General features: G+C 44.9%; 2 long non-coding RNA genes across 4 annotated transcripts; one reads left to right on the top strand and one right to left on the bottom strand.

The window, feature by feature from the left end:
- The first annotated feature begins 11860 nt into the window (after nucleotides 1-11860).
- Nucleotides 11861-22754, top strand: LOC112654029 (uncharacterized). Its single transcript, XR_003132657.3, has 3 exons — nucleotides 11861-11953; nucleotides 22121-22251; nucleotides 22454-22754. It is a non-coding gene; the product is annotated as an uncharacterized LOC112654029 (long non-coding RNA).
- Nucleotides 22755-32298: 9544 nt separating this feature from the next.
- Nucleotides 32299-40084, bottom strand: LOC112653606 (uncharacterized). Of its 3 annotated transcripts, XR_007409855.1 has the most exons (5): nucleotides 39869-40084; nucleotides 37131-37373; nucleotides 36807-36866; nucleotides 35476-35552; nucleotides 32299-35371 (listed from the first exon to the last, which is right to left on the bottom strand). It is a non-coding gene; the product is annotated as an uncharacterized LOC112653606 (long non-coding RNA). The 3 variants fall into 3 exon arrangements; XR_003132301.2 differs by lacking the exon at nucleotides 39869-40084 and having other exon boundaries at nucleotides 37131-38594; XR_003132300.2 differs by lacking the exons at nucleotides 36807-36866; nucleotides 39869-40084 and having other exon boundaries at nucleotides 37131-38594.
- Between the last annotated feature and the right edge of the window lie 21453 nt (nucleotides 40085-61537).

The raw sequence follows: 61537 nt of genomic DNA, 5'->3' as shown, positions 1-61537 counted from the left end.
TTTTATTAAGGATTAAAAAGTGATTCAACTTTAAAAACAAAACAAAACAAAAAAAAAAACAACAGTACACGTGGACTGTGAATATGGCAAGAAAAATCATGAAGGTCGCATATACCGTTTAGTCTGAGAAATCTTGTATGAACTTTATTCCCTTGCTGGGAGGAGAAGCAAATAGAGCATCCATTGATTTGATTCACTGCGCTGGCCATGGTAGCCAAACCCCAAGTCCAAGGAGAGCCAAACCCCTTCCTTCACTGACTCCCTCAGCCCCAGAGGACTATGTACTTTCTTTATACCTCGTAGCTCTTCTGTTATCCTGGTTAGGCATTCTCCAAATTCAGCTCCCCTGTTTGTTGTGCTATATGGCTGCTGTCTCCCTATTGGACCCAGGCCGCCATGGTCAGCCTCCAGCTCTCGCCCCCCACCCACCCCAGAGCTGCGGGCACCTGTCACAAGCCATCTGGCACAAAATTGGACCCACTTACACTATAGCCAAAGAGCACTTACACTATAGCCAAAGAGCAGTGCTAGGGCAGAGGAAGCAAAAGCTCATCCTCCACTACACACATAGACATCCTGGTTCACCTTGGGGTTCCTGTTCATTCTTCCCGGCTCTAGTCTCACAATGTCTGCCACAAAAACAGATTCCATGGCTCCCACCTTGCTCACAAAGGCTTGCACCATAATCTTACCTCCTTCGACAGCTCTGTGAACTTTAGGGGTCTAGTCCTACCTCACTATTCCCAAAGCAGGCTCATAGATATCTCTGCATTTGACCCAAACTGCAGCAGGTATGAAGAAGAGCAGCAGCAAGAAGAGCAGCAGGTGTGAAGAAGAGCAGAAGAGCAGTTACATGGCCTCATGTAACACATGGGGAAACTGAACTTCCAAGGTTAACTGCTTACCTCTAACCACACTGCAAGCAAACAGCATTTCTAGGATTAAATCTTCTCATTCCCAGGCCTGCAACATCACTTAATCACTCAGCCCTTTCACAGTGAGAAATGCTCATTTCTATAGAGCTACAGGTGATCTAAAGTCAGTAACAGGGATCCCTGGGTGGCGCAGCGGTTTGGCGCCTGCCTTTGGCCCAGGGCGCGATCCTGGAGATCCGGGATCGAATCCCACGTCAGGCTCCTGGTGCATGGAGCCTGCTTCTCCCTCTGCCTGTGTCTCTGCCTCTCTCTCTCTCTCTGTGACTATCATAAATAAATAAAAATTAAAAAAAAAATAAAGTCAGTAACAGAGGGTGTGTCTCCCAGTTCTCCCTGGGTCTCCACGCTGGGCCTTGCTGGTTAAGTACCACATGGCTGAGGGCTTTGGTGGGTGCTGAAATTTGGCCTGTGCCCTACGTGCAAAGCCATGTACTCTGACTCAGCCCCAGGGATGTGTGTCATTCTGGCATTTGGCCACCCAAAAGAGGCATTTTTATGTAGTTCACACAACACACAGAGTCTGCAGGCAGCTGAGAAGTATAAATGTAATGTGATTTATTTGGAGGTATCCCCAGCTTGGATCAGCATAGAGTCAGGATATCCTGGGGCTCCGGTGCAAGGCAAATGTGGGAAGGTGATGGGATGTGGGAAGGGAAGAAAGGCTGATTCTGTGACCCCAATCATTGGTCTCTGCAGACATCCACCAACTCACACCTCACTCCGTCTCTCTAGGTATCTGTCTCCCCTGCACATCACCTCCTCATGGAGACTCTCTCTTGCTGGTGTCTCACCCCCTCAGGCCCTGAAGCTTACTCTACTCCTTCCATACCATGTCCCGGGTAACACTCTGGCCCTCTCTATCCCATTGGAGCATGAAAATTGCCATGGAGCTGCCTGTCTGCATGGATTCCATGCAGCCATTCCCCTTCCAGGTCTTTCTGCCTCCCCAAGGGGAGAGAAGGTACAAGATAGGGCCCCCCACTCCAAATAGTCTATATTCCCTTCATCTCTCCTCTTCTTCCCAGGCCAAATACATATATTCTGGACTAAGCTGAGGAAGCCCTGCTCTCTTTCTTGGCATCCCTATCAAACATTCTGTCCAGTATTTCCCAAGCAGCTCATGCTTTGGGGGGATAAAACCCAGGAAACTCTTTTTGTTTGGCTTTAAACTGTGTCCGTGTCTTCCTGAAAGTCCCAACAATCCCAGAGAAGTTCCAAAGAAAGAGGAAAGATCCTTAAATTAAAAATTGTGAAATATTATTACATCTTGTGGTTTTCCTAAACTAACCACACAGAGAAAGGAAAGGTTGCCTCTCCCAAGGTGGTAGCTAAGCAGCTCACAGATTCTGGTTCCCAGTGCCAATGGTGACACCCACGCACTGGCCATGCTAACCTCAGGATGCTGCTGTACCTCGCAGTCAGCCCAAAAACTCATTCAGCATGATGTTGGGCTTCCTTGTTCAGGTTCTATGAACTCAGCAGCGAGACAGCCTCCTGACCTCTGACATCTTTTTAAAGAATCTTTGCACAGTCAACCAATTTTTCCTGAGCTCATAAATGAGCAAGGTTGCACTGCCAGGAAGGGGCTTGGGAAAGGCTTGGGGATCCAGTCAAAAAAATGCCAAGGCAATGTTGTGGGAACTCAGACATGGAGCCGAAGAAGAAACTGAATAATGTGCTATTTGAATATCCTGTCAACATTGCCCAAGTCATACCTGGTGGCCGGCAGCTGCTATCCCCTCCTACCACCAGGAAGAAAAAGAGAAAACAGATGTTAGCTGATATTGCCTTCCCTGGATGCATTAGCAGTCAGTCCCAAGCTCCTTCAAATTGCTCCTGCCAATGAATGTCAAATATTAGGGGTGAGAGAGGTTTCAGAGACAGCTCCAAGTATAAAACTGCCCAGTGGAGGGTGCTTGGGGCGAATCAATAGCAAAACTCCTAGCCAAGGGGTGCCTGGATGGCTCAGTGGTTGAGTATCTGCCTTTGGCTCAGGTCATGATCCCAGTGTCCCGGGATCAAGTCCCACATCGGGCTCGTTGCAGGGAGCCTGCTTCTCTCTCTGCCTATCTGTGTGTGTGTGTGTGTGTGACTGTCATGAATAAATAAATAAAATCTTTAAAAAAATAAAAAAAAACGAACTCCTAGCTGAAAGCCCAGGAGACCCCAGATTTTTAAGACACAGACAAAAGATGAAACTGAGCTGGCATTCCATGAAAAACCTCCATGCAAAGCCTGCTGCTCCCCAAGGAAAGGTCAACAGGGCCTCTCTGCCTGCTCCCCTGTCCCCCCTCCCCCCAGTCTTCAGTCTGCTCCAGAGAAAACCCACAGCAACCCAGAGCAGGGAAGAGAGGGATACACTTGTGCTTGCTCTTCGGAGAGGACCAAAGTTAAACCCAAGTGGCCCACAGGACACTGCATGGATGGGAAAGAGAAATAGCAGCTCTTTGCAGTGGTCTGGCCAGTGTGAGGTGATGAATGCAAACGTCCTCTTCTCTGGCTGGTAGACAGGCCAGAGGGGAGCAGAGAGGTGGAGATGGTGCTCTCCCCAGATTCCCCTGCCCGACCTTGCCCTCTGGCCACAGGTTAACTCAGGAGGAGACAAACCACTCAGGCTGATCAGTTCTCCTATTTCAAGATTAGTCTGCAGAAACACCAAGGAACCTATTCCAAATCTTCGTGGGAGTCCAGAATCCTTCACTGCCAAAAACCAGCAAAGGGAAGAAGCTTCTGAAATGCTTAAACCCACTCTCCCTGCCCTCACCAGGAGTTGAACCTGGGGGTTTGCACCAGGAATTACAGAACCCAATGCCTCTCTTGGTAAGAGTAAGAGTAAGAGTAAGAGTAAGAGTAAGAGTAAGAGTAAGAGTAAGAGTAAGAGTAAGAGTAAGAGTAAGTCATCTCAACGAGCCTTTCTTTTTAGGAAATTCAGGCCACACATTCTTGTCAGTAGATTTAACACCTAAACATTGCCCCTTATTAAGTGAGACAATTTCTGAACCTACCAAAGTTCTGAGCACTTGGTTTTTCCACCTAAAGAGAGAGTAACAAGGTGGTAGCAGTGACCCCCTTTCTACTTGCTTTGGCCCGTTTGGCCCACATGGCTAAAAGGAGAGCCTGGCTTTCCACACTTAATGCTTATTCCACCCACAGCACTTGGAAGGTCCTCACTTCACCATGTACATGTCCGCTCCTTCTCCTGGTTCAAACCCGTGGGCATGCCTTAGAGCAGCTGCAGAAGCATTACATGCTCTCTGCTTGGCCCCCAAAGGCCTTGTGACCCAGCATGCACCATGCTTTGTGCAGGCCTTGTGCTCACCTTCAATGGAGAAATGGGAGGTGCGAGCTCTGGGGAGTTGATTGTGTTTCTCAAACATGAACAATGTACAATACCCCTGTTAGCATGTTTTTTTTTTTTTAATTTTGAACTCCCAAGACCAACCTAAATTATTTTTATTATTGTGTTCATTGCAACAGAAACCGTGTTTTAAACTGGCTTGAACAAGAAAGGGAACTAATCTGGTTCAAACAAATGAGGATTCCTGGGGTATAATGACTTCCAGAATTGTGTAGTATGCCTCTGGCTCAGTGTGTGTGTGTGTGTGTGTGTGTGTGTGTGTGTGTGTGTGACTCAGCTTGATGCCTCTCTCTCAAGCTTGTCCTGGTCCTGCCACAGGATTGGCTACTGGGAGCACTTGGGGGTTACACCCTTTTTTGTTCACAGCTGAGAGACACACACTGTTGCCTGGCTTTAAACCAGTGAGGCCTGAGGAATGTCCTGAGTTGTTCATCTCAGGCCAGGACTTAGATCACTATGGCAAGGGGAGTGGGGTGACCCTTCTTGATTTAGACAGTAAAACCAGTCAGGGCCCACCCCTCGAGCTGGTGTACCAAGGCCACCCAATCAACCTAGCTGCCACCCAAGGTAGATGGGAAGAATATGCATGGTAGGGAATCAACCACACATCCACACAATTATGATGTGTTGGTGTTTGGTGAGTTTGCCCTCAATTTCTTTACCCTTCCCCTGCTCTGCTTTGCAATGCTGGTGTGTGTGTGTGTGTGTGTGTGTGTGTGTGTGTGTAGAGAGAGAGAGAGGGGCTGGTCCCTACAGGATGCATTTCCCAGTCTCCGATGTCAACCAGCTTCTGCTGGACTCAGCCAATGGGAAACAGGACTGAAGAAATGGAAACCAGGGCAAGGGAGAAACCATAGTATTTATCCCTGTCCCCATCTGCCTTGGGCAGCTTCTTTGGAAATAGATCATCTCCTGCAAAACTCCAGGTGTCCCATTGTCTCAGCTTTTATCTGGTGGCCCCAGCCTGGGCTCAGATACCACTACCACGTTCTGTCCCTCCAGCCTCGAGGTGGGGAGCTTCCTGCTGTTGCCAACATCCAGAGTACACACACGTCCCATTTGGGTCTCCACACATCCACCCCTGTGTGTCACTTCCCGCGTGAAGTTGCCTCTGTTTCAAATATTTATTTATTTATTTATTTTTTTTTAATTTTTATTTATTTATGATAGTCACACAGAGAGAGAGAGAGAGGCAGAGACATAGGCAGAGGGAGAAGCAGGCTCCATGCACCGGGAGCCCGATGTGGGATTCGATCCCGGGTCTCCAGGATCGCGCCCCGGGCCAAAGGCAGGCGCTAAACCGCTGCGCCACCCAGGGATCCCTGTTTCAAATATTTAGAGTGGTTTCTATTTTCCTAGCGGAACCCTGCTACGCTCCTAAATATGTACAAACATAAAACCGAGTATAAACTCTATAAGCATAGGGCTCTTATATAACAATAAAAACAATAAACTTCAAAATAACATTAACTCAACATGATAGGCCATAGGGACTGTATTATTCTGCCGAACCAAATTCCTTCTTGAAATGTAAATATAAACCTATCTGCTACGGTGCATGTTCTTCCTCAGTTCAGCAGGCTTATGCCACCACATATTAGACAACATGACCCTATTCTTTCACTGATTTTCTCTGTTTGAAGTTCTGTGAAATTTTCATTCATAGAATATGAACACTGATTGCTGGCTTTCACATCTAAAAACCAATGTAATGATAAGCTCTGAAATCTCACAGCCAAACTCAGTTATAAGATCATCTAGATTTTCCAAAATGTACATTTTCCAAATATATGTGTGTGTGTGTGTGTGTATATATATATATACACATTATGTTTTTATTATTAAAACAAAAGCACAGCATCCTAAAATATACAGTGAAAGAAATACTAGCATGGTTTTCACACAGGTACTAGTAGATTAAGAAGGGCCTGGGCCATATTTCACAGCCCCAGAATAACACTATTGTGCTCAGATTATGTGCTAGGAATGCTTTTGATAATCCTAATGACAATCTTTCCTGGCAGGTGTTATAATTTTTATTTTACAGATGAGGACGTTAAGAGACTTGCCTAAAGTCTCACATCTAGAATAAGCCAGAGCTTCACACATTCTAAAACCCAGGCCTCTCCACTCACCTCAGTGGGTGTTTGGATTACAAAGTACATTCATTCATTCAATAAATATTGGTTAGATACTTGCTGAATGTCAGGCACTGGTCTAAACAGTGGGGTAGAGTAGTGAACAAAACAGGCAAAAACCTGCCTAGCAGAGCTTGTAGGCTAGAAGAATCAGAAAATAAACAACAGTAATTAGTAAAATATGTGGTCCCTGGATAGTGACAAGTGTCAAAAAGCAGGTAAGGGGCAAAGGAAATGCAGCCAGGGTGGCAGTGGGGGGTGGGTCTTAAAATTTTAGACAGGGTGGCCAGGGAAGGCTTTTAAGCAAAGACCTGAACCAACAATTCATTCAGGTATCTGGAAGGAGCGTATTTCAGACAGAGAAAACAGCCAGCTCAGGGTGAACCACACCTGGGGGCCAGTGTGGCTGCAGCACTGGAAACCTCAGGGGTGTCTGAGGGATAGCGGAGAGTCAGCCAGGTCATTGTGAAGGACACTGGTTTTTACTCTGAGCGAGACACAAAGCCACCAGGGAGTTTCTGAACAGGATTGCTCTGGCTGTTAAATATGAAGAGACTATAGGGCCCCGGATGGAAGATGGGCCAGGAGTTAGAAATAAAGGTGACAGTTGGCAGTAATGGGACCAGGCTGTAGGTAGTTAAGAAGTCATCGAATTCAGGATATACTCAGGATTTGAAATATGACCAGGCATGCCTTAACCCCTCAGCCTTGCTGGCCAGTCAGTTTATAAGAACGAAATTCTGTCAGTCCAGAGAGGCACAAAAAGACCCCAGCACAAGCACAGTCCAGAGCAACGTTGCCCAGTAGAATCTTCTGTGATGATGGAAATGCTCTCCATTCTCCAAAATGGTGACCCCCGGCCCTATGTGGCTCTTGAGCCCTTAAGATGTGGCTAGTGTGACTGAAGGACTAGATTTTTTTTTTTTTTACTTACCTTTAATTAATTTAAATTTTACCAACCTGCATTGGACAGCACAGCGCTAGAGAACCAGCCTGATAATTGCACACAGGCAGCTCTCTCACCCCTTGTTGGGATTTACTAAGAAGACAATTGCCCGTGCTTGTATTGTGTGTGCTCAGATCTCAACTCCTCAGGCACGAGTCAGAGTGCCTTTGAGAAATGGCTGTGGTGTGAATAAAGTGCTAATTTTATCTCTGAAATGGCCCATTAATAAACAACAAAGTGTTTATAAATATGCAAAACACACAATTAGTCAATTCCACAAAGTCTCCGTGATGGGAACCTTAAAGCATGTCCTAGAGTGAAGGGTGGGGGAATCCAAATAAATTTAGTTTCTCTTTAAACCCTACAAGCAATGAATACTGAATAATTTACTTCTGAGAGTTGTAACACAAAAGCAAGTCATTTATTGGTTCCTCTGAGCATGAGCAGCACATTCTAACTTAATTCATATATGTGGAAACCCATTATAAGAAGTAAACGAGTTACCAATGAGAGCAATGGCAGATGGCAGCTGTTTTGCACTACTTCATGGACCTTGAATTACTCTAATCATCATTTTATTTAAGCCCAGAAGGCCATAAGAAATAAGTTACTGACTCCGCTGAAATATGTCTCCCTTAAACATATAAACTAGAACCTGAAATAGGTACATTATTCAAACAATTTCTTGCAGTGACAGGCACAGCCTCACAAGCCAAAGGCAGCCAAGAAATTCTGCAATGCCTCCTAGGATCTGAGGAGATCTCCTTCAGAAGATAATTTAGAAGGGGCCCTTTTTAACAAACAAGATGCTCTGCCTTTTCCAGCAGAGTGAACGCCTTTTCCAGAATTCTTGTTAGCATAGCTGCTAAATTCCCTCTCCCAAGAAAATGATACTGTGTTGGCCCCTATCACCTAAACCAGAAATCTGAGCATTATGTTTTGGGGTTTTTTTTTTTCAGCTTTACTGAAATACATAAAAGTTTAAAGTGTACAAAGTGTTGGGGCGCTGGCTGGCTCAGTCAGGTAAGTGACTCCCAATTTCTGCTCCAATCATGATTATAGTGTTGTGAGGTCGAGCACCATGTCAGGCTCCACGTTGGGGATGGAGCCTGCTTAAGATTTTCTCTCTCTCGGGGTGCCTGGACAGCTCAGTGGGTTAAGCATCTCCCTTCAGCTCAGGTCATGATCTTAGGGTCCTGGGATGGAGCCCCACCTCGGGCTCCATGCTCCAAAGGGAGTCTGCTTCTCCCTTTGCCCTCTGCCCCCTCACCTCTGCTCATGCTCTCTGTCTCAAATAAATATATAAAATCTTTAAAATATATATATATATATTCTCTCTCCCCCGCCCCTCCTCCTTTCTAAAAAAATTTCCCTAACTTTATTAAGATATAATTGACATATAGCATTGTGTAAATTTAAGGTGTGCAACAACTGTTGATTTGTTACATTTAAATATTGCAATATGATTACCATCCTAGCAGTGAGCTAACACCTCTATCACATCATATAATTATCATTGCTTTTTTGTGGTAAGAACATTTAAGATCTACTCTGTTAGCAACTTTTAAGTATATATTAGCTATATATATTTATTATCAATGTATTAATATACAATCAATAGTATACCTATTAACTATAATCACCATGCTGTACATTAGATCCCCAAAACTTGTTAACCTCATAACTGCAGGTAGGTACCCTTTGACCAATATCTCCCCACCCCCTCCCCCAGCTTCTGCTCACTACCAGTCTATTCTGTTTCTCTGAGTTCAGCTGTTTTAGAACACACGTATAAGTGAGATCACACAGTTTTTCTTTCTCTAACTTAACTCATTTAGCATAATTCTGGGCATTACATTTCACCTTTCTCCCTCCCTGATTCCAATCCAGTTGTGTCTCTGGATTAAAAGATCCTCCTAAGTGTCCGTCTTCTAGCTTCTTGCTCCAACCCATTCTTCATGCAGCAGTGTGAAATGTCTCTGTGCCGAGAAAGCTCTCTGGATCATCACAGATCCTCAACACCACTTGTGGGATGAATGAAATAATGAGGTCAGAGAGGCAGGCAGAGTCAAATAATAGAAGTGTTGGAAAAGAGTTTGATTTCGATGCTGAGAGTCATGGGAAGCAAATAGGAAAGCCCCTTCACCTGATTTGGGTATTGTCAGTGTCCTCCAGCCCACAACCACCAGAACACACCTGTGGTAGAGCAAGCTGGGTGGACTGACTCCTTGCAGTGAATTAGAACATACACCATAGGAGGTTGTCTGGGGGGATCAGTTGGTTGGGTGTCTCCCGGTGGCTTGGGTCATGGTTCTGGGGTTCTGAGACGAAGCCCCGTGTCTGGCTCCCTGTTCATCAGGGAGTCTGCTTCTCCCTCTCCCTCTGCCTGTCCTCCCTGTTTGTGTTCTCTTTCTCTCTCTCTCTCAAATAAATAAAATCTTTAAAAAAAAATAAAAAGAACATACACAGGGGAACTGTGGGGGTGTCACTGCTAAAGAGTATGAGAAATGACAGGATTGGGGTTTGTGTTAGGTGATTATGGAGAAGGCTCAAGACAGTGGGGTTTGCTCTGGATGCAATGTCGTCAGGAAGCAAGGGGTGTTCTGTGACTGGATTTCTTAATAAATCTTGTCTTGGAGGTGGGAGGAATGGAGTGAACCTTAAAAGAATGATGGGCAAAGAAGTGGCCATAACTTGTATCAGCCAGAAGGGAAGGCTGGCTGGTCAGTTCTGTGGTCTGAACATTGTTGATATTGTCTCTGTTCAGACATGATTACACAGTGCGCATATTCTTGTCATCTGTCTGTTGGGGATCTGTGATGCGTTTGTGTTGGACAGAAGAACGCTGCAGGCCAGCTGTGAGTACCAGGCCAGCCCTCACCTGCCAGGGGCTCCTTTTCTCTTTTCCAGTATTACTAAGATACAGAGCAGAAAAGCAGGGTGTCCAGTACAGGGAAGATGCAGTGGTCTAAGCGAGAGATGGTGGGGTGGGGTAACAGCAGTGCAGCTGATAAGAAGTGAGTACATTCAGGATACATGGCCACACTCCAACCATATCACTCCTCAGAAGAACACCGACCCCTCAGGAATCAGTGAGTACTAGCTGATACGTATAGCTTTCTCTAGACTGGTTTCTGGCAAGTTATCCAAATAATATGATATTCCTGACAGCACTCTATATTCAGATTTCCTGAAAATTACATCTATAAACCACTGAAATAGCAAAAGCTACTGCAGGATACTATCATTAAGTGGCAGTAACTGCCTTTGTTGTGAATGGTTTTGATTTAATTTGTTAGTAGGGGTTTAGAGATATTTATATGCTTTCTACCCTTTATGATTTTATAGGTCAAAATAGAGGGTGTTTTTGTTTTGTTTGGTCATTCATTTATTCAACAACAGATTTCCAAGAACCAGTGCCAGGCATGTTCTAGAAGCCAGAGTTACAGGAGGGGAAAAAAATAGATAAAAACCTCTGACCCGGTGGGGCTTGCATTAAAATGGATAGGAGAGACCATAAAGAAATAGAGAAATAAAACATACAGAATATTAAATAGCAACATATGCCAATGGAAAAAAAAGCAAGAGCAGGGAGGGAGATCTAGAATGTCCTAGGAGTTGGGTGATCCTAGGCAGCATCTCTAGGAAAGGCTTCACTGAGAAGGTAGCTTGGAGGAAGGGCCTGATGGAAGTGAAGTGCCCAGCTCAGTGGATGTTCGGAGAGAAGCATGGCAGGCCAAGGGCACAGCCAAGGCTGAGGCTCCAGGGCAGGAGGGTACCAGGGCTTGACGCAGCTCAGGGAGGACAGGGTGGAGAGCAAGGGAAGGACTAGGCATGGAGTAGAGGTCAGAGGAGCCATGAGATGGAGATCAGAGGAGGCCAGGGAGGCAATGTCAAAGATCATGGCTTTCTCTCTGAGTCTTAGGGGGAGCTTCTGAGGGGAATGGGTGACAGTTGAATATTTAAAATATTAGCAAGCACTAAAACACTCTGTTGCTGAGATTAAAAATAGTAAAAATTTGTGTCTTTAAAAAAATTAAAATTAAAAAATTAAAAAAATAATAAAAATATGTGTCTTTTGATTTTTTTATTGTTTTCCTACTGTATAGTTTTAATATTCTCTTTTGTTACTAAGTGTAATATGCTCATGACAAATAATGTAGAAAATACAAACATGATAAATAAGACAATTAAAAACCACTACTTCCTACCATCCAATGATGACCATTGTGACTTTGAGTTTGCCCTATCTTTTTTCTTTTTATATGTAATATATATACATGTGTGCATCTATATGTTCTTTGAACCTTTTTCTCACTTTCTAATCATGACCATGTTCACAATGTCATTAAAAATCCTTTCAGACATTTCCAGTGGCAAAGTATTACATCACATGAATGAACCATGATTTCCTTATCATGCAGTTCACTCCTTTCTCTGCCATGCAGCAGCTCTACTTGCAAAACAATTAAGATTCCAAAAGAATGTTCCCAACCATCTTTGTTCCCTAGTTCAAGACCACACACAGGGGACAGCTTATGCCATCTGAGGAGTCAGACTGGAACAGCTTGTAGCGGTATGTAGTGGTTTCTTCTTCTGTGGGAATATCCTTAGGTTGAATAGTCCTTGGTTGAGGATATTTTGTGGTTGAATTCACTCAGAGGTGATTACTGGTGCTTTGAAAATACAAATCTGGCAGCATTTCAATGCGAACGATGGGCCTGGAGGCCCATCCTTCTTCCCTCTAACCCTGTCCACTCCCCCCATCACACCCTCCCTGCCCCACACCATGTCAGATTTCATCAATCAAGAAAGAAGACAGAAGTGCTGCCCCTGCTGCCTGGCACAGGGACCCCTGATATGACTGTGACGCCACTGACCTACACCAGCCATTTCCCAAGGATGCTGGTGCCCACCTCTACTCTGATATCCTGTCTCACTCCCAAGGCTCACCCAGCCTTACCTCATACCCTCTCTCCCAGCACTGTCAGATCCGCAATCTCAAGACAGTGACTAAACATTGACCACATTGTCAATTATAGTGTAGTAATTAACACAGGGCTCTCCAAAAGTCCTCAGATTCCAGCACTTCCCAATCCAGTGCCCAACAAGACTCATGACCATCTCCCAGCCCAGAAAGGCCAGATCAGAGAACAACTGGGTCTTGAGGTCCATGTCTTCTGGTCAATGAGGCAGAAATAGATAGAGCCTCCTTCTCACCCTATGCCATAATGAGACTGACCCGCACCTTGTCATTTTTGGGTAAATGGGGTATAGCTATGAAGGCTCCAGAGAGTGGATCTCAACTCTATCCACTCAGAGCTTGTTAGATACGCAGAATCTTGGGGCACCCTAATGAATCAGCTGTTAAGTCGGTTAATGAATCGGAACCTGCATTTTAATAAGACGCCTAAGTGATCCCGGTGTACAGTAAAATTTGAGAAGCATTGCTCTGAGTCAGTAGTCCTTAAACTTGAGTGAACGTCACCTGGAGTGCTTGTTAAAATAAGGGCTGCTAAATACTCAGCCACAAAAGAGAATGAAATTTTGATATATGCTAAAATACAACATGGATGGGCCTCAAGAACATGATGCTCGATAACAAGACAGACACAGGAGGAAAAATATCATGTGATTCCATGTATAGGAGGTACCTAGAACAGGCAAATTTATGGAGTCAGAAGATAGAATACAGGTCACCAGGGGCTGTGAGGGGAGAGTGGGGACAAAGGGGACTGTACAGGGTTCTTGCTGAGGATGATGAAATAGTTTTTGGTATAAATCATGGTGATATATGCACAACGTTGCGAATGTGTTTAATGCCACTGAGTTGTGCACTTACAAATGGTCAAAGTGATAAATACTATGTCGAATTCACCACAAGAAAAAAAATAAAACTTATAGAAATGACAGGTTGCTGGGACCTACCCGTAGAGCTTCTGATTTCTGATTCAGCAGGTCTAGACCGAAGTCCGAGAACTTGCATTTCTGACAAGTGCCCAAGTGATGTCGATGTTGCTGATCTGAGAACCATATTCTGAATGGCAAGAATCTGAGCACCGTTTCTCAATCAAAATTAAAGGAAAACTGATGTCCAGATCCCATCCCAAAGAGTCTAATTTGATTGATCTGATTGGGCCTAGGCCTTCTTCAGGTTATCCTACTGGAGAACAATAGATGGGTGGGACTGTCTGGGAACCCCCTCCCCTACCCATGCTTCCTACTGGTGAGGATCTTTCTTCCTGGAAAAGAGGAAGTTTCATGGACGCTTTCTGGGGGCACCTGGATGGCTTAGCTGGTTAAGTATCTGACTCTTGGTTTCAGCTCAGGTCATGAATTCATGGTTATGGGATCGAGCCCCATGTGGGACTCCACACTTAGTGGGGAAGCTGCTTGAGACTCTCTCCCTCTGCCTCTGCCCCTCCCCCTCCTCTCTCTTGCTCTCTCTCTAAAAATAAATAAATAAACCTTTGGTGGGGAGGGGGAAGAAGGAGTTATCTTGGTGGTGGAGGAATTTCTTATACTAGGAAAATTACCTTACCCTGTATTCTCCCAGAAAAAGCCTTCTAACCATGGGACAGATCCTCAAGTTAGAGGGGGACATTCACTCAATTACTGAATGACTAGGGTTGATAGAGAGATTTGAGCTTTGTTACTTTCCCATGTTAGTGTGTGAAATCCTTAATTCTTTTAAGAAACCTTCTTTTAACTAAATGTAGGACCCCCCCCCCCCCGACTCACACTTCATTTCCTAACATCTGACAAATCTGTCAGAGGTGAACCTACTAGAACAGAATAGGAAAGAGAGAGAAAACCAAGTGCTGCTTTCCTGAGCATTCTTCCTCAACCCAAAACCATCCCATGAATAGCCAGTTTGCTGATTTTTCCCCCAATTCTAAAGAGATCCATAAGATCATAGAATTGACCGTAGCCATGTCCACAGATGGTAATAGGACAATAAAACTCTTGCACATTTGATTCTTCAGTTAAAATTTCCTTTGGCTTTCTGTACTTTATTCACCAAGCTATTTATATTCCTGCAGCTGGTTAAGCACCTACATAGGCACCCTGACCAGGGTGGGCAGAGCCCCTTCCCTGCTACTTCCCTCCCTCCAGCCTGCACCCACCCACCACTATTCCCACCCGAAATTCAGTTCATTCCTTTTTCCCACGACCACTGGAAGGAACAAGGGAGGGGCAGCCTCAAGACCACATGCTCTACCCAACTCTACTATATGGCACTTACAGCATGTTAAAAATAATGCATTGAGGGGCACCTGGCTGGCTCAGTTGGTTGAGCACTGCCTTAGGCTTAGGTCATGATCCCTGGGTCATGGGATCAAGGGCCTCATTTAGCTCATGGGATCAAGGGCCTCATTTAGCTCCCTGCTCAGTGGGGAGTCTGCCTCTCCCTCTCCCTCTGTGCCCTCTCTCTCTCTCACTCTCAAATAAATAAATAATAATAAAAATAAAACATTGAACAGGAGTACTAGCAAAGACAAATATTCAGAGATTGGCTAAGGCCTGAACATGAAACATTGACTTTAAGATAGCATTTCTAAAAGACTCTTTGGCAGAAGCCAGCAAAAAGAATTCACTTTCATTCAAACCTTCTGAAATCTGCTCTCCTTACACCTTTTTCTCTCTACTCCAGATTACCTTCATGTACAGACAGCCAACTCTACCTCTACAAGTCCTTCTGCTCCTTCTTCTGACCTCCCAAGTGAATGATCCTTTCCCAGATTTTCTCAGGAAAAGGATCACATTTGGCAATATCATCTCAAAATTGCTAGGATAACATGCTGATCTAGAAGTCAAACTCAAGTTCAGGACTATAATTAAGAACTCCAAAACCTCAGGAAGACAGACAAAAGTAACCTGCAGAATTAGGGATCTTGTCAGTTATTTACTATCCTGGACTGCTGGATCCATACCAACTAACTCACTTAATTATAAGCCCTCATGTGGGAAAAAATGGTTAAAGGCCACAGGGTGGGAAGGTCAAGGTGGGGGTGGGATTTAAATAAGCCAACTGTGCACAATCCAGATATTTCAGATATTGGTCTTGAGAGGATAAAAAAATAGGAAATGAAATACATATGGCTGTTATTGGAATCTTCCCCTTGAGAGAAGATTGGATGAAACTTCAAAGTTGTAAATAAAATAAATATGTCTCAATAGGAGACCTTAAAACTAGACCTCAGAAATCTTTTCAACAATATTCTGAGATACACCTAACGGCTGAAGCAAAAGGAGATTTGCCCTCTCTTTTGGTAAATAGGCTCACATCTGAAATAGGAAACTTAGTCAGAAAAAATAAATTGGACTGAGAAATTGCCAATTTAGAATATCTCCAACATGTGGCTTAACATTTTCAAAAAGCCCTAGAAAATAAACAAGCTAGGAATGAAAACAAACTTCTGGCTGTCCCAATTAAACAACTGGTCCCTAAAATAAAAACAAAAGCAAAAGCTTTTCTATTCTCTGAGAATTCCAAGAGTCTATGAATGAGGACACCTGTAGATACTGCAAGCAGAAGGGCCATTGGAAAAATTCATGCCATATGTTGGTTAGGAAACAGAAAACAACTGTCTAAAGTCAGCGCAGTGGTGCTGCAACTAGGAGAAAGAACCCAACTAATTCCCTACCCTTCATCTAAACCCACAAGGAGCATGGTTTATGAATATATATATGGACAATTCATCTTTTTTATTGATATAGATATTGATATATTGATATCCATATCACAGAACATCAGATGCCCCAGAGCACTGAAACCACTCCAATAGCGGGAATTCTCAACAACCACAAGCCCCTTTCCACGTTCCCATCCACAACTGCTTCATTGGAGCCATTAGCAGGAGAACATTCCTTTCTTCTCTGTGACACAACTTCTGTAAATTTAATAGGTAGGGAACAAGTTAGCAAGTAGAACTGACAACTAAAATGTACTACAGAGGGATTATTTTTGGAAGGCCCCAAATTATAACTGATATTCATATGAAAAGACCTATACTGTGTATGACTCCAGAAACTACTGAAGAGTCAGCCACAGTCTCAGAATCCCTAAAAGTCGAAGACTGGGCAAAGGCAAGTCAATGCTTTGGAACAGAGTCATAAGAGTCCAGATTGATTCTCCTAAACTTTAACCTAAACTTCCCAATACTCTACTAAAACTCAATGCAAAGAAGATCTTAGACTAATTACAACCAGCCAAATTGAAAAAATGGATTAATTATTCTTTGTAATGGTCCCTGTAATACCTGGTTCATCTGCTTAAAAGCCTAACAGTTGAGCCTATAGATTGGTCTAAGGTCTGGGAGCAGTTAAAACAGGCTTGCTTCCCAGCACTACCTTACTCAAATACCACGCCCTCCTCAGTCCCACCTGAAGGCAAATTCTGCACTGTAATAGATTTTTTTTTTTTGTTCAACATTGTTTAGTATCCCTTTGATGAAGTATGTGATATGTATTTCCCTTCACTTCAGAAAAGCAACAATTCTCTTGGATAGTTATGGCCTAGGGATTCACCAAAGCTCCATCCTATTCTTCTCAAATCTTAAAAGATCTTAAGGATATACTGTTTCCTTGTGGGTCCCTTTGGATCCAATATGCAGGTGACTACTTATGTTCCTTGAAGATTCTAAAGCCAACTCTGTACTTCTACTCACAGAGCTACCAAAAACAGGACACAAAGCTGAGAGAGAGAATTTCCAATTCTGAAACAACAGCAACAACAACAATTCATTGTCTAGACCATGACCTATTAACTGCAGGAAAGGCATTATCTGAGGAGAGATTATAAATTATGCAATTGTGTCTGGCATTCACTGGGTATTATGGAGAACGGCCACAAAGTATTTCTGGAATATCAAGCTTCTATATGATTTGACAGAATCAAATATCACACACCCTCTCATGGAACAAAAAAACTAAAAAGGCCTTCAGTGATTTCAAATATCCCTTTGACAGCCATCTAAACTAAATCTCCCAAATTATCATAAGCCTTATCTTTTGTTTGTGCTTGAAAGGTTAGGCCATGCTCTAGGGGTATTAACTCAAAAACATTCTTCACATCAAAGACCCATTGCCTATTATATCTGGCCCTTTGGTCTGGAAGCTAGAGATTTTTCTACTTGCCTCAGAGCAATTGTATACCCTCAGCTAAATTAAATAAAGCACTTCAGATCCTGCACTTGGATTGCCTTTAAACCTGATGGGATTACATGTAGAACAATCCCTATGGCTAATTGAAAATGCCAACATTTTTCTTCTAGCCTATTAATAAAAAAATATTGTTACTTTCTTCCTTCTCATAGTATCATACACTATTCTGACAACTCCACCCAGCAACTTTATTATCCTTACCCTTGAGGGAGAATATTATAATCATGTTTCTGCTATTTAAGAATTGTCTATGTCCAGAACACATATCATAGACATCCCCACACCAAATCCTAACTTAATATTGTTTGGTGATTGGTCTTCTCTTAAAAAGGAAAAGATCTAAACCCATGTTCACAGCAGCATTATTTACAACAGAAAAAAGGTGAAAGCAATCCAAGTGTCCAATGGCAGATGAATGGATAAACAAAGTGTGGTATACACATTCAATGAGCTATTATTCAGCTCACGGAAAGAAATTCTAACACATGCTACAACATGGTTGAACTTTGAAGATATTATGCTAAGTGAAATAAGCCAGATGCAAAAGGTCAGAAATGATTCATTTATATGACATTCCTAGAGTAGTCAAATCCATAGAGACGGGAAGAAGAATGGTGGTTTCCAGGGCTGAGGGAAGTAGGGTATGGAGAGTTAGTGTTTAATGGGTACAGAGGTTTCAGGTGGAGAAGATGAGAAAGTTCTAGAGATGCATGGTAGTGATGGGTGCACGATGTAAACATAATGCCACTTAACACAATTTACTGCTTAACAGTACAATTAAAAATGATTGAAATGGTATATTTTATGTTACATATTTTTTACCACAATAAAAAATAAAAAGAGACAATAAAAAAAAAAAAAAGAGAGAGACAATACCAGGCAGGCTGGTTATATGAAAGCTATCACAGATTCCCTTGAAAAATCCCTTTAACAGCCACCTTAAAACTATGAGGCATTCCCAATCCCTTATTAAAAGTCAAATCAATGTAGGTAATCAAAAATATAGCTTTTTCAATGGTGTAGCTAAATTCACTTTTATTGCTAAAAACAAAAGGGTAAATATATTCACAGATAGCTGACATGCTTTTGGAGTAGTTAATGATTTTGAAAAGACATGGAAGCAAGGAGATTTCTTAACCTCTTCAAACACTCCTATACAAACAATGGACAACAAATACATAAATTACTGATATCTTAATGCTACCTGAGGAAATTGTTCTTGTAAAAGTAAATAAGATGCTATAGAGATTAGAAGAAATGCTTTAGTAGATCATCATGCTAAACAAGCTGCTCTGATATCATGCTTATGCAAGAATCACCTACAAAAAAATTAATATCCATAGTCATTCAAGAATTCCATAATAGATGCACAACATTTAACTACCAACTCTGAAAACAAACACTGTGGATAACTAGAGAGTAAGATACATGAGGAGATCTGGTGAGGCCAGGATGGCTGAAGGGGAACATCGGATAACCTCAAAGGAATATTTCTAAAATATACCATGAAACAATTCATCACAGCAGGAATGAGCAACTACAATATTAAACAATTCCTGGCTGAGAAATTTTTCTGGAATATCCAATTCATTCCTCATCTGTAACCAACATAATTTGGAGAATACTGTAAAGGTGGGGTATGGACCAGAACTATGTCCAAAGGGATACTCAGACAATCTCCAAATGGATTTTATACAATTGCTACTATAGTTTATCTATGTATAATAACAATAGTATGTCCATTTTGTAGGTGGATTGTATTCCCCTGATACAAACCTAGAATCTACTGTGGCCAAAATACTTTTAGTTTTATGGGACCTACTTGGGACCTTCCTACTTACCCATTCAGGGATAGAGGAATACATTTTACTGGAAGAATTACTTGTAAATTATACAAAGCTTTGCTCTTTTCTCAAAACCTCTGTTGTCCTTATGTCCCAATCCTCTGGGAATATAGAAAGAACATGTGAAATATTAAAACTGAAAGTAGCTAACCACCTTTAGGTCTTATAGTCCTGAGTTCTTGTCCTTTAAGAGCTCAAACACCACCTCTTGGTAAAAGGGTGCCTGGAAAATCCATGCAACTAGGAATATCTTCACCCATACTTGATTTCCATCTTTTACAAGCTAATTATTATAAGGGACTAACTCAATACACTCAGTCCAATCATTCCATAGGCTGCTGTTCCCCCTCCAATGACCTAATCAGTCCCTCTTCGACCTAAAACAGGTCATCTAGGGTACTAGAAAAGACATCAGAGAAAGCTGCCCTTGAATCTCCCTAGAAAAGACCTTATGACGTGCTCTTAACTACTGGTACATCCGTCAAACAACAAGGAATTATCCTTAAATATGTTACTCAATCAAAATGACACCATCTGTCTGATAAAAATCAGAATGTTATATCTACTAAAAAATTGAGATTTCCCCAAAAGAAGGCTTCCAGAAGGAAGCAGTCCATAGAAGTTGGCTTCTAACTCAAGAGATTCAGAACAAGCTGATGACCATATGAAGGGGACAGTTTCTACCCAAGGTGATTAGAACAGGATTTTTCTTAAGATTTTATTTATTTATTCACAAGAGACACAGAGAGAGAAAGGCAGAGACACAGGCAGAGGGAGAAACAGGCTCCATGCAGGAAGCCCGAAGCATCACTCGATCCCAGGACTCCAGAATCATGCCCTGAGCCAAAGGCAGACACTCAACCACTCAGCCACCCAGGTGTCCCTAGAACAGGGTTTTTCTATATGCTACACTTTCCTTTATTAGTCTCCCTTTCAATCATACTTTTCCTCATTACTGATTTAACATCACACACTTCTGACTTAGCCTGTCATGCCACCAATACTACTGATACTGATTTTCTTTGTCTAGGCCTTACGGAAGGTAAAATCATCCTACCTCTAGTAATACAGCTCTCTTACCAGTACGGCCAAACCCCAGATAATAGCCATACATGTAATCAATCCTCCTAAAGACAGTTTTTTTCAAGAATATTCTAATCAACAAATAGCTTTTAGACTAATATTTGTTAATGAACATCCAGGACAGGATTGCTACAACTCTATGTAATGACCATGACTCAACCTGATCATATAAACTGGCCCAGCTCCCTTCTTTACCCCCTCTTTTATAACTATTTTTGGTGTTTCCTCAGTATTAGTATTTCAGATCGAATTCCCTAATAGACAAAAATATTCAAAGTCATTACTCTTATAAATAGGCCAAAAATTATGCCAATCTTACTAACGATGGTGATCCCTGTAGACAGTACATCGATGAAGAAAAATGTACTTGTGCTTGGAAAGAGGTAAAATTTTGGATGTAACAGTGATGTGACAGTCATGACAATACCCAGAGACAATACACATATCTCCACTAAGATTTACCACATACTATGATGCTTCTGTGTACTTCCTTGGTTATATTCCCATGCAAAAATCAGGCTCTTAGTAGCTGACCAAGGACTGGAGCAATCACTTAGATCATTCCAAGTGTATGACTCCTTAATATCTTCAATACACTATGTCTTCTTAAAAATATTCCTAAAGAGGGGCACCCGGATAGCTCATCTCTCATGAATAAATAAATGAAATCCTTAAAAAACATATCCTTAAATATATATTATTCCTAAGAATAATATCCTGCCTGGAGGTATTGGTAGGATGCATTCCTTCAAACAACATCAATGTCCTCAATAGAATTTCAAAAATTTGGAACAATCAACAATTTTCTCTATAGTTTAGCTGATGTAGTAATTAATGTAGCCATGCCCTAGGATCATAATAAACAAGTACAAATTCTTTAGTCCAGGTAGTTCTGAATAAGATAATTGTTTTGCACCTGGTCAGTTAGGGGAGAAGGTAAGTCTGCATAACAGCTAACATTTCACATGGTACCTGGGTGAACAGTACAGGGAATGTAAGCTAAAATAAAGGATCACCTGGAAAAAAAAAAAAAAAAGGACCGCCTGGATATCTAGAATAGATCAAGGGGGTTGCTAGAAAAGATTGATTCTATAACTCTACATGACTCTGTAAAAGATGGGTTAATATACCTGTATCAATATTAAGAACTTTTCAGATTAGATATGAGACAGGGCATCTAGACAGGAATAGAATAAAAGTGGGTTTGCAGGTCTGATATGTGAAGTTGAGAGATTTACCATTTTGTGACTCCTTCTTCCTCTGCAACCTAGACAGGAGGTTTGTCCTGGCAGTGGGAATAAGGGTAAATTCAGGCAAGGAGGTAGGCATGTAGGAGAGACTGAGTCAGAAATCTGAGAGGTATGAAGACAGTATGTATGAGTCACTGAGTGGAAATTGCGGAGTAGCGAAACATAGCCAATGGCCAGGCCTTGCTGAGGCTCCAACCAGATCAATGCTCCTGAGCAGCAGGTCCATCTTCCCAGTGGTGTGGCTGCATTGGGCAGCGCTCAGCTGCCAGAGACCAGTGGTCTGTCCCCCAGCTAGTTCCACCCTCCTTGCAATGAGCAAGAAGCTTTCCCTAATACAGCCTTCAGGTTGATCACAGCCCCAACCCCTCCACTGAAGTGAGTTTTCTTCTCTTTCTACAGCTTCTGGATATTTTAGTAAGAAAAGGCTACTCTGGGGACCATTGGCCAGGTGCTCCCTCAAAACTTCACCTCCAATTTTTAGCTGCAAATTGTTCACGGTTTAATCAGAGTTCTCCAACCAGAACTGACTGGTGAGTATCCCTCTCACAGTGCACAACTCTAGGGTATTGGCCTTTTGGTCGGCCTGTCAGTCCACTTAGCTCAGGTGCCAGCTTCTTTCTGCAGTCTGAAAGCAGGCATCGCCTGGCTCATACTATCAGCAAAGAGACCTAGAGATTCCTTTCTGGCTGCAAATCACAACACTCTTGGTTTCTCTGCTTTCTTTATCTTGAGTTCCCAACTAGAAAGAAAAATAGTTGCAGCCACACGATGTCTTTATACCAAGCACAACAAACTCTGAGGGCACTTCCCTGATTTCTTTTTAATCGTCTATGGACTTCATTGTTTTCACGTCTCAAGAAGCTCTCCAGCTGCCCTGGTATGGATTGTGCAACAAGTTCCTTTAAGGAACAATTTGTAAACTTGCCCCTCATGTAATCTGTTGTCTGAGGCCTGATATTTACCACAGGCCATTTTTTAATAATTTAAATAAAAAATATAACAAGGTTTCCAATAAGGATGTTCAACTGGGCATATCTCTATATCCTTCTGGTGAAGGAAGTGGGGAGAGATTTCTCAGCCTGATTCTGTCACTTGCTAGTTAACTAGTTAGGTAACCATCATTCTGCAAGTCATTCCTTTTCTGAGGCTCTTCCTTCTTTAAAAAAAAAAAAAAAAAGAACAGTCATGCTGAGCTGCCTCCTTCCTCACAGAGGTGTTGCATGGATTAAATATGATAATGAATGTCAAAGTGCTTTGTAAACTGCAAATCTAAGGTGTTATTATTCCCTTGGTGAAAGTAAACATAGGCTGTATATCTTCTCTGCAGGAATATAAAGGTTTGGAGTTTTCATTAAAGGCAAATCCACAGTGTTTATTGAACCCCTTTTGTTTGCATGCATTTGCTAGGCATTTGTATATAAATCATTTCATTTTATCTTCCTAGTAAGCTTGTGGCGCAACTAGTTTTAAAACCCACTTCACAGATAAGGAGACTAAGCTTCAAAGAGATGAAGCAATTCACCCACTATCCACAGCCAGTAAGTACTGACAGCAGTTCTGGACTAGCACAGCACCTCTTCTCCACACAACCCTCAAGGATGTGGGCTCCTTCCAGCTCATGACACTCTGCCATCCTAAGTGGCCCCTGGCCTCATCATCTAAGATGGAGTGCAGCATCACCTCCCAAGAAGGAGGGGAGAGGACAGGACAAAGTGGAGAGGCCAACTCTTAAGGAATGGTCACAAGAGGTTCCATATGACACTTTGCCAATCCCTTGGCCAGAATATATTCACACAATTGGTTTGATGACAAGATCCTAATGGAGCATTTGAACAGAGCAATTGGAGAGAGTTTAGTAAAGGGGTCACATTCAAAGGTGTGGGTACAATTAAGAGAAACACACAGGGTGGTGGTGCACACCAGAGCTAGAGACGGTGGAGAAATATCATAACCACAGGCCTGAAGGGACATGGAAGGGATTGTTCCTGGAGCCTAGAGAAGGCTGGAGTTGCAGCTGTAGGAGGGGGCTATCCCAATTGAGCTGTGGCCTTTGGTAGGGGAAAACCAACTTGTTATATATATATATATATATATATATATATATATATATATATATATATACTCTGTCTAGCCAAAGGACCAAGAGAGGGGTGTCCTAGCAAGACAGAAAACTTTGAGACAATAACCCATTCAGCCTGCCAAACATCACAAAAACAAAAACCATCTTGTGGCCACACTCCACCCATGCCAGCAAAGGCCACATGAGGAACCTAGACCACCATCCTCAAAAGGATGTAACAAGATGCTCCATCCACTGTCCCTCCCACCATGGTAGTGTCATAAAAGACTGCATGGGGAACAAAACTTCCATTCTCTCTGGAGTGACTCAGAATATCCCTGTATTTGGAGATAGTCTTTAAAGAGCAATTAGGTGAAACAAGATCATTGGGGTGGGCTCTAATCTGCTATGGCTGGTGTCCTTTAAGAACAGGAGACTAGGGATCCCTGGATGGCTCAGCAGTTCAGTGCCTGCCTTCAGCCCAGGGTGTGATCCTGGAGACCTGGGATCAAGTCCCACGTCGGGCTCCCTGCATGGAGCCTGCTTCTCCCTCTGCCTGTGTCTCTGCCTCTCTCTCTCTCTGTGTGTGTGTGTGTGTGTGTGTGTGTGTGTGTGTGTGTGTCTCATGAATAAGTAAATAAAATCTTTTAAAAAAAAGAAGAGGAGGAGGAGACTAGAGGGGTACCTGGATGGCTCAGTTGGTTAAGCATCCTACTCTTGGTTTGGGCTCTGGTTGTGACCTCAGGGTTGTGTGATGGAGCCCTGAGTCAGGCTCCACACTCAGCAGGGAGTGTGCTTGGGATTCTCATGCTCCCTCTCCCTCTGCCCCTCCCCCTGCTCACAGGCTCTTTCTCTTTCTCAAGTAAATAAATAAAATCTAAAAAAAAAAAAGAGGGACTAGAACATAGATACACAACACAGAATATCATGTGAGGACACAGGGAGGAGGAGATGGCCATGTAAAGCAGAAGAGCGAGGTGCCAGGACGAACCAACCCAGTGACACCTTGATCCTAGATTTCTAGCCTCCAGACCTATGAGAAAATAAATTTCTGATTATGTAAGCCGTGCCCCCAGTCTGTGAACTGTGGTAGTATCAGAGGAGGTTTGGTGGAGAACCAGGAGTTATTATGGCTCATTGGTAACAAGACCACCTCCCTAGTGTGTCAGAGGAGACCACATGGGCAGCTGGAAGGAGGTGCTCCTTCCTCTTCCTTCTCTGCCAGGGAGTTATCAGCAGAGGCCTGGCAGTAACAAAGTGGAACCCCCTTCACCCACCAGAGTGGTGTCAGGGGAGACTGCTAGAACATAAGACTTAAATAAGATCCAGAATCTTACAAAGTAGTACCCAAAATGTCCTGATTTCAGTCCAAAATCACTTATCATACCTGAAACCAGGAAGACCTCAAATGTCCTCATACCAACATTGGAAGGTATGGATCAGCTAGAGTAGTTCAGCTGCAGTGAATAGAAACCTGAACACAGAAGGAATCAACCTTTCAGGAGAATTTATTGGCTCACATTACTGAAAGCTCCAGAAGTAATGCAGGCTTCAGCAAACGTTGATCCTATGGCTCAGGGATGTCCCAAGAACCCAGGCTCTGTCATCCACCATGTAGTTTCTTCTCAGGGCTGGCTGGCCTTGGGCTTGTGGGATGGCTGCCAGTAGCAAACAGGGCAACCGGCTTCCTCGCTCATTCCCACAGGGAGAGCATCTTTCCCCAACCATAAGGACAACTTCTTTCCCCCTTTAGATCACCTGCTCACCTGTTCAACTACTCTCACCTCAGGAATATCTTACAAGGATTGCTTGAGGTCAGTTAAACCCCAGAGATGAGGGTGAAGTGTAATCTCACCTAAAACACTATGAGGAATCATGACGGAGGGGAGTTTCTCAAAAGAAACTCTTACTGGGGTTCAGAGAATTTAGGAAAGTTGCTCAGAGTTAAAGTTACTGAAATGGAGGAGCTGAGGTTCAGACTCAGTTTTCTGTTTCTGAAACTTCATGGCAATGGAGGACAAATGCCTGGCACTACTTCAGACCCTGGTACGATGCTTAACATACCACAGCCGCTTAATAGATACGTGTTAAGTAAAAGAATAAAATACCACTTTCTTGGCAAACATCATCAGGGCAGAGACACCTACTCTTCTTCCAATTCTCACATGCTACCATAGACACTTTGGCCTCCCAGTTAGCCACATTCAGGTGACCAGTAACAGCCAAAGTGCTACGACTGGAGTTAATGTGAATCACTACCAGACTGAAGCATAGAGGAACTGGTGTGAAGTCCCCTGGTGCTCCCTTTTCCTTCTGTGGTGACTAAAGTAGCCACATGTTCTAGATGGTGTGGCTACAGGATGGTCAGCCTGCATCCCCAAGTGGCTATCTGGAGCAGTGTCACTCTTCAATCTTACCCCCACAGATCCATGTTGGACATGAAGCATAAGCAGAGAGCAAACTTTAACCGCTACTTGGGGGTTAACCTGGTATTAATCTAGCCTAACTAGACAAGTACAATACCTGAATAATTCCAACACCTTCTCTTGCAGAGCCTAGACTTGGCTCAGAATCCTGAAACATTTATTTTAGCTCAACAACTTCCAATGATTAAAACACTTCCTACTTTTGTTTATTCAGTCAATAAATATTTGCTGCCTACCAGCCGTATGCCAGGTGTATTCATTTCCGTGGCAGCTGTAAAGACTAGGTGTCTTACATGGATAGAACTGGAGGGTATTATTCTGAGTGAAGTAAGTCAATTGGAGAAGGACAAACATTATATGGTTTCACTCATACGGGGAATATAAAAAATAGTGAAAGGGAATAAAGGGGAAGGGAGAGAAAATGAATGGGAAATATCAGTGAGAGCGACAGAACATGAGAGACTCCTAACTCTGGGAAACGAACAAGGGGTGGTAGAAGGGGAGGTGGGCAGGGGGGATGGGGTGACTGGGTGATAGGCACTGAGGGGGCACTTGACGGGATGAACACTGGGTGTTAGCTATATGTTGGCAAATCGAACTCCAATAAAAAAATAATAAAAATAAATTTTCAAAAAGTAAAAAGTAACAGTAACAAAAGAGACTAGGTGGCTTACATTGGATAGCTTAAAATAAGAGAAATTTATTCTCTTACAATTTTGAGGCCAGTGGTCTAAAATCAAGGTTGTCAGCAGGCCATGCTCTGTTTAGAAGCTCTAGGATAGAATCCATTCTTTGCCTCTTCCAGCTTCTAGTGTCTGTTGGCATTGCTTGGCTTGTGGTCACATCACTCAAATCTCTACCTCTATAATCCTATTGCTTCCTCTTTTTGTCTTTTCTCCTGTATGTCCATTATAAGGACATTTGTCATTGGATTTAAGCCTATCCAAATAATACAGGATGATCTCCACATCTCAAAATCTGAACTTAATTACATCTGCAAAGACCCATTTTCCAAATAAGATCACATCCACAGGTTATGGGTATTAGAAAATGTACATATCTTTTGAAGGACCACCATTAAACTCATTACAGCAGGCATGGTGCTAGACCCTGGCAATATGTAGTAACAAAACAAACGAAGCATTTGTGGAGCTTACCTGTCTAGTTAGGGAGATAGGCATTAATCAAATAATTGCACAAATAAATGTTCAAGTGCTAGAAAAGAAAAATGCAAGTTGCTAGGAGCCAAGTCTAGGCCAAGAAAGGAAGTTTTCCACTAGGATGTGATGCTTGAGCTGAAACCTAAAAAGTGAACATGCCTGGCACTACTTCAGACCCTGGTATGAAAAGCAGGTAAAGCATTTCATGCACAAGGAAAATTCCACTCAAAGCCCATTGGAGAGGGGAGTGGGGCTAATGCTCAGAAAGCAGGAGAAAAGATGAAAGTTTAGGACTTTGTTCTAAAAACAAAGTTCTAAAAAATTTGCATAGTCTTTACACTATGCAAATAAGTGACCTAAGCAGAATTGTGTTTTTTTTTTTAAGATTTATTTATTTATGAGAGAGAAAGAGAGAGAGAGAGGCAGAGACACAGGAGGAGGGAGAAGCAGGCTCCATGCACCGGGAGCCCGATGTGGGATTCGATCCCGGGTCTCCAGGATCACGCCCTGGGCCAAAGGCAGGCGCCAAACCGCTAAGCCACCCAGGGATCCCAGAATTGTGTTTTAAAACATCACTCTAGCTTATAGGAAAACAAGAGTGGGAGTCAAGGGGTCAGCTTAGGAAGGCATTGCAATGAGGTGACAAATGATGTCCTAGCCCAGAAAGATGACAATAGGAAAGGACAAAAAGAAGCCAAATTTTAGAGATATTTTAGAACTAAAATCAACAGACAAAATGATGTCCCTGAAAATGGAAAAGTAAGAAACTCCAAAAAAATAATTTTGAAGGTGGCAAAAACGTTGAGAATCAACTTTTTCAGAACTCTGGAAACTAATCAAAAACTTAAAACAACCAGAGCAATGTTAAATGAGAAATGAAGCCACTAAATTTTTGTAAAAGAGCACTGTGGCATTTTAACTTACCTACCTGCTATCTCCCTAGCTCGTCAGCAGCAATAGGAATGGTGGCACACATTCCTACTGTGGCTTGCTGGTGTCAGAAGAGGAAGAAATGTTTGTCTCATTCTCCAGGAATTGTGGTTGTGTGATTTGATCCGGCTGGTGGATCCTTGAGGAATTAGTCTTGGCAATTTCTCATGATTAAAGCAGCCTTCTGGGTGGTGTTGTCAAAAGCACCCAAAGGTAAATGTTCTAACCACAGCTGCCAGGGGCAGGAAATGGCAGACGAGTAAGCAATGGATGGACTGAGGAGCTTGGGAAGAAAAAGCTCAGAATGCATGGGGAGGATGCAAAACTATTGGAGCTAATAAATGAATTCAGATAAGTTACAGTTTACAAGATTGACACACATAAATCTACTGTATTTCTATACACCTGCAATGAACAATCTGTAAAGGAAAATAAGAAGACAATTCCATGTTTAATAGCATCTAAAAGGATAAAATACTTAGGGACTAAATTTAACCAAGGAGGTATAAGAATTGTATGCTAAATACTACAAAATATTGCTCAAAGTAATTAAATAGCTAAATAAATGGAAATATATCCTATGTTCGTGGATTAAAAGACAATATTTTAACATGGCAATACTCCCTGAAGCAATCTAAAAATTCAACTCAACCTCTACTAAAAATCTCAGTGAACTTTTTTGTAGAGATGGAAAGGATGATCCAAAAATTCATATGAAATCACAAGGGACTCAAAAATACAACCTTGAAAATAAAGAAGAAATTTGAAGAACACATGCATCTCAATTTCAAAACGTAGTACAATGCTAAGAATAGTCAAAATAGTGTAGTAGGCATAGAGATCAATGGAACAGAATTAAGAGTCCAGAATATAAGCCATACATCTTTAGGCAACTAATTTTTTTACAAGGGTACCAAGACCAATTAATAAAGAATCATTCTTTCAACAAATGGTGTTAGCTAGACAATTGGATAGCTATATGTGAAAGAATGAAGTTGGACCTTTACCTCACATCATAAACAAAAGTTAACTCAAAAAGGATCAAAGACCTAAATATAAGAGCTAAAAGTAAAACTCTTTGAAGAAAACACTAATAAATCTTCATGATCTTAAATTTGGCAACAGATTCTTAGATAGGATAGCAAAAGCAGCAATGAAATAGAAAACAAAATAGAAAAAATAAATCAGACTTTATTAAAATTTAAGACTTTATCAAAGAACACTATAAAGAGAGTAAAAAAAGACAACCCACAGACTGGGAGAAAAATATTTTTAATCATATACCCAGTAAATGTCTAGCTCCAGAATACATAATAAACAATTACAGGTCAATGACAAAGAGTCAACCCCATTAAAAAATGGCCAAAGGACCTGAATAGACATTTAAAAAGATATACAAATGACCAACAAATGCATGAAAATATGCTCAATATCATTAGTCATTAGGAAAATGCAAACCAAAATCACAAGTTACCACTTCACACTTATAGAAACTAACAAGCGTTGGCGAGGATGTGGAGAAATTGGAGTCCTCATACATTGCTTGCGGTGATTTGAAATGGTGAAGCCAAAATGGAAAACAGTGTGGCGGCTCCTCAGTAAGTTAAACATAGAATTACCATATGACCCAGATATTCCACTCTGGTATATACACCCAAAGGAATTGGAATCACATATTTAAACGAAAACTTACAAATATTCATAGCAACACTACTCACAATAGCCAAAAGGTGGAAACAACTCAAATCCCATTAACTAGTAAATCGGTAAATCAAATGCGGTGTGTCCCTACAATGGACTACCACTGTGCCTTAAAAAGAAATAAAATATTGACATGTATTATAACATGGATAAACCCTGAAAACATTACACTAAGTGGGAAAAGCTAGACACAAAGGCCATATATTGTATAACTCAAGTCACATGAAATATCCAGAATAGGCAAATCCACAGAGGTAGAAAGCAGCTGAGTCATTGCCAGGGGCTAGGGGCAGAGGGGAATGGAATGATATTGGTGATGACTTACAATCAACAATTGTAAATGTAGAAAATGCCATGGATTGTATATTTTAAATTTATTAAAATGGTGACTATAATGTATATTTTGCCACAATTTAAAAAAAAGCAACTAAAAAGAAAACACAACAGGTCTTAGTAGTACAGCAAACATAAAAGGTGAAGGAAATGGGATAGACAAAGATCACGCTCAGGTTGTCAGCCACCACAACTTGATGGAAGATGCATGTGGAAGTTTGAAAACATGGCAGCAAAATGTGTTAATACTTACTAATAGGTGGGGTCTTTGATGCCTCCACCTGAATCTGGACTCTGTGACTGTTTGAGCAATAAAATATATCAGTAATGAGGCTGTACCAGTTTCCAGGCTCAGGTCTTAAGAAAATGTCAGTTTCCACTTCCTGACTCTTGGGGCACTTGCTTTGGAACCCAAATGCTGTGCTATGAGGAAGCACACTGCTCCATTAAGAGATCTATGAACTGAAAGCCACCACCAACTAGCCAGCCATGTGAATAAGTTATCTTGAAAGCGAACCTTCCCATCCCAATAGAGCACCAGAGCTGTCATATGGAACAGAGACAAGTTGTCCCCATTGAGCCCTGCCCAAATCACAGACTCATGAGCAAAATAAATGACTGTTATCCTAAGCCACTAGGTTTTGGACAGAGCAATAGTATCGAAAATGGTGTGACTTTGTCTTATGATTCAGAGACAGAAGAGCTCCCACTGCTCCCTAAGGAAGATCTCTATTAAGTACATCACTCTTCACTTCATCATCTTTATTGGTTTTTATTTGGGGACTACCTAAGTCAAAGGATCAGAAATTCTGCCTTTGCCTTGACCGCTTGGCATTCTGGTTTTGGTTTACGTAGTTTTGAGTTTTCCTATACTGATTGTATTTCTATTAAACCTCTGGTTGGTGTAAAAAAAAAATGGGGTGGGGGGTCAGATCAGACTCTGGGTTGGGAGGGGGAATGTCAACTCCTAGCTCACCAAAGCCACAGGAGGGATGGGAAGGATGCACAAAACAGTCAAGGATGTCCCAGGGCATAAGGGCAATACATTGAGAATGCCTACTACATTCAACTTGTGATGGGGGGGAAGAAAGAAGTTCGTGATATAGACCCATCAAGTATATTCCGTGCCCCCAGAATATTGGAGAAATCAGTGAAATTCCACACTAGTGGAAATGGTCCAGATGGGCGGCCAAACACAGGTCCCCAATCAGCGGGGCACTAGTCTTACCTTGTGACACCACTCTTCTTTCCCCATCTTGGAAGAAAATGCCTGCTGTCATTGGGTTGTGCCACTTTCATCAAATCTTCTTTGAGCCCTTCTTGCCTTCCCAGAACCTTTAGCCATCAGCTACAATCCCCTTAGAGGGCCTTAGAGGGACTATAACCTGCAGCTTTACCTGTTCACTTGTTGAAGGTGGGCCTCCTCTACCTGCCACTAAGGGGTTCAGTTTCACCTAAGCCCTTTGGCTTTCCTACAACACACACTACAAGTCATCACCACTAAACAAAAACCTTAGAAAAAGGAAATAAAGAAACCCAATGCCAGCCTCTCTTTTCTGAGCTGAGGAGGAGAAAAGAAGTCCATTTCTCTTAACCTATTTTTCTTATAATCCACCCTGTTATATCAACTTCATGCCTGCATTTTTCAATAGTACAACTATTGCAGGCACAAAGCTCTTAATATATATATATCACATTTTTCTCAAACTGTGTGCCAGAGAAACAATTTTCAGATATTTAATATCAGAATAAAAGAAGTTTCCTACCAAAAACTGGATTGAGTTCTAAAAAGATGTCTATACCTTGGATGAAGTAATCAGAACACATTTTCCCCAAAAAAATAATGCAATTGGTTGTGTTAAGGTTCCAAGTCTAACCCATAGAAACTTATATAAACTAACAACAATGCATTTGAAGAGTAGGAAGTAATACTACAAAAATTAGTAACTAAGTCACAACACCACAGAATGGATAAAAAATCATTTATTAACTTGAATTCAGTTACTTCAGGAAAGGCAGGTCTAACCAGAGGGTGCACACAGAGGATTTCTGGGACTTCTGAATCCTTTGAGGTGTGTTTTTAAATTCCTAAGAAAATCTATAGAGAATTGATTTTTAATTTAATCATTAAATTTACTTTTATACATCAAAATAAAATGCTTTTACACAATGAAGGAAACCATCAACAAAACAAAAAAAAAGTAGTGAATGGAGAAGATATTTGCAAATGATAAATGATAAATATATCTGATAAGGAGTTAATATCCACAATATATAAAGAACTTCTAAAATTCAACACCAAAAGCAAACAGACAATTTGATTAAAAAGTGGGCAGAGGGCCCAACTAGACATTTTTTTTTTCAAAGAAGACATACAGACGGCCAACAGACACATTAAAAGGTGCTAAACATCGCTTATCAGGGAGATGCAAATCAAAACCACAATGAGATATCACCTCATACCTGTCAGAATGACTAGAATTAAAAAGACAAGAAATAACAAGTGTTTGTGAGGTTATGGAGAAAAAGGAACCCCCATGCAGTTGGTGGGAATGTAAATTGATGCAGCCACTATGGAAAACAATATGGAGGTTCTTCAAAAAATTAAAAATAAAAGTACTGTAAGATCCAGCAATTCCATTTTGGGGAATATATCCAAAGGAAATGAAAACATTAATTCAAAACAATATATGCACTCTTACGTTTATTGCATCATTATTTACAATGGCCAAGATATAGAAGCAACCCAGTGTTTATCCATAGATGAATGGATAAAGGAGATGTGGTATATATATGTGTGTATATACAATGGAATACTGATCAGCCATAGAAAAGAATGAGTTCTTGCCATTTGCAACAACATGGTTGGACCTAGAGGGTGTTCTGCTAAGTGAAATAAGTCAGACAGAGAAAGATATATATCATATAATTTCACTTATATGTGGACCCAAAGAAGCAAAACATGATAAAAAAAAAAACACTCATAAATACAAACTGGTGGCTGTGGGCAAAATAAATTAAGAGGTACACACTTCTAGCTGTTAAAAAATCATTACTTTTAAAGGAGCACTGAAGAATAAGGAAAAGCTCAAGACCCTGCAATATTGGCCCTAAAAGAGACCCCTCCCCCATGAATGCATTCATTGTAGAGATCAGGGTTTGGGGTGCCAAGCAGACCAGGAGCTTGAGCGAAGAAACTCATGTTTCTACCATTTACCAAATGTCTGCCATTTACCAGCTCGTGCTAGGGGACAAACGACCTCCCTCTGTGTGTACCTCCACTTTACTGGTCACAGAACCAGCATGCGGCAAACACATGAGAATAGTCAAGGCCATGAGAAAGTGCAAGCAACACACATGACTCTACAACATTGTCCTCCACTCCTTCTCTTCTTTGGGCAGTGGCCACTTAACTGCCTTCAGGGCTGAGTTATTAGGGACAAGGTGCAAAGAGAAACCAAACACGGTCTTTGGAGAACGGATTGGAAGGCCGAGTCCTGGCATAAAAATAGTTTTGGAATAACCTTGCTAGAAGTATCCCTATTCCTGCCTCTACCACATCTACACCTTGGAGGGCAAGGGTATTGCCAGGGCAAGGCCAGCACCTAAGCTGAGAGCACAGTAAGAGTGACCCAAAGCCCACATGGGCTCCTGGGGACCAAGGCAAGTAGTCAGGCCAGAGAACATGCCCACAGGCCCAAAGCAATACTGTCCAAGGGCTGAAATGGACACAGAGGGCCTGCCATCTCATAAAGTTTAGGAGGGGGAAGCCAAGATGATCACAGACAGAAGTGGCAGGGAGAAGGCCCATAGGCATCTCAAATTTGTCAGGGTTGGGACCCAGGGGAATAGCTCCCAAAACTACCACTCCCCTCTCCCTGGTCATTCCCCAGCCCCAATGACTGTTAAGGCTCTCAGATCTCAGGGGCAAATCCCTAGAGACAAGGGTGATAGGCTGCGAAGGAATAAAGCTGCTACATCCCAAGCATGCTCAGAAAACTCAGAGTGGCTGAATGATCATGAATGAAGTTTCCACTATTCAACAAAATGAGAGCTCTAGATACAAATTGAGTTGTAGGAAGTGTTCCATAATCACCTGGGTTTGCGACTTAAGAAATCAATACCCAATGAGAGCACTGGGTAGCCAGCACCAGGTAGGTAATAAGCACTCAAAAGCCATTATCATGTTTACTATCATCTGGATGGGACTCTCTTTTCTTATTCCACTCTAGTCTCCTTTAAAATAAACAAGCCTGTCTCCACAGCTTCAACTGTTGTCCCGTGTCCCCGCTGCCACCCAACATCCATTTGGGACACTAGAGAAGCAGAGTCTGTTTCTCACAATGGAGTGGATCAATTGGGTCAACAGCTACTGGGGAGTCCCCATGCCATTAACTCAGGGAGAGGACATCCCAGGACAGACTGGGTCTTGGCCAGTTTTTGCACAGGACCCTAAGGTCCTCCCCTCCTCCAGCCATCAGAAGCTCAGAAGTTGTCCTCCCTGTATCTCTCCATTCAAAGGAGCACCTAACAGCCCAGGGTTTGGGAGGATGGGGAGTTGCGGGTTAGGGGAGGGAATCTAACAGGTTCCATTTGCAAGCCGCAAGATAAGGACCTCTGTTCCACACCCACACCCCACCTCTCTTGGGGGTGAGGTACAATGAGTTGTTAGATGCAAATATATCAAAAGATTTATATAAATGAAAGCTTCTTTATTATGATAACAACCCCCCCCCAGGATCATAGTAAAACATTTAAGGTGTGTAAATGCCAAGAAATTTGCCCTGAAAAAGAAAGCATTAGAGATAGCTTTTGTTCATTGAGATTTAAAATTTTGAAATATGTTACATTAAGTTCTGTTTATTGTGAAGGCCAATTTGCCACTTTTCATACTTTCAAGACATTTTTATAGACACTATCCCATCAATTGGAAGAGACAGGCAGGGAAGTGGCTCCAACCATCAGGCTCTCAGCACAGACCTCAGGCTCTATACGATGCTAGTATATCCTTCACTGTTGATAGGAGAACAGGTGGGCCTCTCTGCCAGGGAGGATGTGAAAAGAATTTTGAAAGAAACAGAATATACTCCATTGCAGCTTTAAAATCTTATTTTTATATGCCAGTTTCCCAGCTCCAGAGGATACCTGAACAGTAGAGGGAGGGAAACTGTAGGATCTCCATGCTAGCTACTCTCCAATGACATTTTTCCCAGACTCTGGACCTAGAAACAACCAAAAATGATTTGGTGAATGTACTGAAATGATTTATCGACCATTTACCAAGTTCACACTGTCATAAAGGGCACAGGGCTTAATGCTGAGTATTGATTAAAAGATACTGAAAAATTCCATTCCCATGTATTATCCCTAACGTCTTGCCAGAATCATCTGTCCCAAAACAAACCATCTTGTTTCCCAGGCATGCTGTCAGGTCAGGGAAAAGGAGTAAATTTTCCTTAAAAAAAAACTATAGAATCCCACAAAGGGAATACAGTTTTTAAGAACTGAAATAAAATTAGGGATAATAATTAGTCATTAACAAGGAGTCCTCAGCCCCGTCAAGCACAGTGCTAACGTTTCACATCTATTAACTCATTTAACCTTCACAGCAATCCTATGATTCAGCCCCATTTTACAGATGAGAAAACCAAGGAACAGGAAGAATAAAGCATTTGTCTGTGGTCACAGAGGCCAAGTAGGGACCCAAGCCCAGGTAGTAGGGCTCAGAGTCCATGTGCTTAACGGCTACCCTCTGCCTTTTTACACAAGCTGCTCTGGATTGAAAATGCTGAATCCAGTGACAGTGGCTTCACCTCCCAAGTGAATCTGTACGTGTGATGTGGTTACAAATGATCCTGATGGCTACGTTATAGACCTTGACAAACCATACTTGAGCTTATCTAAAACAATAGCCAGTTGGATACATGCTAGAACTTTAAAATAGTGATGCTGGTCTTGGCAGACCAGGTTCTCAAACATACCACCTGATGACCATTATCAAGCCCCTGTGCCTATAACTGGGTGAAAAACCAGGATATTTAACTCGTGCTTTGGGGACAGAAATTCTAGAAATGAATTCTTTCTCATAAGTTCTTAGTTCACAGGAGACCAGACATAACTTGATAGCACCATGCTGACCACTGGGATGTCTCAGCCAGGCCCACTCCAGCTCCCAGAAATGCTCAACTTCATCCCCTAACTTTGGAGATTCTCCTTGTGCCAGGCCAGGACCTGCAGACATTCTCTGCTCAAGATCCAGTCTCCACTCACAGGCAGTGACACCGGAGTGGCCAGCCAGGGTCCCTCTGAGAAACACACAAATACAGATGAACTCATCAGTCCCAAAGGGGCCGCCCTTTGCCCAGAGGCCGTGGGGTTCCTTGGTGGGCTTTCCAGGGCCCTCCAGCTCTCATCTACCAGGAAGAGGGTCTTAGAGGCTGCCCCCCTCATAGTCTCATTACAGCCAGAAACCTTACCTCTCACTTTTCCCTCCATTTCTGCTGAGTTCTCTTATGCCAGTTTGCCCATCTCAGAGGCTGTCAGGAGCCCCAAGAGAAAAAGAAAGAGCCATCATAGGTCACTGCATACTTTCGGGCCAAACACCAAGTTCCCAAAGGAGAATCTTAGTTCTCAGCCTTCCCATGCCAGGAACCGCTCACAGAGGAGCCCGGCAAGGCACCAAGTAGCTGCTACTGAGGCTCTGAAAGGGCACGGGAGCCTCAGGTGGCTACAGGTCCAGGGAGCTTACAGGGTGGCAATCTGTCCTTTCTTTAGGATTCATTTCCACTAGAAGGGCTCACCTCTGAGAGCCTGTCGAAGGCCCAGGCAGGTAGGAACCAGGGGCTGCCCTAGGGGCAATGGCTCCTGTGCTTCTCAACTGACTCTCCTTGGGAAAGGCAGGCGCCCTGCCATCTTGTCTGCAGCTGGAGGTGTAGACAAAGTGTATCAAGCCTCTCTCCTCCCCAGGGCTGGCAGGTTTTCAGCACCGTTGTGGAGGCCAGGCTCCATCGCTGGGCTCCATCCTCACTGCCCGGTGAGCATCCCTGGTCACCCCGACCGAGCCACAAAAGAAATGTCCCTCAGGCTGATGAATACCCCCTCCTCGTTCTTCCTTGTCTCCTCAGAAGCACCTCCTGCCCCTCAACCCTCTGTCGTCCTTGACTACCATAATCAACAGAGCAACCAGCCTCAGCCTCAGCCAAATCTCAGGCCCATTTCCAAGTGTTGTCCCTGGGTTCATCCACACACATTTTCCTGCAAGCTTCCTCTGCCTTTTTGGGCCCTAAGCTCTGTCTCTTTTGTGGATGCTAGGGCTTATGGTCCATATCAGGCTAGAGACTTTCTCTCAATGAAGAAACGCTCATGGTCATCTCAACATCCCCTGGCGCTTGAACACCAGGACTTGGCCTCTTGCCTGGGTGGTAGGCACTTTCTCTCTTTACTGCCACCTCTGGGGATCAGGTCAGGGTTCTTCTCACCGCCTATCAGCCACTAGGGATGGAGGGGGGCTCTGGAGTCCCACACTGAGGTGACTTTCCCAGGCACACACTTTGGCCCCTGTGTGCTTCACAGAACCACATCAGCCTCCTCCAGATGCCTGGCCTGCCTTGCTCAGTGGTCCTGTCTACCCACCCTTCAGCATCACCCCACCTTCCTCCCAAGACTGGCAAGTTCCCAGAGTTCTGAGAAATTCACTTTCCAAGCAAGGTCCTTAGGCCCTCATGTCCTTGGCCAAAGGCCAGGATCTTGTTGGGTTTCCAGCTCTTGTTATATGGTAAGGGTAAAGGGGGTAGCCTTCAACATAGAATGGAATGACATGGAAGGAGGAGACTCTAAGAACAAGACCTGAGCCCCTCCCCTGGTCATCTGCTCCCCCAGATCATGATTTGCTCTTTCCAAGTAGATGTCTCATGCAGTAAGTCCTCCTGTGTCTTCTCCTCTGGCCCTGACCTTGAAGGGAGACCTGCTCTTGTGCCTCCTGGACTACCTACTGCCATAAACTTGAACACTGATGCCAGAATCACCAGAATTTCCTCAAAGGACACTCAGCAGCAGGAACTCTCTTTTGCCAGGAACTGGCCCTGGCCCAACAGTCTCCAGGCTGAGAAACCCATAGCAGCTCTCCTGGCAACAATATCACTGTCAGTTGTAAACCAATCAGTTGGGGATCACCCTCTTTCTCTCCCCTTGTGGATGCCCTAGGAAGGAAATTCCAGGATTTCAGACTCTTGGGGCCCTTGCTCCCAGAGCTCAACGCCCCAATTAGGTACCTGGCAGCTGTAAGAGCTCACACTTCTGCCAAAATGACAGGGCTCTTATGGATGGGTCCAATCCATTTTCTGACCCCATGAAATGACCACTCTGCATTCAGTCTGGACATGGGTCAGGTGTACCATACCTCCCAACACACACACACACACACACACACACACACACCTTGGCAATCCCCCCCACCCCTCGCCGCCCAGACAGGGCAGGAAAGCGACGAGGCACAGGTGTAGAAGGAAGACCTGGAGGAAGAGAAAGCCAGTGGCCTCCCACTGAGTCTGGCTTAGGGCTCTAGGTGCAGATGATTTGGCCTCAGAAGATTACCCTCCCATGGAGGAAACAGTTGGAATTCATAGGAACTCTGTGAGCTCGAGTTTCCTCAAGAGTAGCACGAGGACACTGGACTCTATGACCCCCAAGTGTCCTTCTGTGGTAGACAGAATAATGCCTCCCCGCCAGAAGCCCTCCATGCCTTACTCCCCAGAACCTGTGAATATGTTACATGGAAAGAGGGAGTTACATGGACATCTTAGATGGAATTTAGGCTGCTAATCAGGTAACCTCGAGATAGGGAAGTTATCCTTGATTATCTGGTTGAGCCTAGTGTAATCTCAAGTGTCCTTATAAGTTGAAAGAGGGAGGCAGGAGTAGGGTCAGGGTCAGAATCAGAAAGAGATTTGAAGATGCTAGCTTTGAAGGTGGAGGAAGGGACCATGAGTCAAGGGATGTGGGGGTCTCCTAGAAAAAGGCAAGAAAACTCTTCTTCTCTAGAGCCTCTGGAAGGAACACAGCCCTGCCAACACCTAGATTTTAGCCCAGGGGAAATCCACTTTGAACTTCTGACTTCCAAAACAGTTAAGATGGTAAGTTTGTGTTGTTTTAACCCACTCATCTTGGTGTAATTTGTTACAGCTGCTGTAGGTCCCTAACATCCATGCCCCAATTTCCCATTAGCTTTACCCTTTCCATCAGAATTCCATCTCCTCTCTAAGTCCTGGATCCCCAGGTAGCAGCACCGCTAGGAGTCAGGGTCCCAATCCTGGGGCAAACTCCTACCAAACATTCAAAATAGAGGCGTATAATGTCCTACATTTATAGAGGACCTTGCTTTTTTTTTTTAATTACTTCATTAAAAATTTACTGTGTTTTATCAGTGTTTTTATGAGCCAATTACTGAGCTGGTCCCTACAGATGCAAAGCCAAGTGGACATCATCCTTTCCCTCAAGGAATTCACTGTCTAGTTGGAAAAAGAAACACAGAAGCAACTACCTAGAATCCTTGGATGTTTCGGAAATAAGACTAGAGTTGGATCAGCCCAGCCCCCATTGATGGAAACAGCTATTGGCAAGAGAGCGATGTTCATGGACTACATGGGCTTCAACCTCCTAGGGTAGAGCAATGGCACTGGGCTATGCTATGGAGCCTGCCTAGGCACGTGCATTCTTTTAAAAAAAAAAATCTAATGAATAATTCTGAGTCACAACAGGGACACTAACCCACTGAAAGATCTTTTCATGTTTTACATTGTGTCAAATGTTCTTTGTACTTTTGTCCCAGGTAGATGGTAAATTCCAGTATCAGGGAGCAGTAAAATAAAATCACTGCTTAAGAGCACAATCATCCTTTTCCTTTTCCTGATTCTCAAAACATTTCAAACTCATGTATATTCTTTATGTATACGGACAAGAATAACTCAAACTTGGGTCGTTCTTCTTTGTTTGATTGGGGTTTTTTGTTTTATTTGAACCTGAGCAAAATTGCCTTTAGAACCTGGAAGCAAATATGCTGCACAAAATACTTAACTGACAAAGGAAATTTGACTAAATCCATCCCCTTTGTAGAATGTTGGCTGCCGAAATGGCCAAATTGGCAATTTGTCAGGAAGAAAACTGGCAAACCTTTTAGATGAGATGTCTAAGAAAATATAATTGTTTAATGGAAGCAAGGGTTTACTGCTTTTTTACAATAACATAGATATTTTCTGAACCCAACCAGGTGAAACCGTGCATGAGGAGTTAGGAGTCAACAGAGTAAGGAGCAGAGCTACTATTACAAGCTGTCCATAAACATTTCCAGGGGCAGGCATTCTTCCTCGCCTCGTGTTATTTTCTTTAGCCTCAGTTTCTAAACCTACAACATGAAGGAGTATTGCCAAGACCCAGCAAGAAAGGGCCCTGGTGGTTTCTACGATTTTGATGTTACAAAACATCCTGGTACCTGAAATGCAGATTGTCACAGGTCAGAGGGCTTGGCCTGCCACTCACACCTTGAGCATCTGCCCAAACTCTCCAATTATTTACACCTCCACCATATTCTTTTTTGAGTGGGTCACTTCTTGATCCCCAGAGACAATGCCTGTGGGGTTTTGATGCAACTGAGGCATAAGCAGAAGGGAAAAGACAGAGTACAGGAGCCATGAAAGTTTAGAGGAACCTGCTTCCAGATGAACTACGTTTCTCATGTGTCTCCAGAGAGACCCAGTGCTTTGGAAGAGAAATGGAAGAGCTAGTTGCCAATGGTCGATCACTGCCACTTAGGAGAGGCTAGAAAAAGACACTAGCATCAAGCATTGGAGTGAAAACCTCCTTGTTACTTTCAAGTTTTCGGAGTATCCGTGAAATCTGATAGTGAAAGGAGTTGGAAGCTCTGCTGTTCACTGCGCTCTAGGTCTCCTTTTTACCTCCCTCCCCAGCCCTACCCCCATCAAGCCATCTTGCTCGCCAGCCCCCCAGCAGGGAGGCCAGAGGAGGGTACCCGCTGGATACTGGCTAGGGCTACAGCTCTTCCCACTGAGCCTTGTGCCCCTCGGCACCCAGCCCCAGGGAACGGTCCTGCACCGTTCTGCCCGTTGTCTCTTCCTTTGAAAGACCACTGCCCTGGACTCTCAAAGCAGCAGCCATTGTCTCCTTCCCCTCATTTCATCTCAGCATAGAGCTCTTCATCTGTGTCACACATCGCAGGGTTGCAGGCATGGAGTCAAAGCGCTGAACCATGAGCATCCCAGTCACTTGGGGTCTAAATCCCTCGTGTGCTCACAGCAGCAGCACCCAGAGTCATCAGCCAAGAAGCCACAAGACTCAGTACATCATTTTCAAATCCAAGGACACAAAGAAGTATAAGACATGGGCTCCTCTTTGGGTAAAAATGCCACTCCGGCAGAGAGTAGCATCGCTCCACACTGAGGGGTGGTGAAGAGTGGGGCGGTGGCTCATCACATCAAGCCAGTCTGTGGGTAGAGCTGAGCCTGTGACCTCGACCGGCTAGCCATGTCCTTATCAGAGTAAAAAGTTTTAACATGACTTGGATGCTTGAGAAGGAGAGCATCTAGGCAAGGGACAGAGGCCTGAGCAGGAAGCGAGAGCCCCTCCAGCACGTGCCATGGCATACGAGACTGCAGAGTGTGTGTAGGACAGTGGGGAAAAGGATGTGAAAAAAAAAGCTGGGACCAGACTAGGGGGAGTCATATAAAGCCGAGCTAAGGAGATAGGACTTTACTCTGTTGGCAGTGGGAAGTCACTGGAGGTTTCAGAGGGAGGGTTCTGTTCTCCTGCTAAGCGCAGTTTGAGAAAAATGGCTCTGACAAGGTGTGTGGAGTGGATTGGTGGATGGAAGGGTCTGAAGACCGAGACAGTGTGGTGGGTAGACTGGTGATCCTCAAAAGTCCATGGGCACCCAGAACCTCAAAATGTGACCTTATTTGGAAATAGGGTCTTTGCAAATGTAATTAGCTAAGATGAGATCATACTGGATGGGATGGGACCTAAATCCAGTGACTCTTGTCTTTATAGGAGGAAGAGAGGACACCTAAAGACACATACAGAGAGGAAAACACCATATAAAGACAGAGGCAGAGGCTGGAGTGACGTATCCACAAACCAAGGAAAGCCAAGGGTGGACAGCAGCTACCAGGAGCTAGGAGAGAGAGGAGGGGCATGGAATGTTCTCTCTCTCAGAGCCTCTGGAACGAACCAACCTGGCTGACACCCTGACTTCTGACTTCTGGCTTACAGAACTGTGAGATAATACATTTCTGTTGTTTTAAGCCACCTGGTTTGTGCTAACTGGTTATAGCAGCCCTGGTACCCTCAATGCAGAGATCAATATAGAACCTAGCTGGGGTGCAGGCTCTGGAAATGGTGCCTGAGACAAAAAGCAGGGCCTCAGAGAAGAGAAAAAAAAATCAGTATTTGAAAAGACTTATCAACGAGAATAACCGGGGAACAAGTGAGCTGCAGCAGCAAGATCCTACTCCAAATTTGCAGAGATTGAGGACTTGCAACCTTGGCCAGCTCCCTGGGGTGTGAATTTCAAGGGAGCTGACAGTCCTTGAGGGTAGGTGCATTGGGTGGGGGGTGGGCAGGGGTTAAATGTGGCCTCAGAAACTGAGGAGTCAAGCTGGCAGCCAGGCAGGGCAACCTCCAGCAATCCTAACCCAAGACAAGTAACTTCATACTGTAAACCAAATTATATTATTTCTTTGTATCTCTTTTGGGGGAAAAAAAAGAAAGAAAGAAAACTCTAGTCTGGAAAATGGCCTGGCGTCCCCAGTGTGGGGAAAAAAAAAAAAAAGGCCAAAGAGAAGCAACTCCCTTTGGGGGCAGCATGGTAGAAGCAGGGACTTTCCAGAGAGTCTCTAAGGCAGGGTGAATGCAAAAGGATATACAGCCCCTCCAACAGCCCGCTTTCCCCTCCAGTGCCGATTTTGCAAGGCTGGGAACAGATCAATGAGGCAATGGCAGGTTTCCTCAGTGCTCTAGCTGGCACATGTTGCAAGCAGCCCTCCGCCTCCTTTCTGCAATCAGGAATCATGCAGCCCTGCATCTGGGGGCACAAGGACACATGCTTTCCCCTCAAAGCCTATGTCAGGGGCAAAGTCTAGGGAGAGGGGGATTGCACTCACTCAAAAGACCATTCACCCCCCTCCACCCTGTTCCTGGAAACCCTCCCAGTGCACCCAGATGCTGTCAGTAAAGAACCCGCAGTATTGCCTCTTAAAAGGAGGAGAACAAACAGAAGCCCAGCCCATGTACCAGTTGTCCCTGGACCTCGCCTACAGGTTCCTCCAGTTCTCTCAAAGCTTCCCGCTCCTCATGGTCAGGGAGTTTCTGAAAATTCTGAGAATGAAGGGCCTCGTCCCCGGGCTTGGGGCTCACTGACCATGCAGCCACCTGTGTCTTGACTTAGTCCTATTTTTTCTCCAGCGCTTCCCAAACTTGGGACTGCCCTTGCAACACCTGGCCCCTCGACTGTCCCCCATGGTGCCATTTGTTTCTCCTAAAATGCAGCTCGCAGCAACAACGGCTGGGGGCTCTCACGCAAAGCTTTCACCCACTGAGTGGAGGAAGTGAGTGTGGATACGACAGATGGAGGAGGGTCGGGAAGTGGGGGGGAGAGGAATGTTCTCATGCTCTACAGCATGACCATCAACGAACATTGATTTCCTTGGAGTTTTGTAAAAGCTGGCATTGCAAGCTTTCTGTTGTGGTTCTACGTCCTGACCCAGAAATTCCACTTTTGGAAACGTAGTTCTAAGAAAATAAGGTATGTGTGCAAGGATTTAGCTAGAAGAATGTTCATTATAGCCTTATACACGATAGCAAAATAAAACGAGGTAACGTCTAAATATCTAAGAGGAGAAGTTATGTAAACAAATTTTGAAATATGCATGCACTGGAATAGCATGGAGTCACCAGTTTGGAGGTAATACCCTTATTGGCATACCAGTTGCCTCCAGGGCAAAGAGAGTGAGCAGCTCAGAGGCAAGTGATCACTTTTGTATCTTTCGTGTTTTAAACCATTTGGACCATTTAGGTAGAATTTTAAAGGACGTTTTGGAAGAAAAATAGCTCAGACAGAAGAAGGCATTCAAGAAATAGTACGGGAAGAGGGTATGATGCAAAATAAGAACGTACTGTGTGATACTATTACTACTAAAAAACAACAAAAAAGTCAGGAAATGACTCCAAGGCTCAACAGTATACATTGCCAGTGGATGGAATCACAGGTGATTTTTATATTTTTGCTTCCTTATCCTAGCATTTCTGTAAGCAACAGGCAGTGTTTGGGGGCACAGGGGAAGCCAATAGAAGTTATTTTTAATTTCCAAAAAATGCTTCAACCAATAGTCTTGCACTCTCTCTCCTTCCTGTCATGGCCAAGCTGCTAGAAAGAATAGAGAGACTTGTCTTCTATTTCCTCACCCATCACCTAACCCACCTCCACCCAAAAAATTGGCCTCCTCCATCCCTCTCTTGCTCGGCTGAAATCTGGCTTCCGCTCTCAGCTCTCCCCCAGAAATGCCTCCACTGCCGGATCCACTGGATGTTCTCAGCCCTCCTCTCACGGGGCTCTGTGCTATGTTTCATTCAGGGGACTGAACAATAATTTAGTACCTACTGTGTGTCAGGCACAGTGTGAGGCAGGCACTGTAGGGGGATACCAGCCCTGAGAGCTCTTGCCCTGGCTGGTGGGACAGACTGTCTGAGTGGGCATATGAGGGACAGCCCACCCACCGTGCCCTCTGGATTCTCCACCAAGCTCTCCTCCCTCCGATTCTGGCCCCCTGCCATCACCCGGCTCCTCGGCCTGTCCCTGACGCACCTGTCCCCAGGGATCTCTCCTCTCCCCCTGTTCCTCTCACCCTCCCAGCTGCCTCCCTCCTTGGCTCTTATGACAGAAACCCCGTAAGTGTTGATGCCCAGGGTTAGCCTGGTCTGACCACACTCCCATCCCCCCAACCTCACCTGAGGCCACAAGACACCTTGTCACGGTCACCCCACCTCCCGATTCTCTTCCCCACCTACCAATTCTGTTCCTTCCTTAGGCAGTGGCTTATCCCCAGGGGCCACCCCTACATATACAATCACCCATCTCCTCCCACTGAGCCCTACCCTGCCCTTCGCCAGCCCCTCACTTAGGGCTTCATCTGCTGCCCCGTCCACTGCCAAGGCCTGCACTCATGCTCTCACTTAGACCTGTCCCTGCAGATTGCAGCAAAGAGTTTCACCCAAAACACCCACCAGGTCCCCTCGCTTTCCTGCTGCTCGCCAGTTTCTACAGGATGAGACCCCCACCTTCTCATTCCCTCTCTACACCCACCTCCCACTTGCTCCCTCAATACTCAGCATCCCCAATTTCTCCACCCTTGGCTCTGTTACACTCTGCCTTGGCCCAAGCTGGGTGCCCCCATCCCTTGGATTCTCTCACAGCCCACTCCAGGCCTGGCTATGTCCTTTCCTCATCAAGATTCAGCTCAGGCTCCCTCTGTTCCAGAGCCTTCTCAGGAACCCCAGCACTGGGTGGACGGCCCCTCCACTGTGGTTTGGTCACAACTGGAGTAAAGCATTCTTGGTTATGTGGACGTGACTCACACACACTTCTTTTCTCCCAAATCAACCTTCAGCCCATCCAGGAGAATAATCACTGTATTTTCAGCTCTTTACACAATGCCTGGCCAACGGAGGTATGCCATGGGGTGAACTGATGGCCGCTATCATCACAGAAGGAAACCAGCAGAAAGCTGGCCCTAATGGTGAAGCTATTTCTTAGGTCTGAAAGCACCACAGGCCCAAGGAGAAGCCATTTGTAGAAGTTCCTTGGCCCAGTGATGAGTCTGAGGATCAGAGGAGGAGGAGATACCAGGAGAAGGAGGCACCGTGTCCTAGACACTGCTCAGGTATGTCCCTCTGTTTGATGTTCAGCCCAACCCAGCAGGGAGACCCTCCCTGTCCAGGCCAGGCCAGCCTGAGGGCTCTGCTCCCCAGCCCAGAGGCACAGGGTTGGTCTGAAGGCCTTTGTCTCCCCAGGGGAGTGGGGAGGAACCCTCCAGCAGGAGGAAACCCACCACCACCACCAAGGGCACCCATACCTAACATGGAGCTGAAGGGGAGCAGAGCACCAGAGTGCCATACATTCTGAATCTCATTCACAAAGGACCTCAAACCGTACACAGTGAACCTTCTGTCCAAATGAGGGTCAATCTAACCACTATATTTATATGAATGTTGTTGAAGCCTTTTTTTTTATTAAGTATTTAAATAGAATATACCGCCTACAATTTTTTGTACCAATTTTTGGCATTTTTCTTCTTTTTTCCAATATTTAAGGTACTTAAAAAATGGAGGCGGCCAAGCCTCTGTCCATCTCTAAAATGGTATGGGGGGATGGGGAGAAGGGGACACCTCCACCCTGGAGATGTAGGTCTCCTCTGTCGCCCTGAGGAGGGAAAATGATTATTGAATCAGCACATCAATCCCTGTGCAGCCCTGCCCCATCGCTGGGCTGGAGGTACTCCACCGGTGGTCTGCCTGGAAAGATCCAGGAGCCCAAGGGGGGCAGGACAGGGGCCACACGGGGAGGCCAGAGTCCCCCGGGCCACGAATCTTGTCTGCTGGGCCTGCCAAGGCTGCTCCATCAAGTTTTTCTTCAGCTACGGCAGAGACAGCCCCCCCGGAAAATGACCAGGCGGTGACGAGAGGGTGTGGCATGGTGGCCTGGACCGGCCGGAACCCACGCCGGAGTTTTATTAAGCTCGTCACTGCGTCCTCACAACCTCCCCGGGCTCTTCCAGCGCGCGGGCTGCCCGGTGCCCGCAGGGTGGGCGATGCGATGCGCTGGACCTCGCCCTCGGGGCCTGGCAGTCCAGCCCACGCCGCTGCGGAACCAGGGCACCAACTGCTGAGAATTTTAGAGAGAGAAAATTCCAACGGCAGTTGAAGGCAAACGGTCAAGCGAAGCCCGGAGAAGGCAGAGCGCGCAGTCCCAGGAGGGGTGCCGGGGTGACAGGCGGCCCCAGGGCCCGCAGGGTGGGCGGCAGGGAAGAGCGAGCAGGGAGCCAGCCGGCTGGCATCTGCGGCGGGGAGGCCCAGGACGAGGGCCGGGAGGGGCTGCAGGCACCGCTGTCCGACGGCTTACAGGCGGGCCCGGCCAACCTCTGCCGTGTCCATCTGACACAGTTAGCCACTGTGCTAAGTGCTTCTTCCTGGGCCCAAGAGGCAGGGGGCCCGGCTGCCTGTGGCCCTGAGCCATTGGTAGGAGCTGTGAACGAGGATCAAGCTCCTGCCAAACCACCACACAACCATTTTATAGAAACAGATCAGCAACGGCAAGTTCAAAGGAGCTGGCCAGGGATAAAACTGAGCGGGGGACACGCAGAAGGGGTGTCTGCGAGCGGGCACATTGCCACATGTCCGTCAGATCGTGTCCATGCGGATGCAACACGAAACCCTTAAAGGGCTGCTGAACGTTCTCGGCTCAAGATGCCCTTATTGTCCCAGTGATACTTTGCCTTGCCCCCAGATGGTCCCATGAAGAGGTAGCCAGGTCCGAACAACTCTACAGCATGGCGCCTGGCAAATGTCACTGTGTTCACTTCAAAAGTTTTCAAATATTCTGTGGTGTTCTTTGTGAACTTGGCTGCGGTGCCCTGGGGCATCCTTGGCACAGAATTTGGGACAAAGGGACGCAAACCATTGATGAAGAATCCTGGTTGAGTCCTTCAGTACTCTCCACCCTACTACCAGAGGGGAGAGATGGCAGGCACGTGCTGTCTCAGATTTTTCTAAGATCTGTTTCATAAAAGGCCACCAATGTTAACCCATGTGGTTTCTGAGTGAGTTTCCTTTCTCCAACCACTTTCCATGGGATCCTTTGCCCAGAAGAAATAGTTTCGTTGAGTCAAGTCCACACTTGAGGCAGCTGAAGGATGCTCCCAAGGGTCTAGAAAGCGTTTCCCACTCACACTGATATCTAAGCTCCAAAGGACACCCCATGTTAAAGCAACACTAACAGTGAAATCCTATTTCAGACCGTTGGACTCTTGATGTCATCCCAGTTGGCACTGTCCATCCATCCCATGTCTGTTTCCACGTTTCCCCACTCCAGACAAGCTTCCCTTCTAGAGGGCAAAGGTTTTGGCCTCCGTCATCCTCGCATCCTCCCAGCCCAGGCATAGCACCTAGCCAACAAGAGTGCTCCGAAGTGCTTGTGGAAATAGTTGTGGGACATGGCTGCTCCCAAGCAGTCACCGCCACCTCGGGGTGTCCCTGTGGCTGATGGAAATGACAATAACAGGCTAGACACCTTACAGACAGCTTCTGCTGCCTTACATGATCTCAGTAATGAATGTGAGCCAGTGAGGATCCTTCCTTGTTACTCCCAAATGGGAGTAAACAGAAGTTCCCATGGGTTCAGGACCAGGCCCTGGGAAGTAGCCTAGACTAGACCAGAGCCACATCTATCTTCTTTTAGTCCAGAGAATTTTTCTACCTTTTGCCAGGGGTGTTGAAAGCTGGAAGATGGGTAGGGGTAGCCCTGGGAAGCAGGGAGGGGGCATGTGAAGGTACAAGGGTGGGGAGAATGAGGGAAGAAGGTTTTCAGCGGGGAAAGAACCAGGGGTTTTGAAAGAATCAAAGAACACACGCACTATATCTAAGGTTCAAAAGCCAGAGCTCTCATTTCACACTGGAATCCCAATTTTAGTTATTCTTGCCTGCTACCCACACCCCAGGCACCAACTTTGACTCACCCTCTTTCTCATCTCCACAGCAGCTAATAAGCACAAATAATTCTGCAGTCGTTGGTAAAATCATCCCAATTAAGCATGCAGTATATATTCAGGGTAGTGTGCTAGAGACTTACAGGATTTTTCCTTAGTGAAACATGCCAAGTCTTTGTGTAGCATCCCCACCACCCTGATCCAGGGATGCCCCACACAGGGCATCATCCTCCTACCCATGCACCGTCACCACCAGCAACCCAAACACACGCACACACACACACTCATTCAAATTCTTTCTCCTCTCTCTCAGCATCCTGGACACTAGTCTCTAATCCTTAATTTGTGAAGCCTCCTTCCCATGCATGATCAAAGTCTTACACACTTTTTCTCTTTCTCCAATGCAGCTTGCTTCTAGCGGAGATGATGGGTTTGTTTTTGTTTTTGTTTTTTTAAGATTTTTATTTATTCATGAGGTGACGGGTTTAACTGAGCAGTTGGGTGGGACCTGTCCACCTCCCACCCCCAGCCCCTCGTGCTTTCACTACGGGTCTCCCAGCAGGGCCCTTTGAGGTTGATCTGCCAGGACAGAGGTCTCCAGAACTGGCACCTCCAACTCTTCCAGCAGATCTTGGGTTTCATTATTTTAGCTGAGACATGTGCTTGTCCCCGCCTGTCCCCTTAACTCAAATAGCAGCAGGACCCAGAGGGCTGCTGACACTTGCCCACAGACTCCTGTTTTCCCATTCTGCCTCACCACTACCCAGTTCCTCCCAGTTCTTCTCAGCTCTTTTTCTAGTCCGTACATCTCAGAAGCTTACGTGAATAGCCACAGTGATAGAGAGCCACAATATTTGGACAGCTAGAGATAACACTCAGAGTCCTCTAAAGGAGACTTTTCTGTCTCAGTCCTGCTCATCCAGTGGCCCCCACATGTCCTCACCTCAAGGCGAGATGGGGCCCAACAAGGTGGTCACCTAATCCCAGGCTGTTGGGTCCATGAGGCTACAATAGGACCTGAGCCTTGGGTTTGGTCTCTGTCTGTGCTCCTTCAGAGTCAGCTGGGTCCAGCAGTGACATCCTAGCCTAACCCAATGCTCTTCCATTTTTTTGACCCTCAAACCATGGAAATAGATTCATTTTTCATCTCCACCCAGTACAGATATTTACAATATAGATACAGATATAGGTATAGATAGATGTACCATTGAAGGGAAGAAACCCACTTACCTTTTCTGTAAACGATACACAGAGGGTTTTGTTTTTGATCTGTTGTTTTAAACTGCTGGCTGTAAACCACTAAATTGATTTCACAACCCACTAATGGTCTGCGACCCACAGTATGAAAAACAGTGCTGTGTAAAACAGGTGGTGTGTCTCATTTGGCTTACACCCTGACAATCTTTTATTGTCAAGGGATACCAAGGAAAGTTCCAGATCTGAACTGATCTGAGAGCTCCCGCCCTATGTCCCCCACCCCTTACCTGCCCCCCAAGGGTGGGAAGGCTGTGAGGCTTCCTGCTGCTCTCCAGTGTAGGGAGCTGGGCTCCCAGCAAAGTGTCAGACGGGCCAGGCTTGGCGTGGGAGGGCTCGACCCGCATCCTCTCGTGGCTTTGTTCCCTGAACCTCCCCACCCGCCTCTCCCCGCCGTTTATGACTTGCTGGCGTGAACGGCAGCTGAGCTGGGGTCCCCGCAGCCCTGGTGGGAGGGGAGCGGGCAGGGAGAGGTGAGCGTGAGCTGGAGGAAGGGAAGGTGCCACCCCAGCCCCAGGACAGCTGTAGGCACGGCAGCCTCGGGACCAGGCTTAGCTCCCCTGGCTTCCCGCCAGGCAGAGGACCTCGTCTTTCAGATCCCAACCCCTTGTCTGCACCCAGACGACCCCTTCCGCAACAGAGGCCATCCATGACCCTGAGAGTCCAGAGGAGGTCGGGTATCACCCACACCCTGCATGGCTGGGGTTTCGGGACCTCTGTGAACGGCATTTGGTTCCAGCTTGAAGAGGGTGAGACCTTAGGAATCACTCGATAGTCTTTTAGTTTTGACAGAAGATATTTGCCATCTTCTGGCCCTCCCCACATTGCCACTGGCCCCTGGGGGTGGGGGGCGAAGCACTGCCACCACTGACCCACATCTGCACCCCCCCACTCTTCTCCATTTGTCTCTGGATAGTGAGGGTTGCCCTCTGTTGCTCTGCGGCATCCAGTCCCCTGAGAGCGACAGGATCTGTTGTGTCCACGATACCATTTCCAGCCACACCAGCTTCTCCGCTGACCCAGAGCCGTGCCACCTGGTACCTCGCGGCTCCCGGGAAGCCCAGCTGCGTGTGATGAGTGCTCCTCCACCCAGAGACAGGGACGGCTGCTTGGGCCACACTCTGGGGCTGGGGCAGTATTGGTATTCCCTGTTGATGGGTACTGAGAGGGTCCCCTTGTTCCTCAAGAACACATGGAGCCACCCCAGACTCTTCTTTCCCCTCATCCTTTCTCCGTACTCCTGTCATCTCCACCTGGGCTTCTTCTAGTCTGCACTGGATTTCAGTGCGCATCCAAAAAGCACCCCTCTCCGAATGCAGGTTGCAATCCCCCAGAACCAGTCCTGGGGCACAGCAGCCTTCTGAAGGCCCATCGGTCAAGGCTGAGGCCAATCCATGCCCTCAAGGAATTTACAGTGTCTTTGGGGAGAGAGATGGACAGAGACAACCATAGAAGGCAGCAGGAGGGAACAAAGCCATCCCTAAGATTCCTAAAGAAAGCGGGATGACTACAGAGGTGGGTTTCAAGGAAATCTGAGTGAAATTTGATGCTTAAGGGAGAAGGGAATGGTGAGGGGAGGGGGAGGCGGGGGGGGGGCACAAAGTGCTTAGGAACAGTGGAAGGAACATTGAGACAGGCATGGAGGCTGTCTGCAGAAGAAAGACAAGGCAAGAGAGGGGGGAGGCAGGGGACTGCCGACAGGTCACTCACACCAAGTTAGAGAGTTTGGACTTTAATCTGTGGGCATTGGGAAGCTGTCAAAGGTTTGTGAGCCTAGCAGGAGGGTGCTGATGTGGGGGCGGGGGGGGGGCGGGGGGAGAATCGCTTGTCAGTGGTGCATGGAATGGACTGGAAAGGTTGAGCCTGGAGCCTGGGAGACCAGCTGGGAGCCTGTGCACACCTCAGGTACCTAGCCACTGGGGTGGGAACTCTTCTGGAGACTGCAAGGTGGGCGTGAGGTAGTGAAGGGCACCTTGAAGGCACCGTGGAGTAGCAACCGATGTGATTTTGTTGACTGTCCTGGGGTCAAAGATGACATCGAGGTTTCTGGTTTGGAAGAACTGGATACCGTGACCCAGTGGGGGATCAGCCATTATTTGCGAGCACAGCCCAAGAGTTCTTTGCAGGCAGGTCATATGGAAATGCTACATTCTTGATGCACTCTTAAAAACCCCACTGGAGGAATGAGTCAGGTCGTGTATTCAACTTCCTCCCTCTCGAATCTTCCTCCACCTCTCACCCCCATTTCTTCAGGCATGAGACAATGTTTTTTCCTTGGACCTGGGTCATTCTGCCCTAAGCAATACTGGTGTTTCTCAGCTGATAGAGTTGCAACCAGCTGCCCCTCTACCAGGTGGCCCAAGCCGAGGTGAGGCCATACACCCCCCACCCCCACCCCCCCGCCAAAACATAGCAGGGCCTCACGGTGCACAGAGGACAACTAGACTCTGGTCCTGAGGACCCCTGGACCCTGGCACTGACTTGTCCTTGGGGAATGATTAGTGCTAAAAGCCGTCCCAGTGCTTTTTCTGTTGGCTCAGTGGAGTGGCCAAGAGCCCTACCACTCCCTCTCCTTGTGATTCAGTCCTTTGTTCTTGCCAAGTAGGTTGTGGAGAGTGACAGGGATCTCTACAGAAAAGCGTGTTATGCTGGGAACAAGGCTGATCCTATTTCCCCATGGTCTGATCATCTATCTACTCTTGCTTCTCATCATGCACACAGCCAAAGTCTACCTTTACCCAGAGATCAAGGTCACTTCTTGTGACACCCGAGTCTGGCTGTTTCCCCCGAAGTGCCATTTCTATTCACACTCGATGGGTACAAGAGGCCCTTTGATTTGTCAAATCTTGCCCAGGCCCTCTGCCTCTGCCTTTGGAATAGCATCTGTATGGGCCCTGGAACCACTCAGATTGGTGGGGGCACGGAGCAGGCAGGGGGAGGCAGGCTTGGCAGCAGTTGGCAAGGTTGGAAGCAGGTAGCAGTTGCTCCAGAAGATGATCAGAGAGAAGGACAACCTGACCTCTGGGGACTTCTTCCCCAGTCCAGGGCTTGTTCTCTGGAGGGTAAAGTGTTCTGGAGTAAGTCCTCCTGTGTCTTCCCCTCTGTACTTTGGTCTTAAATGGCAGCCCTCCTGCTACCAAAAATGAGCTGCCTCTGCTGACTCAGGCTCTCAAAGTCCCTTATGCCTGGGCCTGAAGAGGTGAAAACCAATTTGGCCCCACCTGGTGGGAGGCACATAAGCCTTGGAAGCCATTGTAGGCTGTGACTACCCGGTCACAAGGATCTGCCCCTGTTGGCTACACCTGGTGTCAGTGCACACTGGACCCAGCTGCAGGATGGCTTGCTCAAGACTAAGGAAATGCACAGCCCCCGCCCCCCACCCCAGGCCACAGTTGCTTCCAATGTAAAATGAGGTCTTTGAACTTGGGGGACTGGAAGGGGCCCTCCTAGCACTAGCAGTCCATGGTTTTCTGAAACCCATCAGCTTTTTCTTCACCCCACGACTCAATTTTTCCTACCTCCTACACGTCAAGCACAGAGACAGGAGTCCACACACCATGGCCCAGTGCCATAGCCCTGGCACTGTACAATATATCATGATTGTATTTCACATTTGCCTGAATAGAAGAAACCAGGTGACAGCACTAGAAGGACTCCCACTCTGAAGGCACTTTCATCCCCTGCGCATTGGTCAAATGCATCTGGTGGGTATAGGGTGCTGGCTGTGGGGATGCAGAAAGGGACAAATGGCAGATCCCTCCTCCAGACACTTGCCACTCGGTAGGAGAAACAGACAAACCACAGTCTAAACAACATAGTCTTTCCTGGTGGGTCTGAGCCAGGCCCAAGGCCCTACCTTATCCCCAGTTAGCGTGGGATAATGGACTTTCAAGTCCAGCATTGGGGAGAGTTAAACCCGAGAGCCAGAAACACCCATTAAGCTTCTACTTTAAGCTTCAGTGCTTTCTTTCTTGGTTTGCAGGTGATTAGGATCTTTGACATAAAGAAACTTTCATAAGTTTGGCTGATGTACATTGATTCTTCCTGGAACCTAGGCTCAAGGCCCATGACCTTATTGATGGGCATGGACACCTGGGAGCCCCAGCTCCACATGAAACATGAGGCTGTGGAGTCTCAGGGATGGGGCTCTCATCTCAGCACCAGGAAAGCAGGAATGGCGGAGATGGTGGCAGAAACTGTTCTCAGATTTCACCCCAGGACCTCCCAATTTCACCTTTATTCTTTGCCCTTCTCTTCAGCCAGCTTTCCTCTCAACCAGATGCCAAGCTCATCCATTTGGGTGATGTCTTTAAGCTATGGCAACTGCTCCCCTCGCTGGCCCTAACTCTCCTGGGGCCTGGGAGGCCCCACTGTTCTTTTTCTCTATCCACCTGTCCCAGCTGATCATGACAAGGAAGGCCTAGAAGTATGAACAGTCCAGTCTAATAGTGAGGGGGGTGTACCTTCCAGAGATAGCTTTGAAGCTGCCATTGAGCACATGTGCCCTAAGTCCATATGGCCCCTTAACCCCAAACGAAGTGGCTGTAAATGGCCCCAGACACCACCTCCTCACCCTGTGCCTGGATATCAACAGGTGATTGTCTCCCAAAAGTTCGCGGGGACACCTCAATTTCCTATGCCTTCATAAAGATAAAAAGTGACTAGCAGACCGACAGGATCTCCACCCACAGGAAAGCAGTAATCTAGAGCGATGAGACAGACCTTCACGAAATAAGGACTCAAGTTCATACTTAGAATTCTAAGAGGTGGGAGGGAAAAATGCCCAGGGTTCTGTGAGCATAGTGAAGGTTAAAGTGGAGAACAGACCTCTAGAAATTTCTGGTTCCTGCTTGTCGCAGCTTAATTTACTAGTCTGATGCTAATGATTTCTGCCCATCTTCCAAAATGTGAGCTAAAAGGGTTCCTCTCCAGCAGATAACTCCTGTGTTGACACAAACCAGAAGCAGCCCCTCAGGGTCTGAATGGTCACTGGGCTTCCAGAGACCACGGGCCCCAGGCTGGCCAGACAGACACAGCAATCACACGACAAAGAACTGACAACCTTGCACAGGGAAGTCTGGGCCCTTGACTGTTAGGTTAGCTTATTGGGGGCCCTTCTCTGTTCCACATGTCTTATCATTTGTTTTCGGAAAGGCCAGGATGGTTTTGAGCCTGAATCCGGAAATGGAAGCTGAACTCACTTTGTGCCTTCCCCTCCCCAGAGAGGCCCTGCTAGCTTGGGTCTTTTCCCCTCAAGAAGCTTGGGTCCTTTGTCTCCAAGTAAGGGTGTGCTCTGAAATCTCTCCAGAGACATAAGTTCCATCATGGTGTCCAGTTTAATAGCCTATACCCCCTTACCTGTGGCTGCACACCTAATCATGGGGGAATTTACAGCAGGAAGGCAACACTCCTTGGGGTGGATCTAAATGGCAGATAACTCCCAGCGAAATCTGTTGTGCAGCCTGCCTAGGACCCCAGGCAGCTCAGCGGTTCAACTCCTAGAATGTGCAAAGCTTAGTATTAGTCTTTAATTCTTGCCCAACACCCTTTCTCCAGAGGGGGTCCTTGAAAAACACCTCATCAGACAAAAAAGGAGGCCAGAAAGTTTGGCTTCCAGAAGTGGATTCAACAGGTGCCACTCTGACTTGCCCTTCTCTGGCTGATTGTCCTATGGTGGACTATGTGACTCTCAAATGTCACCGGAAAAGAAAAGTGGAGTGTAACCAGTTCTCTCTCTGTATTGGGTCTGACCACCACATGGTATCACCATTGAACATGGACCCTGTGGAAGGTCTCCAGACTTGAGCTGGTCCAGCAGTGATGATGCCCTGGTTGGTCCCTGAGCAGGCTGTAGTCTTCTTCAAGAAAAGGTGGCCTTCCTCCCTGGTGTTAAATCCCATCTTGGGTGCCCCAGCTTTGAGCATACACATAAGCACATGCACCCACACATGCACTCAGTTGCTATTTCCAAAGCACATCCAGTGTGCCTGATTGGCTGTGCTAGGATCCCATTCTTTCTCCCAACTCACCCTCTCCTTGTGCCTTACTTGTATTGAGCCTGGGCCAGTAGTCTTTTCACAAAGTAATACTTTAATGCCTGAATTTGTCCCACCTTTATCCAACCCAAAAGACCTCAGGACTTCAGATATCAGGAATTAGGGTTTGGAGTCTTTCCCAGAAGGTCCTAGCTCTTCTGCAAGTAGATTTACCTCCTCACCTAATTAGCTTTGCATCCAGGAGACTTAGGACAAGTCAAGGAAGGTTCTGTTAAGAGTCTAAATCCATATAAAACAACTGCTTGCTCCTACTACTCTACATAACTAAGAAGGACTTTCAAATGGGTTTTTTAAAGGGGAAAGATTAGGTTCTCTCAATTAAAAAAAAGAAAATTGAAACCAGCTACATTTACACTCCTTCCGTTTGTGTGGTTCATTCTGTCTGCTTGGGGGAAAAGTTCTCCTCCAATGATCTTTGATTTCTATTTATTCCACTAAAAAGTTAAGTATCAAAACCTAAATCTTAAGACTTTTTTTAACATAGGCAATGAATGGCCTTGCCTGTTTAGAATTGGGAAAGAGAATACTTTGCCATGAGCTGTTTTTCTAGAAACAGATTATGAATCTAAGCAGAAAAGCCCCCTTACTCATAAATAGCATGAATAGTCTTTGCTGCAATACATAGGATACATCTGAAACATAAAAACTAACCTTGTTACTCCTTGGGGGCCAGCACCATAGATGGTATCCCATTGGGCTGCATTTCTTATGCTTCTTTAAACTTTTGAGGTATGTAAGTGGGATGATTAGAAACCACAATGCAGGAAAGAGTACTGGCCATGTGCTGTTTTGTAGCAGATCCATACAGCTCTCTCCAGTAAACACGTAAGAGCTGTATTTCTTACCTCGCTGCCTATCTAGTAATGGCTCCTCGAACTAAACTCTTTGGCATTGGCTTTGTAAGAACTGTTGAGAACCAGCCTACAGCCAAGAAAAAAATAAAAATCTTCCTGGTCAGAAACTACATCTAATCTTATCACATTGGTATCACAAATTTCTCTTTGCCATAAAAAAAAAATCTCAGATAATATAAGTCCTTGATGGAGGACCAGCATCCATTTCTGAGATCTGAGGAGGAGAGTTGTAAGGGGGAGGGAGGGGATGGGAGCAAGTCAACTAGAGTGCTCACATATTACATACAGTGTCAGATTACTTTGACATTTTTATAGTAAGCAGTCACTTCATGCTTTACTTTTAGAATTCTTCATTTTTTTAAAGTTTCCATGTCATTTCTTAAGCCCAGGCATAGCTCTTTGGCTCCTGTCATACACAAGAAACAAGGATTTAAACAGTGGTCTAGAGACAAATTGGCTGATTATCATCCTGAGGAGACATCTCTTAGGAACAGCATAAGGCTGTAGCTTGAGTTGACTTTTGGCTCTATTGATAAGAAATGCTTTGATATATGCTGAATGAGACCAATTCAGACGCCTGTACTGATGCATATAGGAAGTCTGTGCTTCACCATCAAAACAAGGCATATAGAAACTGTCATTTATCAGATAACAATTTCCAGTGTGGGTACATAGGATGTAGTCTGATGTCCCTATTTATGAAAGACTTGGACCCACTTTGAGATGAACCAGATACAAGTCCCTCAGTGTAGAAGAGTAGGGATAGTTGAGCTCACTGAGCTCTTCTCTATACAGATTATATAACTGCATTGTCATGATTAGAAATACCTTGATAGACAACTGGCCCTGGCCCTACTTTCCATCAGCTATTACAAAATCTGCTCCCACACTTTGACAAATATCCCCATACCTCATGTCAACACTTTTATTTACTGGGGTGATATTTTGAAAACATGTATTTCTTTTTGTTTTGTTTTAGAAAACAAATTTCTTGAAGATACAGGAAACCACTTTGCTTAAAGTTAATTGAGCATCTTAGAGTAATTTCAGAAATGTGTTTATAGGCTAAGGGGGCATCTGGTTACACCTGTTCTCAGAATGATTCCAGCTAGAAGAGAAAAAGCACAGTCAACAAACATATTTAAATATATATTGTGTTTGGTTTGGAGGAATCAAAAAGATGTAAACTGAAATCTAACTACATGTTACAGCCTGAAAAATAGATCAAAGCTGCAGAAAGATGTAATTCTTTTAATTGTGTGAATTTGCTCTCATAATTTTTGTTTTGGTTCTAAATGATAATGATCACACATAGTCCACATTTCACATACAGCACACTGCAGCAAAGGAAAGCTTTTCCCCCTGCCTCGCTGAAATGCATGTTCATTTTCCTTTAGAACAATGGTTTTTGAGGGGTCAGAGACTTGGTGCAAGAGTACTTCAAAATGCTGTTTAAACTGAGCGATAGTGATGAGATGAATACAATGTGAGGACCTGAAAAGGATTATCCTTCATACATCTGTAGAATAGGTTACATGTTTGCGCTTTGCAGTAACTTGTAATCCAGCATCAGGATTCCCTTTGCTTCCTATTTTTAACTAACAAGTCTATTGTGGGTCTATTGCAAACAACGAGGGACCAAAAAGAAGAGTAGCGACTGTGTGTGTTGGTCAGAAAGCACCAAGGCAGCTGGCAGTGAGAGCCAGGCCACCCAAGTACATAAGGCCAGAAGGTGCTCATGGAGTCTCTCCAAGCTACCCCACAGGTGCAACCAATACATGCCCAGAGCATCCACACTCTGCCTTAAAGGGGAATTGTTTAAAAATTCTTAAAGGTTTTTTAAATTGAGTATCTGTCTCCTTGAATCCCTCCACATGCCTCTCAGAGTTCATGAACCAACAGTTGGAAAATATCCTCTAGAACAACTGATGGTAAGGCACAATGATTAGAACTTTGAAAGGCTTACAGAGGGTTTGTTTGGGGTTGCTTTTTGCTGCATGGCTCTTTTGGGGACAGGGGAAATTTTATCCTGCTGGCCTGTGCGTGCTTTCTCAATCCTGTGCTCTTCCAACCCATAGCCTTATTGTGATTCTCAGCTTTCCTTTGAAGGTCTCTATCCCACTGCCTATCAAAGCACCTAATGAGCATCGGTAGTAACCCTACCTAGTCCCAGAATTCAGCAGAAACCGGCGCAGTAGGGGGACTATCTGGAAATGACAAATCCTGTATATCTGGCACACTAGAACAGCACTATTCAAGCTTTTCAAAACCAGTCTGCATTTTGATAATCACCCCCCACCAAATCACATGCCATTCTTTCAAGTTATTTGAAATTTCAAAATAAATTCAACCCCCCTAACTTTGAAATCCAACCCCTAACTTTGAAATCCAACCCCCAACAGGACCACACATCAACTTGCTTTCACACTCTACAACAGCTCAACAGCTATATACCTGTTAGAAAGGAGGAAACAACGTGTTAATCTGTAGACTATAATATGACTACGCATCAAGATAATAGAAGAGCATCAAATGGAACATTCTTGGTATTTACAGATGTTAAGGAAGTGGCAAGATACATGATAAAACATACCAAAATCTCCCAAATCAATACCTTCCCGATATTCCAGCAACAAGCAGAAAATCTAGAGAGGGAATTATATTTGTGAGAGGATTGAAAAAATTTAGAAACAACACTAATGAGAAATGTTAAAGGCCCATATTAAAAACATAAACCTCATGGTGATTGATTAAATAGAAAAGTGAATGGAAAGACATAACCTTGGATTGAAACATTCAATATATTTATGCTGTTAATCCTCGCCAAAGTAATTGTTAGGTGAAATGCAAGTAACTAAATCCCAATGGGATTATTTTTAAACTTGGTGAAAGATCCTAAAGCTGACTTGGAAGGGAAAAAAAAAGATAAAAATAGCTAAGAGTTGTTTAAAGAATATCAAGGAGGTACTTTCCCTAAGAGATATGTGACTATATTGTTGTTGATTAAAATAGTGTGCTGCTGATGCAAGATTCTGTAGTCCAATCGAAGTAGAACCACACAGTCCTGAAAGCTATTATATGTTTTCTAAAAACTTAAATCTGAGAAAGGAAAGTAATGGCTAATGGTTGAATTATATCTAGGAGTGAGATTGGAAATCTTGCTGTTTGGGAAGGGGAAGGAACCAAATTTCATCCCCACCTCATAACAACATACACTCAAAAAAATTGGAGGCTCTTCTGCTGGCCCTGACCCTCCAGCTTTCCCATTCACACTGGAATTACCTCTATCCATATCCATCTGGGTTCCTGCATCTCAGACCCCATAGTGACAGATAAAGTGACGTGGGCACTCCCCTATGCTGTTAATGAGGGTGTAAATGAGCACAACCTTTTTGGGAACTACAAACAATGAAATTATAGTGCACCCTCCTTCAGTAGGATATTGTGTGGTCAGTAAACATCAGGTTTGGGAAAGAGCCCGGATCTGGAAAATACTTGTGTTATAACCTTCCCTGGATAAGGTGAGAAACTATATTGACAGCATGATATCATTGCAACAAACTATCACATATAATAGACCCACAAAGAAAAGACAGACGACAAACCCACCAAGATGTACAGGATGGCTGTGACCGAGGACAGGATTATGAATGATTTTTTCCTCCTATTTTTCTGCGTTTTTTTGTATTTTCTGCAGAAAGTAGAGATTATTTCACAATCAGAAGTTGTTGCTTTAAAAAAACAAGATTCTAACGTAGGCGAGAACAGGAGGTGGTGATAGAACTGGAGCCCAGAGTAATGTCCAAAAACCTCTGAGATGGACAGGAAAGGGAAAGGGGGCCCCTGCCCCGGCCTGATAGAAAGGCTGACATTCAGATGACTGGAGTGGCTGTGGCCACAGAGAGGAATTAAGGTGCCTAGGGCATGGCCTGAATCGTCAATGGGACCAAAGGTCTATGAGAAAAGTAACAGGAAATATTAAGAAATAAGTTCAAGTCAGAACAGCAGTCTTCAAGTGCTAAGCCAGTCAATAGAAAGCCTCAGAAGGTTCTTTGGTGTTGCCAGCTGACCAATGCTCCCTTCTCCCTCCTATTCCTCTGAATCCCCCAGATTAAATCCAGAGAAAGCACCCATATAGCCAGAAGCAGCTAGAAGTAGTTTGGGGCTTAGCTTAGCCATCATGTGCTTTTCTGTCTCAGCCAGTGGAGCCTAGGCAGCCGTGGGCTCCCCAAGGAAACAGAAACAGGACTGTAGCACTGTCCCCACCTGCTAAGGGAGG

This window comes from Canis lupus, chromosome 3 (genome assembly GCF_003254725.2).
Source record: "Canis lupus dingo isolate Sandy chromosome 3, ASM325472v2, whole genome shotgun sequence".
NCBI lineage: Eukaryota > Metazoa > Chordata > Mammalia > Carnivora > Canidae > Canis > Canis lupus.
The sequence above is the reverse complement of the archived record's forward strand: the minus strand, read 5'-3'. Positions and strand labels throughout refer to the sequence as shown.